The sequence below is a fragment of the Gymnodraco acuticeps genome, unplaced genomic scaffold (assembly GCF_902827175.1).
Source record: "Gymnodraco acuticeps unplaced genomic scaffold, fGymAcu1.1, whole genome shotgun sequence".
In the NCBI taxonomy this organism is placed as follows: domain Eukaryota; kingdom Metazoa; phylum Chordata; class Actinopteri; order Perciformes; family Bathydraconidae; genus Gymnodraco; species Gymnodraco acuticeps.
Window position 1 is genome coordinate 4,621 of NW_022992038.1, and position 72,089 is coordinate 76,709.

Sequence of the window (72,089 nt, forward strand, 5' to 3'; positions counted from 1 at the left end):
GCATGTTGACCTCTAGAGCTGTGAACATAGAGCGAGTGTCAGTGCGCTGCATGCCCAGGGTCATGTGACAGCTCCAAACAAGACTCTCATTAACACCAGGCAATTAGAAGTGTGTGTGTGTGTGTGTGTGTGTGTGTGTGTGTGTGTGTGTGTGTGTGTGTGTGTGTGTGTGTTTGATATGTTTTAGCCATGGACTTGGGGTCCAGGTTGACATTGAGGAGAATAGACAAGTGTCAGTTCGTTCTTTATCCATGATTTCTGTTATCCACCTACAAACTGTGTCAATTAGAGCAGAGGTTATAAAGCGGTGCGGGACTGAGTCCTTAAAACCAGGAAATAAGTCAGCATTTTACCATTTCCAGTTCTCTCCTCTCAAAATCATCGTTTTGTTTTAGACATTTGTTAGATACGTTAAATAGAGTCTGAGGTGAGCACAGGCTAATGCCATTTTCACATTTTGTTCTACGAGATAAAAGTATTTCAGTACCTCAAAACCCCACTGGTGAATATGAACCTTCGACATGTGTTAAAAACAGCAGAGGCTTAAATCGTACTTCTAAAGGTTATCAAAACAAACACTAGCCGCCTTTAGCTTAGCGGTGGTGACACATAGTCATTTGCCGGCCAGTCTCTAGCCTAGCGTTAGCTTGTTACTTCTGTTGATTGCATTTACGCTACATCGTGTTTGATGAGAGTAAAAGGCAACCAGCTCCTTAAAAGCTTGCTGTGTATGTTCTTTGTTGAAACCACAACTTAATGTAAAAGTACTCCGGCCTTGACTGGATATTTATTTCTATTTCTCCAGTCTTTGTACTTGGCTAAGCTAACCGACCACTGACTGTAGAGCAGGGGTCTCAAACTCAAGGTCCGGGGGCCAAATCCGGCCCGCGACTTCATTTCATGTGGCCCCGCAAGAGCTTGCAAAGAATATAATACGTTTATTATACCGGTTACACGCCACTTTACAGAAGCAGGTTGCCCATAAACTACATGTCCCACAATGCATCTCGTTTTGTGACATGCGCACTGAAGACACTTGCAATTATTTGCCCTGGACTTCTGCTTTCAGACGTAGTTAATTACGAAGTTATTTTCCTATCCGATAATAATCCAATTCAGAGGCAATAATGTAATATAATACATTATCTTATATATACATTATATATTTATATAGTTACAACCGGCCCTTTGAGTGCAACCTTTATGCAAATGTGGCCCGCGATGAAATTGAGTTTGACACCCCTGCTGTAGAGTGTCCTGGGGACGTTATGCATGCGTCACTTTGTTTTCCAAAGTGGTGGGGACACTTTCTTTCAGATACAAATACAACTGTATTGCGCACATCCCTTTTTTTTGTACACACTAGTTTCCTTACTATTTGCTAGCAACACCTGTATAGACAGGATTTACAGTGTCAGACTATTTTCGTAGGAACCATTATGTGAGGGGAAGCCAGTGATCGCCGTGTTTTTTTAAGAGTCTTGAACACACCTGTTTTCCACAGCGACTCAAATTCACACTCCCATGAAAACTACACATTCCTTTAATCTCTGACAGGAAAACAAACAACATTTACTTCAGGCAAACAACATTGTATGTTTTTGGGTCATTTGACCGTCAGAAGTTGCACATCTTGTGTTAGGATCTGTCTGTGTTGTAGTTTTGTATGTCTGGTTATGGGTATTTTCATCCTTGTATATTGTCTGGTCCTTCTTCCTGTGTTTTTCCTCCCGTCGTTAGTTTCCCTGGTGTGTCTAGTTGTCTGATTGTGTTCACCTGTTGCCCTTGTGTTTCTCCTCCCCTGCCCGGCTGTGTCTCGTCTGGTGATTACCCCTTCCTGTATTTAGTCTTGTCTCTTCCTGTGTTCAGTGTCGGTTCGTCTTGTGTTGTGAGTAAACTGCGGTGAGTGTTCTGTTCTGTCTCTGGATATTGTAGCCTTGAAATAAAGGAATTATTTTGTCACTTAAATCTGCATTTGGGTCCTGCTTCCTGCACACCGTAACATCTTGACACTAAACCAGTGTTGTTGTTTATTACATTTCTTTGTGAATGCTAATTTTCAGAACATTTACAAGTTATACTTTCAAAAATGGTTGGGGACATGTCCTCAGCGTCGTATGACCTTATAAGGAGACTCACAGATCCACTTTGCTGTATCTCACCACAGATAAACAGTGAATCTGAATCTCACTGCAGATACAAACAAATCCAAAGTAGATAAAACTCCTTTTTTTATCATCACTGATAAAAAAAAAAATTGCCTCTTCGCCATCAAGGTGGTGAAGTCCTTTTAAAGTGTGCACTTACTGAGGATATGAAGTGCGAATCACTGAAGATTTTATTCAAACTGAAGATGTGCAGGAAGCAAGGCGAATCCTCGACTGAATATAAATGACCACTTTGGATGAAAAATGGTTATGAAGTGTAGGTTGCGTTTATCTGAGGAGAAGCAGCGACAGCACTTCAGCAGCTGCTCCGATTCACAGTTAAAGGTGTGAGGAAACAAGAGAGAAAACACGCCTTAGTAGTTCTGTTGATGCGTCTTCAATTAAGGATAAATGTTGTGGCTCATTATCTCATTCCTTCTACTTTAAGCAATTATAAAATACTGCTGTTGAAAGTTACTGTGTAACCTACATCAAGTGTATTGGTTCAGATGAATGAATGCTGGTTTAATGTCTCCTTTATTTGCCCGTATTAGTCTTGTATTGTTTTTAAATGGTACATGGACTGTACTTATATAGCACTTTATTTAATAATAATAATTAAAAATGTATATCGTTTGCTTATTTAAATTATATACACACAACTCTTTGATAAAGCTGCAAAGAAAATACATCTAACCATATATTTTCACTTACATCGAATGGATCTGGCCCTTCGTACATCCAGGACATGGTTAAACCGTACACCCCAGCGCGTGCACTACGCTCTACATCAGCCAAACGACTCGCTGCACCCTCGCTGCGAGGGGGACCCAAGTTCCCATCACCAAAAACACATGGGTTTGCTATCCTGGCTCCAAGATGGTGGAATGAGCTCCCCATTGACATCAGGACAGCAGATAGTTTACACACCTTCCGGCGCAGACTGAAAACTCATCTCTTTCGACTCCACTTCGAGCGATAGAACTATTAACGAAGCACTTATATACTAATAAAGGGCTGGCTTACCTAAAGCCAGTTGAGTAGCACTTGAAATGTTTGGCTCTATGAAACCTGATGTTTATATGATTCTGTTTTCTTCAAGGTTGTGTCTTCCTGGTCGAATGTACTTATTGTGAGTCGCTTTGGATAAAAGCGTCAGCTAAATGCAATGTAATGTAACATGTAATGTAACATCTGTTTGCTGTTTCTAATAAAACATACTTTATTATTGTGATTCCAAAAGTTGAGGTCTTTGCTTGTTATTGGAGCGTGAAGCTCTTAGCGCTGAACGAGGTAGAAACATATTGTATTTCACCTTTTTGGTGCTCAATCAGCACAAAACATTTATTGACAAATCATTCTTTAAAAAAATAAAATAAGGATCTGCTGATTTTGAGATGGATTGCAAAGTGACAGTTAATCCATGTGTTGTTTATGGCGTTACCTTCAATTTCTGAAAGAGAGATTGCAAAGTTAGAGAAGTGCAAGAACGAGTCCTAAACCCTGGGAAGGAGTCAGCATTTCACCTTTTAAGTCTCCGTTAAATCTGGATCTTTAGCACAAGCTGAGGAAATGTTCACGTTTTGGTCGATGACATAAAATCCATCCATCCTTCTCTGTATTTTCCATCACTTAAGGCGCTTTTCCACTGCAGGGCCTCGCTCGGCTTAGTACGGTATGGCTCGGCCTCGTTAGGCCAGGCTCACTTTATGCTGTTTCCATTACAGTGTAGTAGCTGGGGCAGTAACTATAGTAACGCAGTGTAGGCGGAGCCGTGACGTCATCTTCAATGAGAACCACAAAAACAGCACAGCCGTTAGCTCTTAGCACTCAGAGCTCACAGCTCCTCATATCTGTTCAGAAACTAGACACAAGTTAAACAAGTACAAACCACAGACTGCCTGTGTCATGGCGAATACAGTCGCTGGTTTATTTATGTCTGTAGGCCGTTGTTGTGAGCGTGGACGGTCGGAGCATATACTGCGTTAGCTTAGCCAATCTCCGTTCAGAAAACACGCATTTTAAAGGTGTTTCGCCTGCAGTCTGTCTGCAGACTTGTCAAAGCATTAATTCATGGTTCTTACTAACCGGTATCAGTATGTTGTTACTTCGGCATCATTTAGAAACGTGTATTACAATTAAATCACGGTCAAATATGTTCATCTTGTTGTAGTTGCCAGCGATTCTCTCACTAGTTTAGCAAACTCAGCCCGGTTGTTGGCCCTCGATTTTGGAGAGCCAGAAAACTGTGGAAAAGTACCAACTAGCCGGAACTACACCGAGTGGAAACGCAACCAAATACGGGCCAGGCACGCTTAAACCGCGCTGTAGTGGAAATGCGCCATTAGAGTCTATGTGGATGTTCAGGTGGCATCTTTACCAGGTTCCCGTCATACAATGCGTTGGCAAATACCCCACTGGTGAATGTACGAACCTTCTGTGTCGTAAGTATACGGAAGTTGCTAACAAGTAATCACGCTGAACATTAGCCACCTTTAGCTTAGCGTTGGTGATGCGCAGCCATGATAAATGGACTGTAATTATTTAGCGGTTTATCCAGTCTTTACGACCCCTCAAAGATACTTCAAGTACATACATGTAAGTCATCATTCACCCTTTCACACCTCATTCATACAGAGCAGTGCCACTTGTTCTAGTACACACACACACACACACACACACACACACACACACACACACACACACACACACACACACCACACACACACACACACACACACCACACACACACACACCACACACACACACACACACACACACACACACACACACACACACACACACACACACACACACACACACACACACACACACACACACACACACACACACACAGAACCTAGCAGGCAGAAACCAAATCGTTACTGTATTTAAGTACATTTTTTTTTTCTGGTATCAGTACTTTACTCCACTACTTATTTTTATGAGGACTTTTTACTTTTACTTCTTACATGTTGAACACAAATACCTGTACTTTCTACTTCTTACATGTTGAACCCAAATACCTGAACTTTCTACTTCTTACATGTTGAACACAAATACCTGTACTTTCTACTTCTTACATGTTGAACACAAATACCTGTACTTTATACTTCTTACATGTTGAACACAAATACCTGTACTTTCTACTTCTTACATGTTGAACTCAAATACTTGTACTTTCTACTTCTTACATGTTGAACACAAATACCTGTACTTTCTACTTCTCTCATGTTGAACTCAAATACTTGTACTTTCTACTTCTCTCATTTTCCAAACAGCTGGTTCCTTTAGTCTGAATGTGTGTTTGATGCGTGATCATTATTATTTAGAGTCATTGCGTGCCTATTGATTTGAACACGATCCGTGTATCCATCATTTCCTGGTCTTCTCTGAAGAAGAGGGACATGTTGACTGCACGGACTGAGATTGAACCAACAACCTTCTGTACTGATTGAAAGATGACCCACTCCCTCGCAGCCACAGTCACCATGTAGTTAGTTTGTAGCCTAATGCTAGCTTTCTACTTCTGCTGATTGCATTTGTACTTCACTACTATCATCCGGCTGACGATAAGTATCACAAATGTGTGTTTGCGATGGCTCTTTGTGTCTGCGATGGCTCTTTGTGTCTGCGATGGCTCTTTGTGTCTGCGATGGCTCTTTGTGTCTGCGAAACAACAAAACCCAATGGAAAAATCCCTTTGAATTGTTTGAGGAGGGAGCACTTGCAATGCTAACAAAAATACTGCAGCGCTCTTTGTTTTGTCCATATACAAATAAATATGTTAGCATGTGTGTGAGGAAAGAATGAGGGTGTGTGGGTGTGTGGGTCAGAGAGTGCATTTGCCAGTGCTGCCAGGCTTGGCTAGAAACGGTATAATTTATCACACCTAATTAATTATACTCCAACACGGAGAAGAGTTATCCTTGTCGCTCAATCGTGGCTCTGCCGGGCGACAGGAGGCGAGACTCAGATAAAACCGAGTCTGAAACACACAGCTTTATGAAGTCTGGCTCTCCTCTCCGGATGATTCGCCACGCCTGTTTGGCCAGCTTCACATTACCATTGAAATAAAGAGCCTGGCTAAATGACCACTGGTAGCACATACAAAGAGAAATGAAATTGTTTTTCTGTCTCACGGCTGATTATTCCTTTCTCTTTCGAGCTCCTCGTCATTTCTGATATGTTTAATCTGGGGAAATGGAAATGTGAATTCATGTTTGATTACAAGGTAAATCTAATCTCTTTAATGGATAGCAATGACTCACAAAGCCAAGGCAACTTGAAACAACTCAGGTATGCTAATTTCTGGAGGGGGAATTGATAATAAAGAACAAACAAGAGAAACCCCTGGGAATAAAGTTAGTTTCAAACAAACCACAAGATTAAAAGGGATTATGTCAAAACTATAGAGCTCACAAACAAAAAGGCCTCCGGGCCGATAATATATCATTCTTAAACGATTGAAGATAAATTCAGTGACAAATGTGATAAACATCAATATGAAACAGTTAAGAGTGAGAATAAGTTGTGTCGTTCTTATAACTCATTTAATGAACAAACAAATGACCAACTCTCATTTTGTTATTTCCATTTGAAGTGCATTTACTCTTTTTAAAAAGCTAATAAAATGTGCATTGATTGTTCAAGATAGGGACAAAATAAGCATTTGTTTTCCGTTGTATTGAAGTTATTTATTTTCAACTCAATGATTGTAAATGACCAGCTGCTGTTTACAATATATATTAGATATAAAAGCATTCGTCACCTTTCTTCCAATAGCATCGAGTACATGTAGGTTTTGTATTACTAATCAAGCGGCCGCGGTTTCCTCCGCAGGGTGGCTGGCGTCTCCCTTAGGGATAAGGAGAGAAGTTCGGTCATCCGGGAGGGACTCGGAGTTGAGCCGCTCCTCCTTCGCGTTGAAAGGAGCCAGTTGAGGTGGTTCGGGCACCTAGTTAGGATGCCACCTGGGCGCCTCCCTAGGGAGGTGTTCCAGGCACGTCCAGCTGGGAAGAGACCAAGGGGTAGACCTAGGACCAGGTGGAGGGATTATATCTCTTCGCTGGCCTGGGAGCGCCTTGGGATCCCCCAGTCAGAGCTGGTTGATGAGGGGAAAGGAACGTTTGGGGCTCTCTGCTGGAACTGATACCTCCGAGACCCGACCACGGATAAGCGGGAGAAGATGGATGGATGGATGGATTACTAATCAAAATCTGCAAAGCAACTAGTAAAGACATCTGTAAAATAAATGTAGTGGAGTAAAAAGTATAAAGTACAGAACAAGTACCTCCATTTTTTTACTGAGGTACAGCACTACTAAGTTACATCCCCTCACTGGTATGGGAACAATGGTGTTCCAACCTAGTTGTGTATCGATAGATGTTGGATATAGTGAGATCTGCCTGAGTGAAAACACAGCCTCACACTCGTCATAAAGGAGGTGCAGATTGTATCGGACACAGATTGATTGCCCTTGAAATCCGGAAAAATTGCTTAGCTTGTAACAAGCTTTATTTACTACATTAAATTATCATTAAAATGCTATTAGAGCAATTAGTTGATTTCCATTTTAAACAACGAGAAGAGAAGCACTGAGGGGCAAAGACGGAGAGGAGGATAGAGACGGAGAAGTTACAATATGAGAGCGAGTAAATGTAGACGATAGAGAAGAAGAGAGGATGTGTGAGGGGTGGAGAGGTGAGGGAGGAAGGGGAGAGAGTGGGAGAGGAATATTAAGCAGCAGCAGTGATTAGGGTGATGTGCAGAGTGGCACTGTGACAGTGACATTGGCCTCGATGATTCGCTGGAACCTGCTTCATTCGGGCCATCGTTAGCTTAAATGTTCAGAGAATGAAAAATTCATCATCATTTTGAATCTTGTTAATTGGGGGAGCCGTCTGCATTAATAGAGGCCATTTGGCTGTGCTTAAGTATGCGTGTGTGTGTGTGTGTGTGTGTGTGTGTGAGCAGATACACAGGTACGTATGTGTGTGAGTGTGTGTATGTGTGTGTGAGCAGATACACAGGTACGTATGTGTGCATGTGTGTGTGAGTGTGTGTGTGTGTGTGTGCAGATACACAGGTACATATGTGTGTGTGTGTGTGTGTGTGTGTGTGTGTGTGGGTAAGAGTTTTGCATCCGCTTACCGGAGGGTCTGATGGATTCCAAACTTGTTATCTTGGAACAAGCCAAATAAGCTTCTTATAAATGATAAGGACGTCTGAATAACGCTGGCAGCGGAGACGAGTTTACAGTCGAGACTTAGCAGCATATCTCATCACGGGTCAGTTAACTGACAAAGCAGGAACATGCAAAGGGATAACTAAAGTAAGGCAGAGAGCATGGGCAGCATCATTAACCCTTCATCCCCCTCCAGATGAACATGGTAGCGGCACGTTTAGGAAGAGGTCATGTGTGATTTCACAGCGTTAATGCATGAAAACACTCCTTGCTGGCTTTGCTCCATGCTGGGAAGGACTGCGTGTAATCAGGGTCTAACATGGAAACCAAATCTCTAAGAAATGACACTATAAAGTGCTCCGTGTTCAAACACACAAATGAGATTCAATTACAACTGTTTGTGTTCGACTCGAATAGTGCTTTCTACTTGTTTACAGTTATGAAAGGAAATGAGTCATTTTGCAGGATGGGTTAAAAGTGTGCAGGGAAAATAGAAACAAAGGCAACATCGGCAAAATGACGGCTCCATTGGTTTCCTTTGTTTCCTTTTGGATAGAAAGAGAAAAGAACGACATGGAGGAACATCTACTTAATACACAGACATCAGTCAGAGGTGGAAGAAGTACTCAGATCTCGTACTTGAGTAAAAGTAGAAGTACTCAGATCTCGTACTTGAGTAAAAGTAGAAGTACTCAGATCTCGTACTTGAGTAAAAGTAGAAGTACTCAGATCTTTTACTTGAGTAAAAGTGGAAGTACTCAGATCTTGTACTTGAGTCAAAGTAGAAGTACTCAGATCTTGTACTTGAGTCAAAGTAGAAGTACTCAGATCTTGTACTTGAGTAAAAGTGGAAGTACTGAGATCTTGTACTTGAGTAAAAGTAGAAGTACTCAGATCTATTACTTGAGTAAAAGTAGAAGTACTCAGATCTTGTACTTGAGTAAAAGTAGAAGTACTCAGATCTTGTACTTGAGTAAAAGTAGAAGTACTCAGGTCTTGTACTTGAGTAAAAGTAGAAGTACTCAGGTCTTGTACTTGAGTAAAAGTAGAAGTACTCTGATCTTGTACTTGAATGAAAGTAGAAGTACTCAGATCTTGTTCTTGAGTAAAAGTAGAAGTACTCAGATCTTGTACTTCAAAAAAGTGGAAGTACTCAGATATTGTACTTCAAAAAAGTGGAAGTACTCAGATCTTGTACTTGAATAAAAGTAGAAGTACTCAGATCTTGTTCTTGAGTAAAAGTAGAAGTACTCAGATCTTGTACTTCAAAAAAGTGGAAGTACTCAGATATTGTACTTCAAAAAAGTGGAAGTACTCAGATCTTGTACTTGAATAAAAGTAGAAGTACTCAGATCTCGTACTTGAGTCAAAGTAGAAGTACTCAGATCGTGTACTTGAGTAAAAGTAGAAATACTCTGATCTTGTACTTGAATAAAGTAGAAGTACTCAGATCTTGAGTAAAAGTAGAAGTACTCAGATCTTGTACTTGAGTAAAAGTGGAAGTACTGAGATCTTGTACTTGAGTAAAAGTAGAAGTACTCAGATCTTGTACTTGAGTAAAAGTAGAAGTACTCAGATCTTGTACTTGAGTAAAAGTAGAAGTACTCAGATCTATTACTTGAGTAAAAGTAGAAGTACTCAGATCTTGTACTTGAGTAAAAGTAGAAGTACTCAGATCTTGTACTTGAGTAAAAGTAGAAGTACTCTGATCTTGTACTGTAGTAAAAGTAAAAGTACTCAGATCTTGTACTTGAGTAAAGTAGAAGTACCAGAGTGTAGGAATACTCTGTTACAGTAAAAGTCCTCATTCAAAATGTTCCTCAAGTGAAAGTAGAAAAGTATTATCATCAAAATATAGAGAAAGTAGCGACAGTAAAAGTAGTCGTTGTGCAGATTGGTCCATTTCAGAATAATATATATGATATGTTTTATAATGATTGATCATGAAAGTGTTCTCAAAGCTGGTGAAGGTGCAGCTAGTTTGAATGGCTTTGTATACTGCAGGGTAGCTGGTGGATTTACTCCAGGTGGAACTAAAGTCTGATTCAACACTTGATTAGATTTCACATCATTCATCCAGAGAAGTAACTAAAGCTATTAAATACATGTAGTGGAGTAGAAGTACACAGTAGCATAAAATGGAAATACTCAAGTAAAGGACACGTACCTCGAAGTTGCACTTAAGTATAGTACTTGAGTAAATCTACTTAGTTACTTCCCACCTCTGGTAAAAGTGGAACTATAAATACAAACACGTTAGTGACAGTATAGCATAGCTCAAATGCAATAACATCATGAGATAAATGAGAGAATGGAAGCAGATGAATAAATAGATGAATAAATAATGTTATAGTGCCATAAGAGAATAGGAGTGTTGAACTGATAAACCAACACGTGTTGTGTGTGAAATAAAGTGTGTTTCTTGTGTCTCTCAGGACAGGAGAGGTGAACAGGAGAGAGAGAAATTAAGACTAATGTCCATTTATCCCCAGCAGCGAGGCCTGAGCCTGGTCACCATGAAAAACCTGCAATGAGTTAATCGTTTTAGTCGGTAGCCAGTGTTCAGTCCAGCCTGCAGTGCTGTGTTATGGACTGTGTTTCATATTCAGTAATAAAACATGCAACTGTGTCCTTCCTCTATACCCTGTGAGTGAGTGAGTGTGTGGGTGTGTGTGTGTGTGTGAGTCCTAGAACATCAAACCTTGTTACTCTGCGGTAACATATGCACCCGGTGCTCCCTCTCTGAACTCCCCCTTTCAGGAGGCAACAAACACTTCTATATTTCCACATTCAAAACAGTAACAATGTCGTAAAGCAAACACATTACAGCTTCTATTATGCGGCGCTGCAGCGAGCGGCGTGTGTGCATGAAAAGCAAAAAGGTGGACAAGATGAATCAGGAGGTCTTCCGAGAAGCTCAATAAAAGCATCGAAATAACCGTATTCATTAGGGTGGTGTGTGTGACATAAATACGATACGTCTCCCTGTGTGCTGCAGTGTGTGAGGAGGACTCGGTGTTTATGCGACAGCCCTGTCTGGCTCGACCCAGCCGGCACTAATCCATCATCACCACCACTGAATCATCGCGCTGCCAATAAAGCCAGGCAGCAATACATTACAGGCATGTGGCAGGCTTTAGCGATAATGACATTGAGAAGTCCCCTTGGGCTGCAGGAAAAGCCTGGGCGCATGACACTCTTGCTTACAGAGGCAATAATATGGAAATGCATCAGTGTGCCATACAGAGGAGAGGAATGGGGAGCTCATGAGGAAAAGGGGGAGGAAACGGCCTTCACAGCGACTACTTCCTATCAGAATCTAACGAGCAAATCCAGCATTCGATGACAAGGCTTATTTTAGATTCAAGCCCCTCCAAACAGGCCATCTAACAAGCAATCTCATGTGTCAACATCCCATTTCTCCGTCTTATCTTGCACTCATGCACCTGATTTTGCAATATGGGTTGGATCGGGACATGTTAGATTAGAGCGGTGCCAATTACCCGCATGCTGTGTGGCCGAATGGACAAAAAAGAGAACTGCTGGTCTCTGCCTTCCTGTTATCTTGTGGCTGACATTGAGAACAATCTGGATGTTTAATCCCTCACATTTACTGCAGACACATGCACTCTGAAACACACCAAACTCTAAGAGATCAAAAGGGAAATGGTGACAGGAGTAAGAGACGAAGGAAACGTGACAGATATGGTGTTACGGCCCGTCCACACTACAGCTTCGACAGCTTCAAAAACGGTTTCCAACGCGTCTGCCCATTCACTTTGAATGGGGTGACGTCACTTTTCGCCGAACTGCATTGTGGGAAGCAGAGCGGAGCTTTCCTGGCGTTTCAGGCTGCAAAAGTTGAGCAATGTTCAACTTTTGAAGCTTCTGAAGCTTTCGGTGGAAGCGTCAGCCAATCAAATCATATGCCAGTACAAGCTCTAGCCAATCAAACCGCTGCTTGTGTGTTAGGGGCGGGAGATTCATGTGATTGGTTGTTGGTCGAGCTTCAGACACGCCCAGCTCCAAGCTTTTTTTGAAGCTGTAGTGTGGACGGGCCGTTAGAACGCACAGAGACAATTTAAAAGCTAAAATGTTACTTAGGTTTCCACCAGTGCAAACCATGTCTCCATGGGTATTCTTCTATTCTTTGCTCATGGTCTTTTTGTTGTAATTAGTGACAAAAACTTGTGTTACTTTTGTGAAAGTCATCTTATTTTAATCAGTGAAATAGCAGTATAACTCAGAGTGTCTGGAAGTCAGCCCGTCTGTATTCACGGTGTCAGACTCCTGGCCGAGCTGTTTTAAAAAAGTAAATTGTTACCATTGTATGTCTAATTTTAGTCCGTGCAATTAAATTAAAAGTTGCCAGGTAATGCTGTGCTGAGGAATTTGCATTAGCCTATTGGGGTCATTAAGGTTTTCTGAAACCCATTCAGCACACGGACATCAATTTGAAAATAAAAACTCCTTCGACATTAGTTAAGTGGTTTTTCACTGTAAGAAATAACACTTTAAAAGACTTGAGGTATTTTTTCCGGCTCCAAACTATTGACCAGATTCAACCCCGATTTGGTGATTTAAAAATCTACATATTGAGGTGGTGCTCACTTGTAACTTGAGGAAATTTGTCTCAACCGGGAACAATGGGGTGCGGTCACACTGATTTGTCAAGAAAGCGGCAGACATTTTGATTGACAGTTGCCGTCTGCTTCGGGTTGTTATCAATTGTTTTGATGCAGGTGGTAAAAAAAGCAAACGTTTCACATTTTGGGGATAACTTTATTCTGCTTTCTTGCGGAGAGTTAGATTAGGAGAATGAACCCTCATACTTAAACCAATTAGATGTTGAGCTAGTGCCAGTAGCGGGTTAGCTTAGCCTAGCTTAGCACAAAGACTGGAAAACACCAACAAGGGAGAAACAGCAATACCACAATAAGTTACTTACCACCCCAAGTGTCAAGTATGTGTTTCACATTTTAGTTTTTGTTTGGTTCAACAAACTAGAAAGCTGGAGAGAAACTGGTAGGAAGAGTTATGTTTTTTTATGTTAAGCTACAATAGCTGGCGAATGTAGCATCATATTTAACTTACAGACCAAGCCTGTATTCTCCTGAATAGCGTCTTATGAGAAAATGACACAGTAGGAGATTGAAACCTCAGACGTTTAGACTAGATGTTGAGCTACTGTCAGTAGCCGGTTAGCTTAGCCTAGCTTAGCACAAAGACTGGAAAACACCAACAAGAGAGAAACAGCCATACGAGATCTCAGGAAGTTACGACCACTGGGAATCATTTCTTAAAGCCCCTGTCACACTGTCCCGAAATTGACACCCGAATATGGAATTGTGAATTTCGCACGAAGATGGCCCCGAACCACATATGAAGGCAACATTTACATTACATTTAAGACATACAACTGCAACGAAAGTAACAAAAACAATTATGTTAAAGTACTATGATACAGTACTGATATTTTCAGAAGATATTAAGTTTTCTCCGTAATGTTGTTTCCATAGCAACAACAACTTCCTGTCAACTCGCCTTCAAAATAATATATTATATCCTTTTCAGTTTCACAGAACATAAATTGGGTTATTTACATCAGTGGTTCTCCACTGGTCAGGCCTCGGGACCCACTTTTTCCTTAGTCAATAGATCGCGGCCCGAAATTTTGAACCACTCAAATCTATTCAACAAAAAAATCGTGCTGTAATATCTACGCTTTTCAGCGTACAATATTAATGAAAGTGAAGTACAGTGCATATCTCCCTTATATCCCTTCACAGAACTAAAGTATGCTTTTAAATAAGGTTTAATGAGATGATGGAATCAAAGCTGAACTGTATAACATAAAAAGGCACACGTGCTGAAAACCCAACCCCAGCAGGGGGTCTGGGGGGATTCTCCCCCAGGAGATTTTTAAAAATACTAACATATAAACTATGCATTCTGGTACTCTGAGAAGAAAATAAATAAATCTATTACTACCCGACATATTAATAATATTTGATGCCATTGTTTGTATTTCACTTTGTTCTGAAGCTGAACTTGCTGCTCGACACAGAGAGAAGAGCAACGAGGAGATAGTCTGTGTGACTTACTTTAAATTGTGGGTAAGCGTAGATAGCCCCCATTGTTCTGTGACCTGTCAATCATCGAACCGGGGGTCATATTTGATTATGTGTTCATTTTGATCTGAAGTTGTACACATGGATGTATAAAGAATAGTTTTACCGCAAAGTTATTCTCCGTGGGGACTTCCGGCAACAATCTTGATTCTGATTGGCCAGAAGACTCGAAAAAATATCAGCAAAGATGTTACAGAAGTTTTCAAAACCGCTTATGGTCTCCGGTACTTCCAGTCCAACGCCGACTGCATGCACAGCGTTAGAAAATCGGGCATTCAAAATAAAAGTTTTTTCCACAAAACATATTTATTTTTTCTTCCCTCACACATCTGCGACCCACTCGAAACGGGTCCGCGACCCACCAGTTGAGAACCACTGATTTACATAATATGTCTACATGATTGTGTTTAATAAAAAACCCGATGGACACACGATAATGGAAATGTTCAAATTCGGCTGTGATCGTAGCAACATCGGGCCATTCGTGAGGGCATCTTAAGCCTTCGTATGACCGCCCGTGGAGTTTCTCAGGCTCCGGCAGCAACTTCGTGAGCGGTGGCAAAATCTTTGGCATGCCAACAAATTTACGAAAGACCTTGCGAAGGTTAATTTTCGTGTTGAATTTGTGTGTCAATTGTGCCCTTCGTAAGGCCATCGTGAGGGCATCTTGTTATCATCAGTGCCATCGGGCATTCGCCCCGATCAGAGTGAGGGCGAATGCACCGATGATAACACGAAGATGACACGATTTGACAAGATGCCCTCACGAGTGCCTTACGAAGTTGCTGCCGGAGCCTGAGAAACTCCACCGGCGGTCATAAGATGGCGATGCCCTCACAAATGGCCCGATGTTGCTACGATCAGAGCCGAATTTGAACATTTCCTTTTAGTGTTGCACGGTGTACCGATACTTGAAAGGTATCGCGATACCCTGCCGTTAAAAACGTTACGATTCCTCCGTTTCATTAGTATCGGTACTTTAAGAATGACAGGGAAAAGTACTCTGGTGAGAAAGCGCCGTTTTAATAAGAGCCGTGTGTGTTCAGCGCTCTGCTTCCACTCCCTTCACTGCAGCCGTGCCTGCAGTCCCTCCCCTCTCAAGCACGCTCTAAGTGCCTCCCCTCTCAAGCACGCTCTAAGTGCCTCCCCTCTCAAGCACGTTCTAAGTGCCTCCCCTCTCAAGCACGCTCTAAGTGCCTCCCCTCTCAAGCACGCTCTAAGTCCCTGCCCTCTCAAGCACGCTCTAAGTCCCTCCCCTCTCAAGCACGCTCTAAGTCCCTCCCCTCTCAAGCACGCTCTAAGTGCCTCCCCTCTCAAGCACGCTCTAAGTCCCTCCCCTCTCAAGCACGCTCTAAGTCCCTCCCCTCTCAAGCACGCTCTAAGTCCCTGCCCTCTCAAGCACGCTCTAAGTCCCTCCCCTCTCAAGCACGCTCTAAGTGCCTCCCCTCTCAAGCACGCTCTAAGTGCCTCCCCTCTCAAGCACGCTCTAAGTGCCTCCCCTCTCAAGCACGCTCTAAGTCCCTCCCCTCTCAAGCACGCTCTAAGTCCCTCCCCTCTCTCGTGCACGCGCTAGCTGCCAGAACATGTGAGAAAACGAGAAGCATGGCTGCAAGTGGGAGTGCAGCTGCCGCTGCGCCTCGGCTTGTTGACAACAAAGACGCCAGAAGCGAAATTTGGAAGTATTTGAGCGATATCTCTGACAGTGAGGTTATGTTCTATTTTTTGTCGGAGACCTCATTGTGTTGAATGTCATTTCTGTTGTTTAATATACAAATCTATTTTGACAAAAAAGTAGTTTGAGATGATGCTTATTTTTATTTAATACGAATTCTTGTCATTTATTTTATTTATTGTTCTCATTGTTTAAAGGTTTGTGTTATGGTTATGATTCCGGTGTGAAATAAAGCACAATAATTACATTTAAGGCTGTTTCCCTTTTTTTCGAAACAGAATCGGAATCGCAATTCTTGACTTGGTATCGGAACCAAAATATTGGTATCGGGACAACACTATTTCCTTTATCGGGTGTCAATTTCGGGACAGTGTGGCGCGGGCTTAACAAACGACATGCAAGCTGTAAAGGAGCTGTATTATTTTCCCTGGTACAAATTGGCCATTTCCCTTTATTTTCTTCATGTTAAGCTACACTTACTGGCTAATGGCAGTAGCTTCATGATTACTGTACAGACCAAGCCCTAAATGTTCGGTCTGAAATTGAAACGAAGTGCCTTAAATCCGTTTTGTTTTTTTATATTGAGCAGGGGACGACTTCTCTGACTGCAACTTAAATCAGATTCTATAGACGTCTATGAGAAAATGACACAACTTTGTGATTTATGATCCTATGTAGAAAAGCAGCATATGATTTAGGGTGGGATGTGATTGACAGGTCACTATCACATGGTGTTGTCAAATCTCGGGGACTCTATCCTTTCACAGTGTTTTCAGTTCATAAAATACCCAATTTTAAAACATATATGTAAAAGAAAAGTCTGTGAAATGGATATTATTTAGTCCAGTAGGTTCACAAAGTTCAACTTCTTAGCCTTTTTTTTTTACACACAGCAACAACAACACAGCACAAATATAGTATGGAGGAGGAAGAGGTATCAAAACAGTGTTACATACAGTATTTGTATATGCTACAGATGTATAAAAGCAAAGACAAACAGACTCAAAGACAGTTTCTTCCCCAGAGCAATCATGGCACTGAACTCTTGCAAAAAGAAATGAACCAACAAACATGAATATTGTGTTTAATCTTTGAGTTTCCAACATGACTCTTTATTCCTCGAGGAAAAGAACACGAGACAAAAAAGACAAGAGGTTTGTGCTGATAGAATAAAAGTCTGGATTTATTTCTGTTTTACATTAAACAGGTGTTCCTGAATGCAGCAAGAGAAAAACACAGAACAGGATGCTAAGCGTCAGAGTTGCTCGCATAGCAGAGGTGTGGCCGGTTTAGCAAAGACGTGTACATCTCTACCGTCTTCTGTAAATGCAGGGTTTGCCTCTGGGAGGGAGAGTTTACTGCAACAGTCTGGAAATTCTTTTCACATTATCATACCAACTGGAAATACTCCATACAGTAATAACCCTGTATTTCCCTAATGATCATTGCAATCAACCCCCTACTAATGCAGTTACACTACAGACAGGTTTAAACCCAAGCAGCCCTGTAAAGCTCAGTTTCATTCAACTCCACGAGTGTGAACATGTGAGTAATAGTTCAGTATAGATTTGTCATGTCGCCATTGTCCCATGTGATTCAATCCCAGACACATTCAGAGGTGTGAACGCTCTCCAGTTGTGGTACCAGGTGATTTACGAACACCTGCATAGGAATTCAATTACACACAAAACTCTCTGGGTCGAATTCCCTGGATCAGAGCAAAGCTGAGAATTGAACCTTTTATGAAACAGTCCAATGAATGGCTTAAGTGCTTCCATGAAAACCAACAGGGTTTGTATTTTGAACACACACTAGCTCACAGTAGAGAGGAGTTGCCCAGCACATTACATGTTCGCAGACATGGTCAACGTAAAACAAAAAAAGAAGAAAGAAAAACACATATATACATACGGACAGGTAGAGCAACCCCAACACTTTGGCGCAGAAAGGATTCCATTGGTGTCGCTGCACAGGGTAACATATACAATATAATGCATTTTATTTTATTTTAGTAAGCCAATCATGGACTAATTGCAACACTATGGTTGATTGTACATCAGAAAGAGTCAAAAAGATACAGTTGTTTACTCAAAATAACCAATAATACTCAAGGTAAGATGCTGGAACTCCCCAAAAACTCTCCATGAAGACTCTCATTGATGTTTTAACACATATTCAACAACTTTTTTAACAAGACGGGGCTGTAGTTTGTGCATTATTTCTGTTTTCTAACCCTAGTCGAACTACCAATGGAATCCAGTTTCTGTAAAAACTTCACATTGACTCAAACAGATCGAGGTTTTTCTGAGGACTTCTTCTACTGCAACTGAGATTTCCTTTAATGACAACCTGGCAAACAACCAGTGAACAGTGGTATCCTTTCAAATGTATTGGTCGGTAATCTAATAATCATGTGTCCTATGTATAGTGAAACCTGAACTAACCAGTAAAAATGCATATTTCTGAAAATACAACAATGTAGTATTGGTAGGTGCTAGAAGCAGATGCATCCATTGAAAACCAGCAAGTTCTGAGGTACTTCTGAAACTCTCAGCTGAGGATATACTCACTATCTACAATATTTGGATGGATAGCATATAGTCGATACAGTAAAAGCGAGGGTTATCATTTAGCGAAATATTTTGGCTTTGAATTTGATTAGCTGAGGGCGATAGTAGCGGTTGACACACCTGAATAAAACATAGCCGTATGAGGATAAAAACAGCACAATTTGAGGTCCGATAGACAGATCAGATTTTGAACTGTTTGCTGGTAGCACCGTCAACCAGTACAAATCTCAGAATGCAATACAGACAGAACACAACCACTGATCAACTGCACGACACAGCAAAGATATATATTCGGAGACGACCCGTCACGCAGACACCCTTCAGCAGCATCTTAAAGCAGGTAATAAAACTGATTTCTCCTAAGAATGATATTGTGTACTGAGGTGTTTTATATGCTGTACATGTTGAGAGTAACCAGGTATAGCTATTCCTATTTTATTTTTTAATATCCACAAAAAGTTTTACAGTCACTGACAAACAAACACCAGAGTAACAATGAGGTAGGACGGTGAAGTTAGATGAAGTAGAACCGGTTTGTGGATTGTATACAAAGTTACCTTAAGAAAAATATAGGCCTGACAATGTGTGTACTCCTTTTAAAGTAAGTTTGACATTGTATCTGAGGCTCAGACGGTAATGTGTTTTGTGTACTTAGTTGTGAAAACTGCTAAATCACACCGTTTATCTAGTCTCACACAGTGAAGTTTATTTTCGCCCCGCTCGATTTAGAAAGCGACATAAAGCTTCTGAAGCTTTGACAAGCGTTCACAACATAAGCCAAGAGATGAGGACAGGATTTCGCGATTATCTTGATACTACATTTAAAATCCAGTCCGTATAAATGACAGGAGAGTAAGGAACGAGAGGTGGCACAGGAAGAGGATCAGAGCCAGAGAGGTTACGTCTCCTATCCTACCGCTACTTGAGTGTGACAGTGAGAGTACTGGAAGGTGATGTGTGTCTCAGAGCCTAAATCATCAATTCAACTCTGTGCCAGGTTGTGTACTGGTGTACGTTACTAAATGTGCTGCTACAACCCAAACTGCTCCTCTGCAAGTGCTAGAGATTGGCCTTGCCATCACAGATTAAGCCAAATCTGGGTTAAAACACACAGTACGTCCAATACGGCTTTCATCCACGAAAGATGGTTTTAGTTAAAGGATTAGGGCTTAATCGCGCTCCAGGAAACCAGCCTTTGAACAGAAGTTAGCATTTCAGAGCTCTATTAATGCTCCATCTTAAAGCATTATGTTTAAACCGCACCCCCTTTTGGCATCAAACAACAAAGAAACACAAACACAACACAACGTGTCAGAGTTTCAGCATGGTTGCGTTGCACAGCAGAAATATTTTCTTTTAAACCGCATGTATTTCAAATACACGCAAGCGCACATAAACCTCACATGTTGCTTTGTACAGGGAACACAAATAAGAAAGGGTTGTTTTTTTTAGGAACAAAAAAAAATAATGTCACCAATTTGGTGTCTTAAGATTCACTCGGCTCCATCACCTTGGCATGGGACATCTTTTGTGCAAACCGTTGCTGATTCCTCCGTCAGCACCCCCCCCCTTCTTTAGCTTGATCTCAGCATTCAATACTTTGGCTTACAATCACCACTCATTTGTAAAAAATACACAATTATCTCTATACAAGTCATATCTATGCAACACCAGCATCTTCACACATTAAGTTAAAGCACACATTCCAGTCAGCTTGCACATTTCAGAGGTTAATATCTTTGACTGTAGCTTGTCAATTTTGTCGAGAAAGCCATTTTTTGTTCACGAGGCCGTGATGGGGTTTTAAAAAATCAAGTTTCAACACAGTTTGACTTGTAGAAATCTAGTTTTCTTAACACCCCGACTAAGTCTTCCAGTAACTAAATATTGAGAAGAAGTCGTATAATTACTTTTTGTTTTGAAGCATTGGTATATCGGGGTTATATCTGAATCCCATCTTGCCATCAAAACAATAAAACCAAAATGCTCTAAGGTGCTTTATGATAATACAATGATTGCTGGGCTTTATCTATAGAGATATTTAGAAAAAGGAAAGTACATTTCTTTAAGATTGGAGAAATTGCCCAAAAGTTTAAAGTGCATTCAATGTAAGATCTAACTACTGAATCTCAATTGAGTACAATGGTTGAACCATATCAGTTCTCATCCATCTGTGGCAGATCATTGATGAGGATAATTACATATTGGACTCTGTTTAAGGGAAGCTTTGTCTCTCTTGTGCCACAGAGATCACTTTGGCTAAGATATATATTTTTCATTTGTTCGTAGATTCCTACCGATCTACATTTGGATACAACATCAAGCTTAAAGCCAACAATTCATATGGAAAAATATATATAAAAAAGAAACATCAGGTAACATGGAATAACAACATCAATCAGAGAAACCAACACATGACCAGAACCTTAAAAACTACAATATGTAAGATGATTAGAAACTGAAATATCCATGTTTAAAAAATAGAATATGTACACTAAAATACCTCCGGAACAAAAAGGTAGCTTAACAAAAAGGCTGATCTTGAACAAAACCAAAACAGAGACAGACAACATGATAGACGGAAATAAACGGAAGGAGAGTGTCGAGTAGAGGAGGAGAAGGCTTGATGGGCAGCGCTGCAGCAGATTCACAGTTAGCTACAGATGGGTCACAGTTGAGATTTCAATCTGCAGCGTTTAGTTCCAGCCTGCAGACGGCCACACAAACCATTTTGGATCCAAACAATAAAAACAAGTGGAGAGAGGAAAGAAGAAAATACGAGGACATTTTCAAAGTTCTGACGGAAACTGTCACTGGAGCGACCTTAACTTTGTTCCCCAGTGGCCTGGCTATAAAAAGAGAGAAGGGTTATTATGGGGTTCACCAAGCCTTCAGATAGTCCTTCAGACAGCTTTACCCTCAGCTAACACTGCTTCCACGTCACTATGAGCTGAGCCGTGCCCCCTCTCCTTTAAAGGTCCCCTGTCATACTGGTTCTCATCAATATATCACAGGTCTCAGATATATCCAAAGCCTGTCTCTGATTGGCTGAAACACCAAACAGATCATCCCATAATCCCCTCTGTTTCAGCCCTGTTTCAAAAGGGCTGATTCTCTGTCTGAAAATAAGGAGCCCCTCTGAGAGAGGTTTGGTTACAAAGAACACAATGGTGCTCTAGGAGGAGATTCAGGTGATAAGGTGGGGGGGGGGGGCAACCTTGGTTGCTGATTGGCTAACGGTTACACAACCCAAACATCTACAGAGAAACTTTGTTCCTGAAACGTCCAGAGTCTCTTTACACAGAGGGGACACATATTGATGTAGAAGAAGTGGATTTTGCATAATAGGTGACCTTTAACTAAAGAGGGGAGGCAGCACGTAACTAACGGTGTGAATCGCACAGTGAATAGTACCTAGTAGCCAGCCACCTCTCACATTCTCACAGCAAAGTGCAGGTGAAGCTTCGTCGCTTCAGCTATACATTTACAATCACAGCTTACTAGAAAACCCAGAGGCATATCAGCCCCCGGTGATTGCCAAATCCATTTAAGGCCTTTTCTAGGCATCAGCGTGCCTGTACCGCTACAACTCATTAAACAGTCAAATCGTCTCAAAGTGACTCGTGAGATTAACACAACAACATCCCACCCAAACCTTCCTCATTGATTGCAAAACCCTAAAACGTAAAAAAACTAATATAGACTGATACTATCATCTAATCTCTGCAAGTCGTCTTTTTAATAAACGGACCTACAGCTGAGGGGCGCACACACTTATAATTAATCTCTTAGAGCAACAGAATCTCCGTTGCAAAATACAATATGGCTGTTTTCAATTAAGACTTGTGCATTTGAGACCCTGATGGCCCATTGTATGCAGGAAGTACCAACAGCATCCCGTCAGTAGTCACCAAAATATCCACAAGTTCTAACGCATGCTAGCATCATCATCTTCATAGCATCACATATACTATATCCAGGGAAATAAACCTCTTACTTTTTAAAAGTTTAAAGGACTCAAAGCTATGTTCTGACACAGAACAATAAATCAATTTAACAGTTACATCTAATCTCTCCGTTTGACACAAATGCACACGATAATGAACCATGTCTCGGTACCAGTCCCACTGTAAAGCTTATAAAACACTCAGATCCAACACACCTCTCGCTGCGGGGTAAAGCTGTCTGAAACCTGGGCGCTTTGAAGGGGTTTCTTTTAACGTTTCATAACGACTAATCCAACGTGTGAAATAAAAATATCTCCTGAAAGTGTGACATCCCCCTACATCCCGTCGTAGGTGAAGCTCTCCACCTTCACAGTCTGTCTGATGAGCAGCTTGGACTCCCGCCGCTCCTCGTTCTTGATGGACTTGTTGATGTCCATGATCTTTTCACAAATGTATTTGTTCACTTTGGACAATCGTTGCGTGATCTCCGCACTGTCGGCGGTCTCTTGAGACACTCGGTCGTAGAGACACTCTGTGGGAGGAGCCAGTGAGAGTTAAACATCATCTTTTATGGGTTTTTTTGTTGTATATTTGTGTGAATTTGTGTGCAGTTACAATATAATATACATACTTTGTGACTCCAAAATAAAGGATAACATTCTTTCTGTCTGATTTCAATGAATCCAAATATTATTAAAATTAATAATAATGCATTTTAGTCAAATTCATAAAAACTTAATTTAAAAAACACACTTAAAATATAAAACACAAAATTAATTACAGATTAAAAGCGAAAAATTACAAAAAATTGTATATCGTGTAAAATCCAAATCTCAGTTAGAGCTAAATTTGGTTTTAAAACAGATTCAAATATAATTTTATATTTAATATCGTGGTGCTACAGAGACGTTCAGGCTTATTCAGTATCCTATAAACTCAATAAGAAATCCTTATTCAGCAAATATCCTCCTACAAAAAATCTAACTGATTTAATAAACGAACATTTTAATATATTTTTCGATGATAATTCAATTGTCAAAATAATCACAATTAGTTATTGTTCCCAAATTGTGCAGCCGTACTAGTATCTAACAAATATAACTCCATGACTTAAAGGCTGTCTGAAAAAAGGGAATCATGTTTCTGTTCCTGAAGTTTTCCGACTTGTCTCAGCTTGCTAAGAATTCCTCAGAGCAGAGATTGATCTCCTGTTTTAGTGTAAAGCCAGGCGGAGGTGGGAAGTAGAAGAGTACAAGTACTTTGTTGCTGTACTTAAGCACCTGTTTCTGGTATCAGTACTTTACTCCACTACTTATTTTTCTGACCACTTTTTACTTTCTACTTCTTACATGTTGAACCCAAATACCTGTACTTTCTACTTCTTACATGTTGAACTCAAATACCTGTACTTTCTACTTCTTACATGTTGAACACAAATACCTGTACTTTCTACTTCTTACATGTTGAACCCAAATACCTGTACTTTCTACTTCTCACATGTTGAACACAAATACCTGTACTTTCTACTTCTTACATGTTGAACTCAAATACCTGTACTTTCTACTTCTTACATGTTGAACTCAAATACCTGTACTTTCTACTTCTTACATGTTGAACTCAAATACCTGTACTTTCTACTTCTTACATGTTGAACACAAATACCTGTACTTTCTACTTCTCACATGTTGAACACAAATACCTGTACTTTCTACTTCTCACATGTTGAACACAAATACCTGTACTTTCTACTTCTTACATGGTGAACCCAAATACCTGTACTTTCTACTTATTACATTTTGAACACAAATACCTGTACTTTCTACTTCTTACATGTTGAACTCAAATACCTGTACTTTCTACTTCTTACATGGTGAACCCAAATACCTGTACTTTCTACTTCTTACATGTTGAACTCAAATACCTGTACTTTCTACTTCTTACATGGTGAACCCAAATACCTGTACTTTCTACTTCTTACATGTTGAACACAAATACCTGTACTTTCTACTTCTTACATGTTGAACTCAAATACCTGTACTTTCTACTTCTTACATGTTGAACACAAATACCTGTACTTTCTACTTCTTACATGTTGAACACAAATACCTGTACTTTCTACTTCTTACATGTTGAACACAAATACCTGTACTTTCTACTTCTTACATGTTGAACACAAATACCTGTACTTTCTACTTCTTACATGTTGAACTCAAATACCTGTACTTTCTACTTCTTACATGTTGAACTCAAATACCTGTACTTTCTGCTTCTCACATGTTGAACACAAATACCTGTACTTTCTACTTCTTACATGTTGAACACAAATACCTGTACTTTCTACTTCTTACATGTTGAACACAAATACCTGTACTTTCTACTTCTTACATGTTGAACACAAATACCTGTACTTTCTACTTCTTACATGTTGAACACAAATACCTGTACTTTCTACTTCTTACATGTTGAACTCAAATACCTGTACTTTCTACTTCTTACATGTTGAACACAAATACCTGTACTTTCTACTTCTTACATGTTGAACTCAAATACCTGTACTTTCTACTTCTTACATGTTGAACTCAAATACCTGTACTTTCTACTTCTTACATGTTGAACACAAATACCTGTACTTTCTACTTCTTACATGTTGAACCCAAATACCTGTACTTTCTACTTCTTACATTTTGAACACAAATACCTGTACTTTCTACTTCTTACATGGTGAACCCAAATACCTGTACTTTCTACTTCTTACATGTTGAACTCAAATACCTGTACTTTCTACTTCTCACATGTTGAACTCAAATACCTGTACTTTCTACTTCTTACATGGTGAACCCAAATACCTGTACTTTCTACTTCTTACATTTTGAACACAAATACCTGTACTTTCTACTTCTTACATTTTGAACACAAATACCTGTACTTTCTACTTCTCTCATTTTCCAAACAGGCTGGTTCCTTTAGTTTGAATGTGTGTTTGGTGCGTGATCATTATTATTTAGAGTCATAAGTATTGTTCAATACCAAGAGAGGGTATTCGTTTTATTTTGGACCAAGGCTACCTTTTATAAGCGAGCTGTATTGAAAAAATATGAATGCCGCTTCCGGTAACACGGCAACATAAGGGGCGTAGTTTGTGATGGCCGGTCTCTTGTTCCCAAAGCCACGGAGGGAGAACCAGGCGACAGAGTGTGTGAGGCTCCGGAGACGCCGTTGGTATGTGTCTCCGGTGTTTATTGTGTTTATTGTGTTTATGTACTTGATCTGTTGCCTCACTTTGCGAGAGTGCTGTTGCGCAATCGACTGCTTGTTACGCAGCGCGGTCTGCCTGTGCTCCGTTTGTTTGCTGTGTCATTTAGACAGCGCAGGTGTTCAGATGAGGTTTTCTCTGGCGCTTGTCTCCAAGGAGAGAAACACTCTTATTAATTCATTTAAGTTAATGATGTGGTTTTAAAATAACAAGTTATCCTTTTAATTAAAACATGGTTTGTGTTGCTATTATTATTATTGAGAATGCAGAGAGGCCTGCAAAATGTGTGTAATTTGTGTAGCATGTGTGCTAACTTTTGTTTGTACTTTGAAGGTTTTCAACCTGATGAATTCTTGGAGCCGTCTTAAATAAATAAAGACAAAAGAACAAAATTCAAGTTGTCCAAGTGTCCTCTGTTGCCCTCCAGCCTCTCAAGTCAGGCTAAATCACTGATACAGGCCAAAACCCTGAAGGACTTGACAATTATTCTTTAGAGTCATTGCGTGCCTATTGATTTGAACACAATCCGTGTATCCATCATTTCCTGGTCTTCTCTAAAGAAGAGGGACCAATGGAAACGTTGTCATGTTGCCGTTGTTCAGCATGGAAACATTCATCAGCTAACAATGACATTATTGTTCTATTGATATAAAGGGAGGTCAGGTACTCTTTAAAGCAGCTGCTAGTTATGGGTACTTTTTACTGAAGTACATTTCAAAGCCTCTTTACTTTGACTTGAGTAAAGAAGTTTAGTCAGTACTTCTACTTTCACCAGAGTATTTTTAAACACGAGTATCTGTACTTCTACTTGAGTAAAGGATGTCTGTACTTCTACTTGAGTAAAGGATGTGTGTACTTCTACTTGAGTAAAGGGTATCTGTACTTCTACCTGAGTAAAGGATGTGTGTACTTTTGCCATCTCTAAAGCCTGTCTCTTACCTCTGACGATCTTCAGTTTGCTCGGGGACAGCGGGGGTTTGGGTAGCGCGTCTTTCTTCTTCTTCGTGGCCACTCCCGTGACGCTGCGGTTCTTCAGGGTCTCTGTTCCCCAGATCATGACTGCCAGGTTCTTTGTGAACTTGGAGTCTCCCTGGGTGCGCTGCAGCTGGTGCCACTTCTCCTCCTCCACCCAGATCCCTCCGCCAAGGTGTACCTGCAGAGAACACCACCTTTAAAAACATGTGCAACCACATTCTGCTGTGAGTGCCGTCTGCACAGTGCCAGACGATTTAAAAGGTCTAATGCAGGGGGGTCCAAACTCTTTTCACCGAGGGCCACATACAGAAAAATATACGAAGGGCTGGGCCGCTCACTAGAGGAGAGGATTATCGCCTCATAAGTTCAGTTAAAAGTCAGTAAAAATCAATTATGCCTACATCACAGCTCTCCAGAGGGTTCTGTAAGGGAAACTTCTGTGATGTCAAACACTGATGGTTTATATGGAGCTTCGGCCGGAGAATTCACATCACAAGTCCAAGAGCCAGAGGTTCTGACTGCACGGGAGAGTTGCCACGTCAATTCTGGCGCGCCTCTCTCTCGTTAGCCGTTAACTGGTTTCGCAGAGAGTAATCAACATATTTGAGAAGATAGCCTAAACAGTGGGAACACTGAGTTACTTGCGTCTGACACTTATGGCCTTGAAGATTTCACACCTTGGAGTCCACAAACACCGAGAAGGAAGTGTCCCAGTCAGAGGTTGCGCTAGACTTTTTCACTGCCCGTCATTTTGACGGACAGGATCGTAAAATGTCCGTCAAAATTCAGTATTACCCGTCGGCCTTTACACTCTGGGGGGGGGGCAGCACAGTCGTGAACTGTCAACGGGGGGCGGGGCGCACGCTTGTGAACTGTTAGCGCCGTGTTATGCATGCCCACTGCACCTCGCGGGAGTGCGCACAGCGTAAAGCCAAAACTCACAGACATTTCAATGATTTGTACGGCAAAGTTGGAAACGGTATCATTTCCTTTTTGGCAGGCATGCTTAACACCGGAACCTCGCTGCGGGGAAACTTTGGCGCTGTTCCGAGTTTGTTCTAATCCGTCAAAATGACGGTATGCTTTCAGATTTTTCCGTCATTGTTAAAATAAAATCGGTCATAGACGGAAAATATTCGGTTAACGCGACCTCTGGTCCCAGTGTACCCACAACAATAAACCATCTGTGACCTAGGGTTGCCCGGTCATAGAATGGGAACAACAACATTATGGCTGAAGCAGCCTATCTCCTTAAAGGAGATAGCAGACGTCAGAGTTGGTCCTGCACGTCATATCTAGGAGTCTAGGACAATTATTTCCCAAACAGATTTCATTTATTTTGTTGGCAGCTCATTCCTTAAAACAGAAGCTTCAGATTGATTATAGTAAGGGGAAATATGAAGGGTATATTTCACGCTTGTTATACAAATAAGTCATTGGGCTTTTTTCTTATCAAGTTAGATTTGTTAGGAAATGTTTTCAAATGTAATTGACTGAATTCATTCACAAAGTGGGCTTCTTAACACATGAATACTACTGTGTAATATATGTTTACATATATATTTAAGAAGTACAATACAAGACAAGCACAAGTTTCATTTGTGGGCCGTATTTCATTATACTTTCAGAATTCGCTGAGGGCTGATTCAAAACGGTCTAATGCAGTGGTTTCCAAACTGTGGGGCCCTGGTGGGTCGCGGAGGTACTGCAAGGGGGCCGCGGGAAGATTTTATTATTTTCTCCTTTTAGCTTTGGGAAGCACTTTGAGAGATGACGTTGTTTTTAAAGTGTGCTATATAAATCAAATGTATTATTATTATTATTCAATTGTAAACAAACACTGCTCGAAAATATCTCATTGGTCAGAGAGCTGTGGGCATAATGCTGCCTTTTGCAACATTACTTCAAATAAAATCAAATTTCTATAGCACATTTAAAAACGATTTTCGGTCGGGCCAAAGTGCTGCACATGCAGATAATAAATAACACATTCCTACCGATGTAAACAGAAGACAATAAATTACAACATCAAATATAAAAATCGAACACAGGGAAGTGTCATGAGTCGTGCTCTGCTCTGATTAGAAGGCCAGGGTGAAGAAGTGAGTTTTTAGTTTAGATTTAAAAACCCCTAGGGTCTGGGCCGACCTCACATGGAGGGGCAGAGTGTTCCAGAGCCTAGGGCCAGCCGCCGCGAAGGCTCGGTGCCCTCTGGTTTTTAGCCTGGTTTTAGGCACTACCAGTAGCAGCTGGTCAGCAGACCTTAACGCTCTGGCTGGGGTGTAGCGCTGGAGGAGTTCAGCTATATAGGCCGGAGCCCATTTAGTGCTTTAAAAACAAATAAAAGGATTTAAAAATCAATTCGGAACAGAATTGGAAGCCAGTGTAGTGAGGCCAGAATTGGGGTGATGTAGTCACGCTTTTTGTGGCCAGTCAGGAGACGTGCCGCTGCGTTCTGCACTAGCTGCAGGCGTTTAATTGAGGCCTGGTCCATACCCACGTATAGAGCGTTGCAATAATCGAGTCTCGAGGTCACAAAGGCGTTGATAACCCTCTCCAGGTCTTTAAAAGATAAAAAATAATTTTGGTTTTGGCCAATACTCTTAATTTAAAAAAGCAGGATTTCACTACGCTGCTGACCTGCTTGTCGAATTTAAAAGTGTTTGTAAAAGTCACTCCAAGATTCATGACAGAGGGGAGGATGTTTGTTTTAAGAGGACCCAGAATGTCAACAGAAGAGGCTGGAGTCTAAAAAAGATGACCTCAGTCTTGCTCTCGTTACTTGTTACTTGTGTGAGAGGCTTTTCTGCTGTTGCTGCCATCAAAACCAAATACAGATCAAAGCTGAACATTGAGAATGAACTGAGGGGCAGTCTCAAAACAACAGCCCCGCTTTGAGAAGACCTGCGAGGGAAAGCAAGCACACACAAGTCATTGATGAGCGAGTGTGGAATAGGAATGGTAAAGTGATGTGATCGTTTGCAACCTGCAGTAGAAATAGTAGTTCATTCATATATTTTCCTTAAAGAAATTTGAATTTAAAAATCTACTCCGGGAAGAAGGCCAACCAGTTTTAATTAGGCCAAATTAATTCACAGTATCTTACAAGCACTTTTGTTCATGTGTAATCCATAATACAATATAAAATGATAGTTGGATCTTCTTATTATTAGCAGAGAACATGTAATGTTTTACAACAATATACAATTAATCCTACCAATATAGATGGGAACCGGGTTGGGGGGGGTCCTGAAAATATTTCCAATTACCCAAGGGACTGAAAAAGTTTGGGAACCACTGGTTTAATGCTTCAGTAAGCTACAAGCCATCAAGAAAACTGCGATCCTCTGCGGCTGACGGTTTATTAGAAGTTCCCAGAAACAGCGATAAAAATAATTCACGCAGCTTTCATTAACTCTGCCCCAAAGCTATGCAACAAAATACCTGCAGACATCAGGGAAGTCTTTTGTACACATTTGTACAAGTAGCCTTTTAGGACTCCTGCACTTTCTCAATGCATTTGAACCTGTCACCTGATTGTGACATCGTTGTACCTTTAATCGAAATGTGTTTTTTACTCTATGCTTTGTTTGTATGTCTTTTACTGAAGTCTTTACACTGGCTTCCTGTGTGTCAAAGAATACATTTCTAAATACTGCTGCTGGTTTATAAAGCACTGAATGGTTTAGGCCTAAAATACATTTCTGACCTCCTGCTAAATGATGAAGCATCCAGATCTCTCAGGTCTTCAGGGACTGGTCAGCTTTCTGTCCCCAGAGTCAGAACTAAACATGGAGAAGCAGCGTTCAGTTATTATGCTCCAAACATCTGGAACTCCCAGAAACCTGCAGGTCCGCTGCAACTCTGACTACTTTGAAATCCAGGCTGAAGACTTTTCTTTTTGCCGCTGCTTTTAATTGAACTATTCACATCTTAGACTGCACTGTAACTTTTATCCATGTACTTTTTCTTTTAATGTTTATTTTATTAGCTTTTCTTTTTAATGACTGATTTTAAATGTCTTTTTCTTAATGTCTTTCATTTTTGTAAAGCACTTTGAATTGCCTTGTGTTGAAAAGTGCTATATAAATAAACTTACCTTGCCTTGTACTGGCATCTGTATTCTGTGTGATGTGAGTTTTCTGTGAGATGTCTATGTGAAGCACTTTGAACTGCACTTATTGTATGAAAGGTGCTATGCAAATAAAGATTCATATTATTAATACGTTCTGGCTTTTACCATTTCAGTTTTAAAACCACACTTTTCAGCCCTCATTGCTTTACTCTGCAACACATGCAAGATTCAGACAGTACTAAGAAATATGTCTGTCTCATCCAAGGGGAAAACAAATGCTAGTTCCCAAGGCGCCTGTCACGATAGCACAAACAGTTATTGTATGATAAAATGACATCCTTTAAATTACTTTTACATTAAATTGTGTTCAGCTTCGATGACAACACTGTTCTGTTAAATCCAAATTAAATTACGGAGGGTTGTGGATGCTCTGAATAAAAAAACACACCTAACTGTTGAGAGACTTTATTGTGTAGTATAGTGCCTGTTGAATAAATGACTGTGTTAAATGTTTAATATTCATTTCAGTTCAATTTCAGTGTTAACAGTGCCCTCAATTAGATTTTTGTTTCATTAATACAAATGACCTTACAACACCTATAATATAGTTTATCATAACTATTTCTTTAATAAAAAAGGGTTCAGAGTGAAATAGGGCTGCTCAATTAATTGTATTTTAATTCGCAATTACGATGTTGGCTTGCAAGGATTATGAAAACAACATAATCGAAATAAAACGATTATTCTTTTTTTTTTAAATTTATTAAAAAGATATATATATTCTTTTTTTAATTAGTTTTCTAATTGAATTATACTTAAAGTTCAGGGTAATCAACTGTTAAAAACATACTACACCTTTTTTTCCAATAAATGTATGTTTTCAAAGTAAATGGATATTCGTTTTTAATAATCGTGATATCAATTATTGACCCAAATAATCAAGATTATGATTGTTGCCATAATCGAGCAGCCTAGTGTGAAAGGCAGGAAGGAATACAAAGGGCCTTACAACACCTATAATATAGTTCATCATAACTATTTATTAAATAAAAAAGGGCTCAGAGTGAAAGGCGTATTACCCAACTGTTACACAACCTTTAGAAGCTTTCGACTTAAAAATTGTTCTAGTAATTTCTTAAAAAACAACACAAACAAACAAAGCTTAACAGACTCCTGTCCGGGGTTCCCAGCAAAACCCTGGACAGGCTCCAGTTCATCCAGAACTCAGCTGCCAGGGTCCTCCTCACACGCACCAAGCGCTGGCAGCACATCACCCCCCACTCTCTCCAACCTCCACTGGCTCCTGGTCAAGTCCTGCATCACCTACAAACTCCGCCTCGTCACCTACAAGTCCCTCCATGCCCTCAGTCCCTCACAGATCTCCTCCACCCCCCGTCTCGCACCCTTCCATCCTCAGACTCCGACCTGCTCTCCATTCCCCATTCACGCCTCCGCACCTTCGGGGACCGTGCCGTCAGTGTCGCTGCCCCCCCCCCCCTCTGGAACTCCCTCCTGCTGAAATCCGTAACGCCCCTTCTCTGAACATCTTCAAATCTACCCTGAAAACTCATCTGTTCAACAAAGCCTTCCAACAATAACTAAGACAAGCCGATTTCCCGCCTATCTAGACTTTACTGGACAAAAACAAATGTGCTGTGTATTGTTAAACTCAATAAAACACTATCATGATGACCCTCCTTCTGCTCTGGGACGTTTGTGTCACCAATGCTCCATTTAGTTGGAAAATAATTGTTCTTATTTTTATTCTTATTAGAGGGTTAAAATAGTTTTCCATCTGTGTTGTTTTTTAGTTTTTTGCACCACGACACCAAGTCAATTCCTCCGACCTGGTGATAAACCTGATTCTGATTCTGAAAAGCTAAATGTTAAACCAGATCATAGGTTTCTCAAGGCAGCTCCTATTGAGACCAAATGACAAATCCTAAGAAGCACCACTTTCACTAACCAGGATACATAAGCTCAGGCCTGGATTATCTCCATACACACTTCCAGCGCACGTTGCGTAAGTCAAGCTGATTTCCCGCCTATCTAGACGACTGCCCTGCTCTTCTAGGTGAGCTAATGCATCACGAGGGGGGGCATATGTGACTTTCTCTTCTCCACTCTCTTATCACTGTTAAGTCTTTAGGCCGGCATCCAAAAGGCTTTTCCCCGTGCAGCTAATGTGCTTTAGGCTCCGGGCCAGCAGACAAGCCCTTTACTGCCCTTAAGTTAGACAAGATTGTTTTCATCCCCCCTCTGCTCTCGTTTATCTCCCTCCTTCCTTATCCTTCTTCCTGTTGTCCCTCCCTTCCCCTCCTCTCCTCTCTCACTGGGGCTAACCTGTCACTCACTTTAAATTCCTCTCGTGCAAATAATTAATATGGGGTCCCTGATGTAGGACACTTCTAATTTGCAAGTGTTCTTCACGCTTGAAGTGGCTTCAGGCCCAAGAGCTTGTAGTACCCCCATCATCAGAGACAGGACGCTGGGTGAGTTACAGCGCGGGAGAAGGGGTGAGGGTGGAGGGGGAGTAAAGAACCCTAACAGGCTAATAAACACTGATGATGCTGGCTGAGCTTGCAGGAACAACAATAATCTTCTCAGCCTTGTTTACCGGCTAAAGGACTGATCGACTCTGACGGCAGGTTGCCAGGTTCATGGGAGTTAAGAGGAAACACAGCATTTCCTACAAATCAGGAAACACTTCCCACGGACGAGAGGGGAGGGATACAAGGGAGGGAAGGGAAGTCAAATCAGGGCTGAGAGGGTGGCGGGATATTCGGTGAATTGAGGGTGAAAGTCCCTATGTGTAGTTTGATATTCGACCAGACACAGGTGTTTATTCCTGTTGTATTCACTCTTATCTACTTCTGTCAATATAAAGTGTTTTTATTCATCAAATAGTCGTATGCTCCGTTTATGACCTGGGAGAGGGGTTAGCAGTGTTTGTTTTTGTTTATTGCGCTTGTTTTTGGTTTGTGAACGACGGGGGAGAGGGTGGCGGGATATTCGGTGAGTTAGGGGTGAACGTCTCTATGTGTAGTTTGACATTCGACCAGATGAATAAAAAGTGTTAGTTTTATTCACTCCTGTGTTTTTTTTTTACTGCACATATTTCCATCCATCCATCTTCTCCATTATCCGTGGTCGGGTCGCGGGGGTATCAGTTCCAGCAGAGAGCCCCAAACGTTCCTTTCCCCTCATCAACCAGCTCTGACTGGGGGATCCCAAGGCGCTCCCAGGCCAGCGAAGAGATATAATCCCTCCACCTGGTCCTAGGTCTACCCCTTGGTCTCTTCCCAGCTGGACGTGCCTGGAACACCTCCCTAGGGAGGCGCCCAGGTGGCATCCTTACTAGGTGCCCGAACCACCTCAACTGGCTCCTTTCGACGCGAAGGAGGAGCGGCTCAACTCCGAGTCCCTCCCTGATGACCGAACTTCTCACCTTATCCCTAAGGGAGACACCAGCCACCCTGCGGAGAAAACCCATCTCGGCCGCTTGTATCCGCGATCTCGTTCTTTCGGTCATAATATTTCATTAGATTCTATTTCAATGTAAATACTGCAAATAGTTTTCTATCTGTGTTTTAATTGTATGTACGCACCACGATAGGTGTTGGGATCAGGGGGTCACAGGTTCAAACCCCACTGCAGTCAGCATGTCGTTGTGTCCCTGAGGCACTTCACCCCAAAGTGCTCCTGTGGGGATTGTCCACAGTATTGAGTATGTAAGTCGCTTTGGATAAAAGCGTCCAACAAGTAACCTGTAACGACACCAAGTCAAATTCCTCGTACGTGTCAACCCAGCTGGTGATAGACCTGGTACTGACTCTCATTCACCTCTGTCAATATCAAGTGTTTTCTTTCATCGTACTGTATGCCCTGTCTATGACCTGGGAGAGGGGGGGTTTATTTTGCTTTTGGTTTGTGAATGACTTTCTGTTATCTTTGTGTATGGAAGGTCCCAAAAATAAAGTCTGATTGATTGACTCCCAGCAGCTTCTACTGAAGCCTTCCGAGTAAATCGCTAGAACGCCGACACCTCCTCATCTCCACCACTCCCATGTTTTCTTTTGTGTTGCCATAAGTTAGTCTCTCTGCGTTGGTGCGCGGGGCTAATGCTAATGCTAATAATGCTAATGCCAGCAAATACAATGGCGGCTTCAAAAAACTTTTCAGAGTTTTACGGGGCGTGGTTTGCAATCCGCCCAGCCAATCAGAAATTGGTACTTTTTTCTCCCCAGGAAAGTCCCACCTCTCATAACAATGGGGGTAAAAGTTCTCGGAACTAAGTTCTCTTTTTGGTGTGAACGCAAAATTCCAGGCACTATCGGAACTAAACGGGAAAAGTACTCCGGTGTGAACGCACCACATTCTCAACAAAGTAACGATATGATTCCCAATATTAATTAAAATGCTTTTATAGATTTAGAAAATGTAGTAGGCTATTATTTATTTTAAATGACATGCATCCGCTAAGAAAAATAGTTATTTTCTGCATGATGTAGCGTCAGTTTCTCCATTGTAGTAATGCTTGTAACTGCTAGTGCTGCCCGTCCGTCCCATGAAACTTATCTTCGATGCATCTGTCATCACGTATGAGTCAACACTACTCAAATATTACCTTACCATTTGCTTCTTTTGTTGTTTGCTATGAAAAGCAGGCTTACCCTGTACATATAATACAGTCAAAAGACTTGTTCAAGAGGATTTGTTTGTTCATTTTGCTCAGAACTGGACAAGACCAGACAGCTTAAGGGAAACAAGAAAAGCCAGCTAAAGGAAGAATGCCCCTCAGCCCAGTGAGACGTACCTTCCCATCGTTGCAGGTGTACACTGTTCTGGGTGAGGGGGAGTAGCTGGAGCTGGTGTTGGCTTCTTCTCGGCACGTCTCCTGCGCCTCAACAATGGGTTCAACAACTTCAGCCTTGATTGTCTGAGTGCCGTTGTCATGCATAGGCTCTGGAGAGAGATAAAGATTAAAAAACATTAAAGAGAGACTCTTCCGCCCTCACCACATCACTCAAATAATAATAATAATGCATTTTATTTATATAGCGCTTTTCACAACTCAAAGACGCTTTACAGTATGAGGGAGGGTAGACAAACAAGGACAGGCAAACAAGTAAGTAAAAAATAAAAAGGCAAACAAGAGGAAGTTGATTGAGAGGGGGGGGGGCTTATGGGTAGACAGAGTTGAAAAGATGGGTTTTGAGGCGGGACTGAAAGACTGTGAGGGACTTACGGTACGTCCACACAGCAACTTTTCAAAAATCTTGAAAATCTTGGAGCTGGGCGTGTCTGAAAGCTTGGGGATTTTTTGCGAGCAATGCGACCAACAACCAATCACATGAATCTCCCGCCCCCGACATACAAAGCAAAAAACCCCGGGGATTTTATGAGAGCAATATATATATATATATATATATATATATATATATATATATATATATATATAAACTCCCCAAACAGGCGAAACCCTACCAGTTTCACCCACTGTCTCTGCCACCTCCCTCCATGCCTGGTTCCTCCGGTTTGTATCCAGTTAGTTCTGGTCGTAAAGAACCGGGTGATTTGCTACCGTAATTTCTCGTTTGGAATATGAGGAAATGAACTGCCGTCTGGTTCTCCCTGCTTACACGCGGTTTGATTGGCTAGCGCTTCTACTGTCAGATTTGCATAAACGTGATTTGATTGGCTGACGCTTCCAGCTCAGCTTCAAAAGTTGAACATTGCTCAACTTTTGAATCCTGGAAATCCTGGAAATCTTCGCTTCGCTCCCCCACAATGCAGTTCGGCGAAAAGCGAGGCAAAGTGACGTCACCCCCATTCAAAGTCAATGTGCAGAGAAGCGGTGGAAGCAGTGGAAGATTCGTCTAAAGCTGCTGTGTGGACGTACGCTAGAGGGGGTAGAAGCGTAGGTAGGACCAGAAACCTTTTTAAAGCTTCTGCTTGCCCGTGTTTAAAGTGACTATTTGAGAATGTATTTATTTGTATTTCTTTTTTGCTTCTTTTTGTTATAATTATTATTAGAATCGTGGTTTTGTTTCTGACATGTTCAATACATTGACTGATACAAATATATTTTAAATATTAAGCTTCACCACTATGTGTCCTACTCTTCCAGTTTAACCTTTCACTTTCCAGTTCTCCAACAAAGTCAGTGCAGTTTGAGCTTTAACCATTTTTTAAAAAACCATTCCACTTTTCTGCATTTCTCCGCTAAGTTCAGCAACACACGACTTACTTTGTGTCTGTAGCTAAAAGCAGCTACAGACACCATTCAACTAATAACATATTCCACTTTTTCTGTATTTTCAGCTAAATTCAACTACACATTTGCACAGCCTACAGCATTTTATAGTCTAGTTATTATTATTGTCAGTCAGCACCTTAAGCAAAGCTCACAAACACACTCAGTAAACAACCAGTTGCACTTGAACCCCTTCAGAGTCTGGAAGCAGTGTTCTGCTCTTCACCCCTGCACATTTCGCCCCTTCTTGTCTCACATGCTTCCTGTTCTGGGCCCAATGCGTCCGTGTGCCTCGAGACACTCAGATATTTTAGCCCAGTAAGTAAGCTGGCTTGGTGTTGGGCCATGTTAAGCCCCAATGTAGCTGATGAGTTTTAATGTGTTCCCACAGCACACCAGGCTCTAATCTGCAGACGTCCATTAGAGGGTCCCGGCAGACCCTGTCCTGATCTACGGGGGGTCAGAAGTCAACTCCAACATCTGGCAAAGCTCCAGTTTCTACACTGCAATGACACCGCTTTTAATCACACTTACACCCAGGAAACACCGCCTACTTAAGCAGTGTGTGTGTGTGTGTGCCATAGGACCTTTTCTACCTACCTACCTACCTACCTACCTACCTACCTACCTCTCTACCTACCTACCTACCTACCTACCTCTCTCACCTACCTACCTACCTACCTACCTACCTACCTACCTACCTACCTACCTACCTACCTACCTACCTACCTACCTACCTACCTACCTACCTACCTACCTACCTACCTTCCTCTCTCACCTACCTACCTACCTACCTACCTACCTACCTACCTACCTACCTACCTACCTACCTACCTACCTACCTACCTACCTACCTACCTTCCTCTCTCACCTACCTACCTACCCACCCACCTACCCACTTAAACACCCACCTACCCACCTACCCACCTACCCACCTACCTACCTACCCACATGGCAGGTTAAATAGAGCGGCATATTAAGGAGACTCTGGTTGGTTGGTTGTAGAGTGGCAAGGGGCGTTATGTATGACTGCAGCATAAGTGCTTGAGTTGACTGCCTGAACTAGGTCGCAGGCTTCGCCCCATTAAGTGCCTTTAGCAATGACAAACTTAATGGAGAAGATAGGACGGACAGTACCACAGCAGTAATGTTGCAGGCATTACAGTGCCTTTTATTTAACTTCCTGTATTGGATTAAATACTTTACTGATGCTGGACTATATTGTTGTTATAATGTGTGTGTCTCATAACTATTACAAAAAACAATAAGTTTTAATTTACCTGAAGTTTTTTTTGTGTTTTGAGACGAACACTTCCTCACTGACTGCTCATATTCCACCCATAGCTGTGCGAGAGGAAAGATCTGTCTTTGAATTCCCTTGCCCATGATTGTTTCTTTAAATCTGATATTTTAAGTCTTGTTGGAGAGTTCAGGAAACTGTTGCTGTTGAGGAAATGTTGATTCAGTGCATTCAAAAAAGGGCTGAACAATACAAACGTTGCATGACTTCCTGTATGAGCAAAATGTGTCTGTTCACACTGCTGCAGGTGAGCTTTTGAAACCAATATCTTTACAAATTGCGACCTAATAATTCATCCTATTTGGCTTCACTGAACTCACAACCAACTTGTGTTTTAGGAAGGTCACTCGTCATTAATCCTATTCTAATCTGTCAACCTAAAAAGCAAGTCAAACCAAGCAGTCCTAACTCACACTGATCTACTTTGGTTTCATTTGTAACGTTATCTTAAAATCAGAAGAGACACACAGAATTTTAAAAGCAGTCCTAAATGCTCATGTCTGTCTAAGACGAAATATATGTTCTTAAAGCACAGTAAAACTATTTAAGGGCCTTAAGTTGAATCTTTTTTTCTAACTTTACAACAATGACGTTTGGCACTGTTGCTAAAAAAAGTAAATGGATCCTTTTCAGGTCATAGGATTTAAATCAGTGCGTTGTCTAAAGACACAGCAAACAATAGGATTAGACTAGATCGACACACAACCTGACTGTGCGCAGAACAAAAGGCTCTTAATTGCAGTGCTCCTACTATACAAGTACTCCTTTAACTGTTGTGCCTCTGTTGTGGCAGAGCCTTTTCATTCAGAGCCCATTTACACGGGAACGCAAACTAACCAAATTCGATATCAAAAAAGTCTTCCGTTCACACGAGACCGCTCGACCCGCTGGAGACGCTGTAGTACATATGCCGGGCCTGTAAGTGGCGCTGTACTTCCGCCACAAAATACACGAAAAGCAGCGAAGAAGACCCCGAGCATGGTTGCCATGGTTGCCCTTGTGTATTCTCCGCGGTGGATTTAGCAACATGTAGTTCATGTAGTTCTCCATGTCCACGTGTTGCTCATGGTTGTGGCAGAGGAGCAGTAGATTTTGTACTAACATCTGTAGCATGGTCAGTAGCGTCTGACAGTAGCTACTGACCATGCTACAGCAGTGAGCAGCAGAGGTGCGGAGAGGCGGGGCTATGGCTTCATCGTTATCAGGAACATGATCGTATAGGACGTACACACGGAGCCGTTTGGCCCCCCAGAGCGTTTGCGCCGCAGATCTTTCCACCTTGGGACCCGTTATCGTTTTAGGGGTCCGTTTCTCGTGTGAACGAACGGGCTATACGAAAGAGAAAAGTAGCGGATACAACCCGTGTAAACAGCACATCAGAGGATCTTTGGAATCGTCTTATATTTCAGACACAGAAAGTTAATTTCGTTGACTCCTTTAAAAGCAAACTCAAAACCCATCTCTTCGCATCTGTCTTCCTTGTAAACTAGTTTCCATCTCCATTAGCATCACTTCAGTCACGTGCTTTCATCACATGGCAATACTTATGATGTTGTATAATTCCCAAAGATATTGAAGTGACTGTTATTTTGTTTCTATTGATTGTTGAGTTTTTATCTTAATGTGTGCACATGTGTCTGTTGATTGTGTATATATAGGATATACATATTTGTATATATTTGTATTTTTGTATTTGGGATTGCTGGAAACGTATTTTGATCTCTCCGTCTGTACACACAAACTGAAAGATTGACAATAAAGTTGACTTTGGCTCAGGGTTAGGTAACCCTAAGCCCTAACCCTGATAATACATTTGGATCTGACTTCCAGTGTTGATTAGGGAGGCAGACAGTGTCCACACATGTAAGAGTGGGCTGAAGACTTTCCTCTTTAGTTCAGCGTACAGTTAGGACTGGCTTTTGAAAGAGAAACTTCTGCAGCAATGGAGAGTCAGGACTCAGAGAGACACGAGGAGAGTTGGAGCTTTGATGTCAAACACTGGTAGTTTATTACAAGTCAACGGCCGGAGAATTCATATCACAAGTCACAGCAGCAAAAGGTGCTGACTGCACGGGTGGGTTGTCATGTCAATTCTGATCAGCCTATCTCTCGATAGACATCTGTGGAGCTACAGGAGATATCCCCCAACTAGAAATACTCAATCACTTGTCAGTGGTGTTTAGAAGCCAGCATTCTCACAGTCGTAAACCCCCCCATCAGGCCATAAAACTGACACTTAAGTGCTGGAGCACATTCCTTAAAGGAGATAACAGAATATTGGTTGGTTATTAACGTCAACAGGCAATAAGGTTAAATATCGGAGGAGTAAGGAGTAAAGACAAAATGATTCCCTCACAGCTTTAAACTCACTTTTAAACATCTTATAAACATTTTATGGAATTTTAATTATTGTATTTGTGAGGGAATAATTCTTCCTTACTCCCAAGATATTTAACCTTATTGCCTGTTGAGGTTTACGACCAAACCCTGGCTCTGTTATCTCTCTTAAGGAATGGGAGGCTCCAGCTATCTTGATAAACCAGTTCAACTCTCGGTCACGAAATGGTTTACGGCTGTGGGAACGCTGGCTTTCTAAGCTCCACAGATGTTTACGCCTCCCCCAATATGCTCATTAACTCTCTGTAAACTAGTTAAAAGATCTATCCAGAGATAGGCTGGGCAGAATTGACATGACAACCCACCCGTGCAGTCAGAACCTTTTGCTGCTGTGACTTGTGATATGAATTCTCCGGCCGTTGACTTGTAATAAACATCAGTGTTTGACATCAAAGCTCCAACTCTCCTCGTGTCTCTCTGAGTCCTGACTCTCCATTGCTGCAGAAGTTTCCCTTACAGTATTCTAACTGTATTTGTGTCATTGTGTTTTGTACCCATTCATCTGTATTTTCACATTTATCCTGTCTTTTTACTCTATTCTCAGACATGTTTGTTGTTGTTTTTACATTATCATTCGTGTTTGTTGATTTGTGAAGCCCTCTGAGACAAATGTGATTTATGACATATATAGGCTATATAGATACATTTGAATTGAATTGATTTGAATATAGTGGGTTAAAGGTCGCTAATAAACGTGTGTGTTGGTGTGTGTGCTCCTGGCCTCTCACCGCTGCCCAGTCTCATGAGTAGTACGTCCTGCAGCCTCCTGTTGAAGTCCCTCAGCTCTTTGACTTCTGTCAGCAAGCTGCCGTACTCCTTGAGCTTCTTGGCCTGCTGCACTAGCTGCCTGCGGGTCCTCTCCAGCTCCTGCTGCAGCCTCCTCATCTCCTCCTCCTGCTGCCTGTAGCTGAGCACCAGCTCCTCGTACAGGACTCTGGGAACCACCGCTGCAGACACACAGTCCGTTTCCACCTCCAGAAGCTGCTGCGGCTGTGGTGGATGATGATGAGGCTGATGAGGCTGATGCTCTGCCTCCATATCTTCATCTTCGTCGTCTGCATCCTCTCCCTCTTCACCCAGCCGGTCCTCATCCAGGTCTTCCTCTCCCTCCATACAGGAGCTGGCTGCGTTCCTCTCGAGGCGAGCCACTACTGCTGCGAGGCTCTTAGAGGAGTTTGAAAGGGGCCGTCCGTGGTCCTGAGACAAGGCCTGGAACAAATAACAAGGGTTCATTTAGGATATCAAAGTCAAAGGCAACTTTATTGTCAATCTTTCAGTTTGTGTGTACAGACGGAGAGATCGAAATACCCTTTCCCACAATCCCTAATACAATACGTTAATAACCGTGCAATATATACCTAGCTGCTAAATCCTCAGAACTGTTACAGGATGTGTATTTTGTAAATTGTGTAACTTTTTTTATTATAATACTTTTGTATGCTTCTTAGGTAACATTGAGCTGTCTTTGGCTCGTTTCTGCTGTAACATCTCCCCTCTGTGGGACTAATAAAGGGATTCTGATTCGGAAAAACAAATATATATACAAATATGTATATACCTATATATACATAATCAACAGACACATTTATACACATATTAAGACATACATAAAAGCACAAGAATCAATATATACAAAATAACAGTCACTTCAATATCTTTGAGAAATGTACATTAGTGCAAGACTGTCCATAGCAGCTTAAAAAGTGCCTTGTGTGTGTGTGTGTGTGTGTGTGTGTGTGTGTGTGTGTGTGTGTGTGTGTGTGTGTGTGTGTGTGTGTGTGTGTGTTGAGTGTCTGAGTGTGTGTGGTTTTAAAGTCCAGTGGGGCGGGGGGGGAATACAGGCCGATGTAGTGACATGTGCATTGTAAAAACTTTAACAAGTTGATCATTAAAACACAAAACAGGTGTTTGGAAGAGGGCCGAATACACTTTAACAGAATATCTCAACGGTCTGCTGCATCAGTGCACTTAATGTGAGATGTTGTGATTCAGTTGAACACTTAGCAACAACAGGCAGTTTGTTTTGACTGTTGATCTCACAGGAACTGGGAGAAGAGGAGTCAGCGAGTTCTTTGATGAGCCGCTCAGAGGATTTGTCTGTGGAAGGGCAGCTGTCCAGAGTGCTGAATTTGTGTTAATCCAGCATATGGTAAAAATAGCATGGGGGAGTTTGGGTGTCAGCCAAGCTTATTGAAGTGTAACAAAGTTTAACCAATAGATAGGTTAGATACAAATAATGATGTTCCTGTGTATGCATCAACATGACACATGCTGTCATACATGTGCCCACGGTTAGTGCTGATATAAGTGTGGTTCAATGAGGACAAAATATTAAGGGTCCTTAGTGACATGACACAAGATGGTCAATATAAGTGGGATACTTCACTAGAAATGCACTAATCTGAGCCACCTCAAATATGGTTGATTTTAATTTGTTATCAATCAGAGTTTATTTTATTTAATGTCACATATTTTAGATTTTTCTCAGTGGACTTTACAGTTTGTAGAGAATATGAATACCACACACTCTGTCCTTAGACCCTCACATCGGACAAGGAAACCCCCCCAAATAAAAACCCCAGTTAATGGGAGAGACCCCCGAGTTAATGGGAGAGACTCCCCAGTTAATGGGAGAGACCCCCCAGTTAATGGGAGAGACCCCGAGTTAATGGGAGAGACCCCCCAGTTAATGGGAGAGACCCCGAGTTAATGGGAACATTGATAATACTTCTGGGAGAGAAACAGAGGAGGGATCCGAAGTGCAATAGCTGTCGTGTGTACATTGAAAAGATAATAGATAAATATTACATCATTAATTTAACGTCTTTGAGCATTAGGAAAAGCGCTATACAAATCCCATGTATTATTATTATTTATTATTATAATATATTGATATACAATATACCATAACAAAGTTGTAATTGACTCGTTCTACAGTATTATTAGATAAGATCTTTCAGTGTAAACAAGGGGGAAGTTTGATGGATTTCATCACTGGTGTCACTAAGAGCACAACTGGGTGTATTATGAAGTGTGATATCTGATCTATGGAGCCTACCTTTTTATGTCTGAGTGGCATTCTCTCCTCTCCAAAATTGTTCTCAATTGAGTTTCCTGAATTCTTGATGGACATCTTGGGAATTTTCATCTTCTTTTGCATTATACTGTCTTCAAATTCCTCTACTGTATCTGTGGAGTGCAGAAATAAGAAGCAGGGAGAAACTCGTAAAGTTTTCAAAAAGTTTTCATAAAACTTAAAAAAGTACCTGTAGAATTATTTCATCCATTTGTCAAACTGGAGCAGAGGGCGCTTGGTCTCTCCATTCTGCTACAACAAACCAACTTTAGCACCCTTAGCATAGAAGTTAAATGTAAGATAAACAGATACACATAGTCCTGGCATCACGGCTGTAACACAGTGTCACTCACTGCTGCTGTGTGAGGTGTGTTAAACAGGTCGGTGAGGACCAGACAGCTCAGTTTGGGGATTAGTGATGCAGCTAAAATCGAGCATGGAAAACCACCGTGAGCAAACATCACTGAGACTAACGTTAAGCATGTTATTTTACACCACATGTATGCGCTGTCATGAAGCAGCCATGACATGTCACTGACAGCTATATGTCCATTCATATCTGGTGATGACTGCAGCACCGCATCCGCTCTGTGGCATACACCAACAGATAAGCTAACAAGCTAACCGCAACCCAGAACAGGGGCTTCAGCTACAGTCTAGTCTACATGTCTAGACCTTTAAAATATACACATGAGGGGTCCACCACTGTCACATGTGTTTACCATGTTGTGACGCGGCTGCTAACTAGCGCGTCAGTGCTAACATGCTAACGCGGAACGAATACACATGAAGCTAGCAAGTGTTAGCTGCGTGTTGTAAACAACCGAGGTGCCTGTGTAATGCCACGTATTAAACGACACAAAAACTACTCTATCGAAACAAACAAGCACTCTGGGAGAACAACACCCTGAGTGTTTATAGTCTGCATTGCTGTCAAGGTATGGCTACCTACCAAACTTATCTTAGCATATCTCACTAGCTTATCTAGCTAGCCGAGGACGTTGTTGTGGCTTCAGTGTCAGACAGCTGATCACGTCTCTGACAGATCGGATGAAAAAAGGACCGGCTTTGACACCCTGACACGTTCCGCGCACGTCAACGTTACTTAGTGATGAAAAAAGAGCATTCAAAAGGAGAACCGCTGATGTATTAAGAGGTTAACTTACCTGCAAGGGCAAGGATCTGCGCTTCGCTCGGCTGGCCTGCACTGCTGCCATTCTCTTCAGTTCTGTGAACCAGATACACCTTCTGATTATCAAAATCTGTCCTGTGCAGAGGTCTGAAATCTTCCACTGTGGAAACGGGCAACGCGTAGCACATATCGTCTTCAAAGAATCTAACAAAAGCATACATTATTTACTTCTCTTTGGTCCTGCACTTTGGATATGGTTGACAGTTTTTCCTCACAAAGTATTAGAAAAAAATATATACACATAGGGGGGTTGGGGAGGGTGTCTGCGCTCGGCTACTCTTGCCTGGTCCACATCACCAGGGAAGATCATCAAGGCATGAGTAATAGACATAACATCAACTTTACTGTAAGATAAGTATTAAAAAACTACTTATTTTATTTATGTAAACATTTAAAACACTATCTCATAGCACATGTAGTACTGTTTATTTCAAATATCCACATATTAATATATCATTACAGTATACAGTATGTATTCTACTGCGTATTATTTCTGCTTTTATCTTATTCTATCTTACATGTACATAGTTGACTTAATCCTGTATTTTACTTGCACCATTTTTCATTGCACTATTTCACTTCCTTATTTATTTTATGTCGTAAGTATATTGTATATTGCACTGTTGATTCGGCCTTGGGACCTAACATTGTCATTGCAAACAACTAGTCTTATAGCTATTGTGCAAATGACAACATATGAATCTTTGAATCTTGAATAATAAATTCATTTTTGATTTCTTAAGATATCCAAAATCAAATCAACATATTTAAGAAAAGTGTGTTTAGTTCCAAGAATAGTTCTTAAAAGGATGAAGCAGGACATGACAGCTGTCATGATTCATTGTGATCAATTAAGACACCAATTACTTCTCACTCTAAGGTCATTGTTTCGGGGAATACATGGTGATTACCTGCAGCTTCTCCTCTGCTGCTGCATCTCAACAGAAAGACTTGAGGCCAGCTGACGGAAACAAACTCTTTGTTATTGTCAGACATGCAGGTGGTTATAAACACGGGATGGATTCCTCTCAGTTGTTTCTCTAATGGAGAGCACCACAGTCGATAAATGACACTAACAATTTCGTTCTGCTTCGGCTGCTGTAATTGAAAAGTAAGTGATGCAGAACTTTATAAAGCCTTTTTCCCCTCTCTGATATTTCCTTTCATAGTTTCAGACATTTAGTTAGTTATGATTAGGCCTGTTTGAAATGCCAGCTTCCCTCTGATGTTGTTCAGTGTGCTGTATGACCGCTTCCAGAGTCTGTTAGATGTATACAAGATCATTTAGAAACAAACAAACAAAGCTATAACCATAACTCTCCAAATATAATAAATGTCATTATATGTCAGTTATTGGAGCGGTGTTTTCAATACAAGGGAGTTGTTACATGCTTTGCTTTGGAATAGCTCACTGAAGCACACTTAAATATATTTACAGAAGCTACATCGTGCAAAAGACAGTATAATTAGAGTACTTTTAGGCATGGTAATTCCTGTACAGTATCAATGCACTGACGCCTTGGCAGATTGCCTGAAACTATATCAGGAATGAGAGTGATGGACAAGAGATTGGAGAAGCTTCAACAAGTCGAACAGAGGATTACTGCTAATCTGATCTTCTGTTCGATGTGCTCGTCAACATGAGGCTGCTCACTTCCTGCAGTCTTTCAAGCGGCCGGAGTTTAAAGAGGAACACTTGTCCATTTCAAAGTCTGGTGTGATGTTACTACAGCAAGTTCAGTCAAAATGCAAACTTCAAAGCTACATTTCCTAAATCCTTACACGTTCATGTAGACCAGGGGTGTCAAACTCAAGGCCCGGGGGCCAAATCCGGCCCGCGACCTAATTTGATGTGGCCCACAACGAATATAATATACAATACAATACAATTGGTGTAATTGTTGAATATTTACTTTCAATAATTTGCCCTAGACTTCTGCTTTCAGACGTAGTTATTTAGGAAGATATTACCAGACCTGATAATAATCCAATGCAGGGACAACAATGTAATATAATACATTATTTAATATATATAATATATTTACATGTATATTTATTAGGGCCGGGACTCGATTAAAAAAATTAATCTAATTAATTAGAGGCTTTGTAATTAATTAATCGAAATTAATCGCATTTTTAATCACATATAAATATTTGACCTAAGAACAGTGAGAAGCAATTTTTTTCACATGGATTTTAGTATACCTATAGGCGCATTCACACAGCAGTACTTTTCCCACAAAGGTTCATGAGAATTTAGTTCATGAGAACTCATACCTGGGGGAGGATTAGGCAAATGAAGCCGCTGACGTCACTTCTTCTTCTTCTTCTTCTGCTTTGGGTTTACTGGCAGGCCGCAAACCACTTCACGGCGTATACTGCCGCCCAAAGTCCCCGGCCGGAAGTCCCCGGAGTTGGGGAAGGCTTCAGTAGAAGCTGCTGGGAGTCCCAGCAGCTTCTACTGAAGCCTTCCGAGTAAATCGCCAGAACGCCGACACCTTCTCATCTCCACCGCTCCCATGTTTTATTTTGTGTTGCCATAAGTTAGTCTCTCTGCGTTTCTGCGCTGGGCTAATGCTAATAATGCTAATGCGAGGATAATAAAATGGCGGCTTCACAACACTTTTTGGGAGTTTTACGGGGCGTGGTTTGCAATCCGCCCAGCCAATCAGAAATATAGCTATTTTCTCACAAGAGAGCCGTACGAAAGTCCCTGCTCTCTAGCAGCTCTCTGCTCTCTAGCAGGGACTTTCGTGGGGGTAAAAAGGTTCTCATGAACTAATTTTAGTACCGGCTCTTTTTGGTGTGAACGCGATAAAAGAGGCTAACGTCCACGCTAGCTGCTATATGTTTTGCATTGAGGTGATACTTGAGGCTTGATGTGCTGCGGTGATATGCGAATTCCTTTTTGCATAATTTGCACACAACCGTGCTCTTATCGACGCTTCCATCCGTCCGTTTTTTAAAACAACATTTCCCACTGTTGTTCACTGTGGTTTGTTGTTGTCTGAAGTCATGAACGTTAGTTGGTGCTCCAGTATAATCGGTACGCCTGAAACTCATCGAGTGAGAAACGTTCCGCGGTGCAAAAATAAGTGCGATTAAAATACGTTAATTTTTTTAACGCGTTAATTTTTGTGTAATTAATTAATCTTAATTAACGCGTTAAAGTCCCGGCCCTAATATTTATATAAATTACAACCGGCCCTTTGAGTGCAACCATAATGCTGATGTGGCCCGGGATGAAATTGAGTTTGACCCCCCTGTAGACATTACATTACATTACATTTAGCTGACGCTTTTATCCAAAGCGACTTACAATAAGTACATTCGACCAGGAAGACACAACCTTGAAGAAAACAGAATCATAAAGTACATCAGGTTTCATAGAGCCAAACATTTCAAGTGCTACTCAACTGGCTTTAGATAAGCCAGTCCTTTATTAGTATAAAAGTGCTTCGTTAATAGTTCTAACGCTCGAAGAGGAGTCGAAAGAGATGAGTTTTCAGTTTGCGCCGGAAGATGTGCAAGCTATCTGCCGTCCTGATGTCAATGTCTACAAAGATAGAAGTCTGCCTAGAGACAAGCTGAGCAACTTAGATTTATTTTATTTGACGGATGTGTCAATGACATTCCCATTTACTACAGTAGACCTGCATCCTTCCAGAAACAACTTCCAATTGGTCAAACTAAAGTGAACTCCCCACAATGCTTTGCTTTCATTGACAGCAAGTCCCAGTGGCTGCCATGACTTTTTATTTCTATATAAATATGTATTAAATCGTTTTTTCCCAAAATTGTATAACTGTCACAAAACCTAACTCCCCCAGGAAAAATAAATTATTCACATTCTGATCATGTTGCTTTATTTTCTTATTAAATCAAATAACTAAACAAAACACTTTTTTTAACAAGTATTTTAATACTTTCTTATTTAGTTTTTAGCTTGTTGTAATTTGTATTTTCTTGGCTTTCTGATGACTGTTTTTTAATCTAATAATATAATATGTCTTAAGGCTTTTATGGTTTTTATAATATTAGTATCTATAATCTAATGACTAACACAGTCCTGTTCATGCCAATGTCCTTTGAACAGTTGAAAATACTGTTCATGTCTGATCTCCTACTCTACAGCATGTCAGCTTTTGTTGAAACTATTCTCATGCACTTAAAGTCTCACAGTTTAACTCATGTGCTCCTTTTAGGTTGTATCATTATTTCATGCTACGTTGCTCCACTGCACTGCTCATAGTCTGCAGGTTACATTACACATGGCTTTTCTTCTGGATTATCTAAACAAAAGCAACATTTCAAAGACTGCAGCCACGTGTTTGCAGGTATTGTTGGTTTATTTGCTAACACACACAACATCAAACAAACCTAGGATGCTACATTTCAGCCTCTCAGGGAGAACACTGATTTATTTAGGACCCACAACCAATGGGGCGAGCTATTGAAGTGCGTCACAGCTACAACTGGTAATGTACTGTCATTTTTAAACAGCCCATGTCCAGCCGCATGTTTTTATTTTTGCCAAATTAGACTCAAGACTCCTCTCTGACTTTTACATTACAGTCAGTCAGAGGCTTTTAATGAGAACATATTGAACATATAAGAGTAAGAATGCACTCTCGCACAGACAGACAGACAGACAGACAGACAGACAGACAGGCAGACAGGCAGACAGACAGACAGACAGACAGACAGACAGACAGACAGACAGACAGACAGACAACAGACAGACAGACAGACAGACAGAGAGACAGACAGACAGACAGACAGACAGACAGACAGACAGACAGACAGACAGACAGACAGACAGACAGACAGACAGACAGACAGACAGACAGACAGACAGACAGACAGACAGACAGACAGACAGACAGACAGACAGACAGACACACACTTCATTTGTAATCACAGGGCCTGGTGCAACAGTTAGGTAAAAAATGACCTTTCCAAATCCATAACGGTTTTCAATTATCACACTTTAGATACCAGTTAAATGCTGTGGGTCTGTTGTTGGGTGTTGACTTTTCAACATCACGGGAATTAAAAGCACAGCTGCTATGAGGTTAATAAATCCAATCAGCCCTTTGTTTTCATAAATAATTACTTTAACAAACAATATCCACTGAATTGTGATAAACTATTGACATGCTAAAGCAGGGGCTGGCCAACCAGTCAGAGGTTAAGAGCCACATTTTTTCTATGTTTCTGCAAAGAGCCACATCAAACACACAGTCACTGATACCGCTTGTTTCAGTTTTTTGTTTTCTGGAGACAAGATTTCAACCACGTCACTGATGCATCTTTGTGGCATTGGGATATATATTTTTTAAATCCTCTGGAGCAGAGAGAGGAGCTGTGGATTATTGTTATTGATTAATGCATCAGTGTTTCTTAGGGTCAAAAACACTAAACTCACAACTTAAAATGAAAGCTTTTATCTTATTTAATAAAAGAGCACATGTTCAATATGAAAAGTGACAGTAGTTAAGATTATTTGCAATTTGGTGCGATATATATATTTAAAAAAAAAAATTATATATATTTTTTAAACACCTTGAATTTCAGGGGGGGGCGCGGGGCTCCGTTGGCGGGAAACACTGGATAGTGTTTAATCAACGATAGGTTTTCCCCCCCTCAAAGGTGATTGGTTCACTGCATCGCAGGTATTATTGTGATTGGCTCTTGGGCCACATCAAAATTAGACGCGCTGTCATCCTCTCATACTGACACCTGACACCACACATACACAAATAGGGAGAGCCGGGACGAAAGTAACACGGGACGAAAGTAACACGGGACGAAAGTAACACGGGACGAAAGTAACACGGGACGAAAGTAACACGGAACGAAAGTAACGGAGCGATTTTATCCGAGCCCAAACAACTTTGACCGGCCAAATTACGTCAGAATTATCAGCATTCAATACTTAACAGACCTACTAAATATCAGGTTTAACTGTCAGGAGTAGCTAGTGTTGTCACGATACCAACATTTTGGTTTCGATACCAAGTCAAGAATTGCGATTCCGATTCTTTTTCGATACTTTTCTTAAAAAAAGGGAAACAGTCTTAAATGTAATTTATTGTGCTTTATTTCACACCAGAACCATAACACACACTTTTAAACAATGAGAACAATATATAAAATAAATGACAATAATTTGTATTAAATACAATTAATACATTTCTTACAGACGGGCCTCTTGGTGTCCGTAGGCTTGCCCTCACTGTCAGAGATATCGCTCAAATACTTCCAAATTTTGCTTCTGGCGTCTTTGTTGTCAACAAGCCGAGGCGCAGCGGCAGTTGCACTCCCACTTGCAGCCATGCTTCTCGTTTTCTCACATGCTCTGGCAGCTAGCGCGTGCACGAGAGAGGGGAGGCACTTGAGTGTGCTTGAGAGGGGAGGGACTTAGAGCGTGCTTGAGAGGGGCGGGACTTAGAGCGCGCTTGAGAGGGGCGGGACTTAGAGCGTGCTTGAGAGGGGCGGGACTGCAGGCACGGCTGCAGTGCAGGGAGTGGAAGCAGAGCGCTGAACACACACGGCTCTTATTAAAACGGCGCTTTCTCACCGGAGTACTTTCCCCCGTCATTCTTAAAGTACCGATATTAATGAAACGGAGGAATCGTAACGTTTTTAACGGCAGGGTATCGCGGTACCTTTCAAGTATCGGTACACCGTGCAACACTAGTCAGGAGTCAGTGTCTCTCCCCCAAACTCACACATAGGCTATACAATTCGATATGAACTGAAGAGCCGCATGAAACTAGGCAAAGAGCCGCGGGTTGGCCACCCCTGTGCTAAAGGTACAGTGACTCATTCACATGAAAAGAATATCTCTAGATTGTATTTTAGTTATATTTTCTCTGCAGGGCCATTGACTGGGTAAAGCCTAGCGTCAGGACAGGAGCCAGACATCATGTCCTGCCTATTAGCTCCACACTGCCAGGCTCATCTATCTTTATTGGTCATCCATTAGCCTGTATTAAAGGGAGACACGGGATAATAGCAGTAATGATGCTGATGATGGAATTAGACTGCGGGTACACACGTCATCGTTGCAGTGTTGCGCTTGGAATCACAAAGAGTTCAGACGGATGGAGGGACGGATGAGATAAACGAGCACTTTTTAATTTCCCTATCAGGGTATGTGTGTAAATATGCGACAAAGAAATAAAAGAGAGCAAGATGAGACCGTGCAATTTAGGTGAAAAATGTCTGCGGCGTCAATTTAGCGTAGACAGTCAATCTAAAGGCAGCACCTGTGCCAATGTGCAGGACGGACAGATGCTGGTACAGGTGTGTGTGTGTGTGTGTGTGTGTGTGTGTGTGTGTGTGTGTGTGTGTGTGTGTGTGTGTGTGTGTGTGATGATGGTTGGCAGGGGCGAGATCCAGCCTGAGCAGCACACACACACACACACACACACACACACACACACACACACACACACACACACACACACACACACACACACACACACACACACACACACACACACACACACACACACACACACACACACACACACACACACACACACACACACATAAATGACACTGCCAGGCACGATGGAGGGATCATTAAGGCGACTTTTAAGATGCTCTAAGATCAGCGAGAGCAAAATGGAGATATGGGTGTGACGGATTCAGAGGAGTCTTTTATGGTCAGTGCGCCTCTGCGATCAATCACAACTGTTTACAATCCAGGGTAAAAAAGCATCTCCCTCATTCGGTTGGAGGCACGTCACCAGTCTTTCTCTTATTATGCCTCTTAATTAGCTTCGCATGAATTACTAATCAACCGTGAAGAAGGCATTCACCAATTTGAAAAGTGATAGCCCATGAAATGAACAGCACAGCCTCAAACAGGCACATCAGTTACTAATGCTGCACAGACAGACCTTTGACTAAAAGAGAGAGACAGAAAGACGGACACACACACACACACACACACACACACACACACACACACACACACACACACACACACACACACACACACATCTAAAAGCAGACAGTTATTGTGAATAAATCCTTCATTAAGTATTTAGAGTGGACGCAGCGCTGGCCGTGCCTCATGCTGTGTTTAGTCAGTGATCCACCCAGGAGACATTGATCTTCTTCATAAGAAACATAATGACCACCAGAGAAATACTGATCATATTTCAGCTCCAGTCAATTCAGTTCATTAGGGCCGCTCTACCTCCAACTGCGGCCCAGTATTGATCTCTCCACTGTCCCCACACTGTTATTCTGCACTAACGAGATAGGGAACTCGCAGGAGTGTAATTTATACAGTGGGAACAGCAAGAGGAACAACAGACATACAGGGAACAAACAAGCAAACAAATATGAAATACTGAATATTTCCACATCTGTGAAACACGGACTGTCTCTGTGTCCTTAGATTTCGCGATGGTATACATTTAAAAAAAACTATTTTACAAGTATAAGTCCTTTATTTAACTTACTGCGAGTAAAATCAGCCCAACAGAGTATGTTCCTGAACCCAATTACAGAAAATGAACGGCTTGATATTGTTAATATTCAACACAGTAAACAGTCCAAAGATTATTTAGGACTTAGTGTGAATATTGTTAAACAAGTTGCACCAAACATTGTAGCCCCCCTAGTAAATATATGCAATAAATCGTTCCAACAAGGTATTTTTCCCAAGGAAATGAAAATCGCGAAGGTGATTCCGGTTTTCAAATCTGGTGATAAATCTAGTTTTAATAATTATAGACCCATTTCTTGGCCCCAGCCAATATGGATTTCAGAAGAATCACTCTACTTCTTCAGCAGTAATTGAACTGGTTGAAGAAATTACCAACAACATTGAGAAAGAAATGATTACAGCTGGTGTATTCATTGACCTTAAAAAGGCTTTAGATACTGTGAACCATACTGCTACACAAATTAGAACATTATGGCATAAGGGGTCAAGGGGTTTAACTGGTTTGCAGTTAATAAATGATCCCTTAATGTGGCCAAAACAAATGACATGTTATTCAATACAAAGTCTGAGAGTAGAAATGACTATTATACGGATTTGCAATACTGAGAGAGAGAAAGTTGGTGCATGTACATTTTTAGGACTCATTGTTGATGAAAAACTCAACTGGAAGCACCATATACATTATGTACAGACTAAACTGTCAAAAATAATAGGTATTTGGTATCGTACTAAGAACATTCTCCAGGAAAAAATACTCTTTATTACTGCTCCGAAATATGGGGAAACACGTACGCAAAAAATCTACAAAAAATAATAATATCTAAAAAAAAAGTATTACGAATCGTCTGTGGTAAATATGAACACACAACTCCCATATTTAAAAAACTCAATCTATTCAAATGTGTTGATATAGTTAAGCTTAAAACAGTACTGATTATGCACAACATGTTCCATAACAAAATGCCTACTAACATTCAAAAGCAGTTCCAAACCACAGTCAGGAAATACCCAACCAGGCATCCTAACTGGTTGTGTAGCAAGCCCTGTGGAACAACCATCAAATCACAGCTGATCCATAATCGTAGTTAGAACGTGGAATGGACTTCACCCAGACCTTATTACTAGTCATCAACAATTCAAAACTAAAGTAAAAACAATTATATTTGCAGATTACTCCAGCTAACAAGTATTTGATATTCCCAGTATTACTTATATATGCATTTACTTTTTTCTTGCCCTAACTTTTTTTTTTTTTTTTTTTTTTCCAGTGTTCATTAGTTTTCTATATTTTGTTGTACCATTATTATATTGATGCTAATGATGATGCACGGGAGAGCTATGCTTCAGCCCTCCCGCTTCTACTCATTTTGTTCATTTGTGTGTATGAATTATACGTTTTTGTTTTTGTATGATTTTAGTAGACTCTTTAAAGTAGAGACACTACATACTGATATACACCTGAACATCAGCAGGAGAGGACTCTTTAAAGTAGAGACACTACATACTGATATACACCTGAACATCAGCAGGAGAGGACTCTTTAAAGTAGAGACACTACATACTGATATACACCTGGACATCAGCAGGAGAGGACTCTTTAAAGTAGAGACACTACATACTGATATACACCTGAACATCAGCAGGAGAGGACTCTTTAAAGTAGAGACACTACATACTGATATACACCTGAACATCAGCAGGAGAGGACTCTTTAAAGTAGATACACTACATACTGATATACACCTGAACATCAGCAGGAGAGGACTCTTTAAAGTAGAGACACTACATACTGATATACACCTGAACATCAGCAGGAGAGGACTCTTTAAAGTAGAGGCACTACATACTGATATACACCTGAACATCAGCAGAGGAGTACTCTTTAAAGTAGAGACTCTACATACTGATATACACCTGAACATCAGCAGGAGAGGACTCTTTAAAGTAGAGGCACTACATACTGATATACACCTGAACATCAGCAGAGGAGGACTCTTTAAAGTAGAGACACTACATACTGATATACACCTGAACATCAGCAGGAGATGACTCTTTAAAGTAGAGACACTACATACTGATATACACCTGAACATCAGCAGGAGAGGACTCTTTAAAGTAGAGGCACTACATACTGATATACACCTGAACATCAGCAGAGGAGGACTCTTTAAAGTAGATACTCTACATACTGATATACACCTGAACATCAGCAGGAGAGGACTCTTTAAAGTAGAGGCACTACATACTGATATACACCTGAACATCAGCAGAGGAGGACTCTTTAAAGTAGAGACTCTACATACTGATATACACCTGAACATCAACTGGAGAGGACTCTTTAAAGTAGAGACACTACATACTGATATACACCTGAACATCAGCAGGAGAGGACTCTTTAAAGTAGAGACACTACATACTGATATACAACTGAACATCAGCAGGAGAGGACTCTTTAAAGTAGAGACACTACATACTGATATACACCTGAACATCAGCAGGAGAGGACTCTTTAAAGTAGAGGCACTACATACTGATATACACCTGAACATCAGCAGAGGAGGACTCTTTAAAGTAGAGACTCTACATACTGATATACACCTGAACATCAGCAGGAGAGGACTCTTTAAAGTAGAGGCACTACATACTGATATACACCTGAACATCAGCAGAGGAGGACTCTTTAAAGTAGAGACTCTACATACTGATGTGCACCTGAACATCAACTGGAGAGGACTCTTTAAAGTAGAGACACTACATACTGATATACACCTGAACATCAGCAGGAGAGGACTCTTTAAAGTAGAGACACTACATACTGATATACACCTGAACATCAGCTGGAGAGGACTCTTTAAAGTAGAGACACTACATACTGATATACACCTGAACATCAGCAGGAGAGGACTCTTTAAAGTAGAGACACTAAATACTGATATACACCTGAACATCAGCAGGAGAGGACTCTTTAAAGTAGAGACACTACATACTGAAATACACCTGAACATCAGCAGGAGAGGACTCTTTAAAGTAGAGACACTACATACTGAAATACACCTGAACATCAGCAGGAGAGGACTCTTTAAAGTAGAGACACTACATACTGATATACACCTGAACATCAGCAGGAGATGACTCTTTAAAGTAGAGACACTACATACTGATATACACCTGAACATCAGCAGGAGAGGACTCTTTAAAGTAGAGACACTACATACTGATACACAGCTGAACATCAGCAGGAGAGTACTCTTTAAAGTAGAGACACTACATACTGATATACACCTGAACATCAGCAGGAGAGGACTCTTTAAAGTAGAGACACTACATACTGATACACAGCTGAACATCAGCAGGAGAGGACTCTTTAAAGTAGAGACACTACATACTGATATACACCTGAACATCAGCAGGAGAGGACTCTTTAAAGTAGAGACACTACATACTGATATACACCTGAACATCAGCAGGAGAGGACTCTTTAAAGTAGAGACACTACATACTGATATACACCTGAACATCAGCAGGAGAGAACTCTTTAAAGTAGAGACACTACATACTGATATACACCTGAACATCAGCAGGAGAGGACTCTTTAAAGTAGAGACACTACATACTGATATACACCTGAACATCAGCAGGAGAGGACTCTTTAAAGTAGAGACACTACATACTGATATACACCTGAACATCAGCAGGAGAGGACTCTTTAAAGTAGAGACACTACATACTGATATACACCTGAACATCAGCAGGAGAGGACTCTTTAAAGTAGAGACACTACATACTGATATACACCTGAAGACGTAAAAGTGAAACCACTTGTTGAGCGTAATGTCTAATTTCAGGATCAAATAAATTAAATTCTTGGATTATGATTATTGATGCATTCATGTGTTCATCACAGCTGGAGCTAATTGTACTTTACATACTGCTGCTGGACGTTTAAACTTAACATTATTATTAGGTGATTTGTAATATGTTGTAGCTAATCGTTTGAAACTATGAAGTTTACAAATAAATGTAGGGGAGTAAAAAAAGTGCATAACCAAAATGTAGTGGAGTTAAAGTATAAAGTAACATAACAAAAAAGTACAACTTGAGTAAATGTATTTGACTTCTTCCCACCGCTGGCTATCATCAAACACCACACAAGAAATCCCTAAAAGTATCAAGGCTGTCCCCGGGTTCCAGAAAGATTTTTTTTCTGCCTCTAATACCCTTTCCATCGTCTCCCCTGCTCTAATCTCCACTTATCTGGCAGCCAGGTGAGCTGTGGCTGCACATGGCTGCTGGGCAGGCTTTGGTCTGAGGAAATACAGCTCATCTTAATGCTATTTCTTTCCCTTCCATTTGCTTCCTTTACCCTTTTCCTCCAGGGTGGCTGTCAGACAGAAGAGAGAGAACTTTGCTGCTGCGTGTGACAGCAGGAGCCGCTGGGATTGGACCACGAGACTCACAGGTGCACAGCATCTGACGGATAATAGCAGATAAAACCAGACCAACCAGCGGCTCCATGCTCTCCAGGGGACGGGGGCCCGGCATGTCGAGGGGCAAAGTGCTCTGACAACTAGCAGCCTTTACTTAACCACCCACAATCCAGACACGAACCCCCTCTCTTATTCACACACACACACACCAAGGACAGCCAAGGTCACAGAACTCAGAAACCCTCCGCAGATTCCTTCCTGCAGCTTACTGTACACTTGGGGGAGGTTAAGATTGATTCAGAGCTTAATACAAAGTGTTGGTACAGCTGCTGCGTCTGTAAAAGCACATCAAAACCCAGCAGTTTCTCTTTCGTTGCCACAACGCGCTGCTCTTTTAATAATGTTGTTTTAATTTCTGTTGAAAGAGCTGTGAGTCTCCAACGTGTAATAACATCTGTTTATTTTTCTCCCTTGTATGCTTATTGCATTTCATGTTTTTATTCATAACCAAATCAGTTTTTCATTGAACAAACCGCATTTTCATCTGTTTAAGCTAAAATAATGCTGAGACAAGCCTATTTAAATCTGTGGCATCTCCTGTCCGCCTTCAGGGTGCAAGGGGACGTGACAACAGGAAACACTGTCTGTCTTAACGTCACCCTCTCAGACACATTTAGTTCTGTACAGGAGGAAACAGTCAGGATGAATCTGGGAGTCAGGTGTGGCATCGCCTGAGACAAATAGCCTGACACAGTCCACTCCTCTGTGGTCACAAAGAGACAGTTGCACAGGATTTTAAGGTGGATTTTTGCCACACTCGCAGATGGTATTGTTGATCAATACGATAGACTGTATAAAGAAAGTGGATGCAGTCTCCCATTGGTTCGTGAGACTTGAGTTTGGCATTTTGGAAATCTTAACCTAGCTTAGCTAAATAAGGCATTTAAAGGAAACCACAATGTTGACATCAAATGTTAATAACAGTAAACAAAGTTTGTAGAAACACAAGGGCACCCTACCACCTGCCAATCACAAGGTAGCCACGCCCTTATAGTCAATTTGACCCGAAATGAACCTACTATTTGAACAATTAACAACATCCTCTATTGCACATGACAACTAGCAATGGAGACCATAACCCTGACAGGACTGTGTTTACTGAGGAATGATTCAACTAAGAATTAGGGTCATTTTCTCATTGACTTCTATACAATTAAAGACTCATTTTGCTTTTATCCCAACGAGCTTTATGAAAGAAAGCAGGTTTAAGGCACTTCCACATTGACGTCCCTTTCCTCTTGATCAAAACCATCACATTTATTGTCATCATCCACTGTTTTTGGACGAATATTCCTAAATCGAAAAACATTAGCAAATACTAAACATTTATTTCCAATGTCTTGAACATCTGTGTCATTCCTTGGTCTCCATTAGAGGTCAGTACAAAGTCACACACACACACACACACACACACAGACGCACGCACGCAGACACACACACACACACATACCATGTATACATCACTTCCGGGGACATTACATTGACTTACATGCATTTCCTGGAGACTTATCCTAACCTTAACCATAACCAACACATGCCTAACCCTTACCACAGTTATATTGTGGCTGTTTAGAGAGATGATATCCTAGCACACACACACACACACACACACACACACACACACACACACACACACACACACACACACACACACACACACACACACACACACACACACACACACACACACACACACACACACACACACACACACACACACACACACACACACACACACACACACACACACACACACACACACACACACACACACACACACACAGTGTCTTTAGGCTGCTGCTCTGTATCTGAACCCACCAGCTGATTTGCCAGTAAAAGCACGGCAATTAAAATTAAAATTCTCCTACGGAAATCAATAATGTATAACATTTTTATTTATACATACAGACCTCTACGTACACACCCATTGGGCGTTCATGCTCAACACGTAGATCTGAGATAACGACCTTGACCATGGCTGCCAGTAACTCCTGGCAACGTACCTGCACAGAATATTATCATATGAACAATTTAACAGAGTGACAGGTTATCGTATTAACAATTCATCTTAGCGCTGAAGCCTCACTATTAGGAATAGAATAGGATAGAATATATCTTTATTGTCATCATACAAAGTACAACGACATTTCTTTGGCAACCCTCACTGCAGTAACAAATAGACACAAATAAAGAAATGATAGTGGTAAAAGCAGAGGTAGTAGCGATGACAGTGCAACGAGATAACATTCAATGTCAATGTGCATATTTACACTTACAGTCTAAAAACGTTACATGTACAAAACTGTATACATGTAGTGTATTTCTAACTGTGTGTTCATAAAGGGTTTTAGTAACCAAAGGATGAAAGCAAAATAGCCTTTTAAATAGTAGAGGTTGCAGTCTTTGAACAGGTGTGATGCAATATCTAGCATCCTATAGGCTGTGAGTAACAGTTATATTGTGGCTGTTTAGATTGTTTAGAGAGACGATATCCAAGCACACACACACACACACACACACACACACACACATACCATGCATACATCACTTCAGGGGACATTACATTGACTTACATGCATTTCCTGGAGACTTATCCTAACCTTAACCATAACCAACACATGCCTAACCCTAACCCTTAACCTTACCCTAATCCTAACTAAGTCTTCACCCTAAAATTAATGATTCCCCTCATGGGGACCTCCATTTTGTCCCCATAAGGGAGGCGAGTCCCCACACGTGACTGTTTAAACAGATTTAGGTCCCCACAAGTATAGTAATGCTAGGACACACACACACACACACCACACACACACACACACACACACACACACACACACACACACACACACACACACACACACACACACACACACACACACACACACACACACACACACACACACACACACACACACACACACACACACACACACACACACTAACACAGTCCGAGAACTCAATCCAGCAGCCATAACACACAGACAGAGTGGCATCAACCTCTATTATCTAGTCCCTATGCTGCTAACACAAAAGGCTCCCTGGAACAAAAATCCAATCAGTCCTCAGTTGGAAGATTTTCTCCACAGCAGTGCTGAGCAACACTGGTGGCTCTGCTGCTGACAAAGAAATAATCTCAGAGCCCACAGCCTGTTCACAGCCTGTTTACCGTCACGTCGCCCTTTCAGGAAGAGGACAGACAGAGTCTACGCTGTCATTTACTGTCCTCTGAGTTCTCTGCTTTTCTCTGCATGCCAAAACATGAAACACATGGTTAACTGTGTGTACAGGGCGTGAAATTGCGGCATTTGCGACACAGAAAATATTTACTCTAAGCATTAGTTATATAAGCTTGACAATAAAAAAACAACCTTCAGCCATATAGGCGAGAGACAGTGTTTATGGACAGATATGTGCTCTCGTCTTTCGTCTGGTTTCTATTCCACACAGTCCCTTTTCTCTTCATCTGGTACATTATCACACTCCTTCATTCATTAGTATGCTGCTGCTTATTTAGCCACGCTGCTGAGAAGCCTTCTACAAAATCAACTGGAAAATACTCAATATAAAGCGGCCAACGCACCCCCCCCCTCTCCCTCTCCCTCCAATCCTTCATCTCCTTCTTTGTTTGTTTTATGTGTTTTTTTTTAACCACATCAAAATAGGAGCATAGTCCCTCATAATGAAGAGGAGGGAGATAAAATATGCAAATTCTCAGAGAAAATATATAATTAGGGTAATAATAGGAAATGTTGTTTTCACAGCTGCTCATTTACATAAAAGCATGATAGATTTTTTTTTGAAATCGTGTTCCCTCTTCCCTCCCTCCCTCACTCCCTCCCTCACTCCCTCACTCCCTCCCTCACTCCCTCCCTCACTCCCTCACTCCCTCACTCACTCCCTCAAGGTGCCACTAAAAACAAATCTCCGCAGCGCTCAAGCCCGAAAAGTCAGTCAACCTCGCAGAGATGGAGCCGCCCAGAGATTTCTATCAGCTCCGGTCTGAACTAACAGGAGGCTGAACACGATGTTTCAGGCTTTCACCTTCAGAACAACTGTCCGAAAAGCACAAGGTGTTCGGATGGGAAGAATATTTTAGACTTGCTGTTGTATTGAGTATTTAAGAAACGGGTTCTGGTTGTTTTGCACAGAAGGGTTGCAGAATTAATATTAAAAAGGAAATAGGGACTAGCGCAATATTCAAAACACAGAAAACACATTATTCTTTAGGGCAGGGGGGTCAAACTCAATTTCATCGCGGGCCACATTCGCATTATGGCTGCACTCAAAGGGCCGGTTGTAACTTTAAGACTATATAAAAATACATATATAAATATTTAACATATATAAAATAATGTATTATATTACATTATTAGCTCTGCATTGGATTATTATCAGATAGGGTAATAACTTCATAAATAACTACGTCTGAAAGCAGAAGTCTAGGGCAAATAATTGCAAGTCTCTTCAGTGAGAATGTCACAACATGATTTAAAAAGAAAAGCCATCATTCTGGAAAAAAAGTCAAAATAAAAAAAAAGTGACATTTTGAAAAAAGAAAAGTCAAATTCTGAGAAAAAAAGTCAAATTTGAGATGCATTGTGGGACATGTAGTTTATGGGCAACGTGCCTCTGTAAAGTAGCATGTAACCGTATAATAAAATCATATTTTTTGCAAGCTCTTGTGGGGCCACATAAAATGAAGTTGCGGGCCGGATTTGGCCCCCGGGCCTTGAGTTTGACACCCCTGCTTTAGGGTAAATATATGTTAAAATAGCATTTTGAATAAAAGTGTTTTAAGATAAGTTCTACCTACAAATCATCTTCTCCAGACTCCACACAACCATGATCATATAATATACTTATATAAAATGTTATTTGTGTATTTTTTATTTCACAATATGCTGTACAGTACTTCATTTTGCATTCTGTTTTTATGTTATCTTATTCTATTTCACATATAAAACGTTACTTATTTATGCATCTACTTGCACATCGGTCGCTTTCTCTGGCACTATTATTATTATTTTGTATTTTTTCATCTTGTATTGTTGGAGTAGCCTTGGAATAATGATTTTAAATCTTGAATATTTGAATATAGTGAATCGTTATTGCATTAAGAGTCAAAAATAATCGCTAAATGTAATTGTTTCTGAATTGTCCAACCCTATAGTACACCAACATACTGCTGCCACTTGTTACTGTATGAAACAATTCAAGGAGGCCTGATGCAGTGAGAGCACATTAAGAAGAAATTAGAGATCTTAGAGAACTTGTCTCTCTATTTCAAAAGGAGTGACAAGATCACAATTAGCATTTGGGTGCTTAAGATCGCTCCACACAACACTTCCACTACTTTGTTGGCTTTATCGTTAGATATGGATTTTTATTTGAGTTTTACAGTAATTAGGATGAAAGGAGATGAATGCAAGAAAGAGTGTAGATATCAGAGTAAGTCTAATGGCGCGTTTCCACTGCAGGCCTCGCTCGGCCTTATTAGGCCCGAATCACTTTATGCTGCGTTTCCATTACAGTTTAGGAACTGGGGTAGTTACTATAGTAACGCAGTGTAGGCGGAGCCGTGACGTCATCTTCAATGAGAGCCCCAGAAAAACAACACAGCCGTTAGCTCTTAGCACTCAGAGCTCACAGCTCCTCATATCTGTTCAGAAACTAGACAAAAGTTAAACAAGTACAAACCACAGACTGCCTGTGTCATGGAGAATACAGTCGCTGGTTTATTTATGTCTGTAGGCCGTTGTTGTGAGTGTGGACGGTCGGAGCATATATAACGTTAGCTTAGCCAAGCTACATTTAGAAAACACGCATTTTAAAAGGGTTTTTCGCCTGCCGTCTGTCTGCAGACTTGTCAAAGCATTAATTCATGGTTTTTACTAACCGGTATCAGTGTGTTGTTACTTCGGCATCATTTTGAAACGTGTATTACAATTAAATCACGGTCAAATATGTTCATCTTGTTGTAGTTGTAGCCCCCTGCCAGCGATTCTCTCTCTAGTTTAGCATACTCAGCCCGACTCAGCCTGGTTGTTCCTGGCCCTAGAACCACGATTTAGTCGGGCCAGAAAAAAGGTGAAAAAGTAGCCCCGGGCCAAAACTAGGCCAAGTGGAAACGCAACCAAAAACGGGCCCCAGCACGGCTCGGCACGCTTAAAGCGAGCTACCCGCTGCAGTGGAAACGCGCCATACGAGGGAATTTGGACAGCAGATAGAGAACAGCTGATGAAAGTCTAAAAAATAAATAAACTAGTACACATGAAGGGGTTAACTTCAAAGTCAAACAGTATAGTTAAACCTCAAAGAGTTTGAATATTCACCCTGTGTTTCATGAGGCCAGCCTTTCACAGGATTTAGAGGCAGGAGGGAAACTATTACTACACCCGTGTGACAGAACTCCATGAGTGCAATTTGCAAGAGGACCAACAAATATTCATCATATTCAAAAACAACAGCAGCACCACCGCAAAGACATAAACACATGATATACACCCGTTTGGATGGCTGCCCGGAGACTCTCATCTACAGAAAGGAAGGCTATTAAATGGCTGGGAGAAGCATCGCTGCTGCATTGTGGAATACAAAAACTCTAAATCTGACCCCGTGTTCACACTGCAGACAATTTACGCCATTTTCTGACACGTGTTATGCAAGAAAGGAACTGTTTAAGAGGCTCTATTCTGCTTTTTGGGGGTTCTCCTTTCCCTGTAGGGTGTTATTTAGATTTTAGTGCATGTAAACGGTCTGCAAAAACACTACATACTGATATACACCTGAACATCAGCAGGAGAGGACTCTTTAAAGTAGAGACACTACATACTGATATACACCTGAACATCAGCAGGAGAGGACTCTTTAAAGTAGAGACACTGCATACTGATATACACCTGAACATCAGCAGGAGAGGACTCTTTAAAGTAGAGACACTACATACTGATATACACCTGAACATCAGCAGGAGAGGACTCTTTAAAGTAGAGACACTACATACTGATATACACCTGAACATCAGCAGGAGAGGACTCTTTAAAGTAGAGACACTAGCCTACTGATATACACCTGAACATCAGCAGGAGAGGACTCTTTAAAGAGAGACACTACATACTGATATACACCTGAACATCAGCAGGAGAGGACTCTTTAAAGTAGAGACACTACATACTGATATACACCTGAACATCAGCAGGAGAGGACTCTTTAAAGTAGAGGACACTGCATACTGATATACACCTGAACATCAGCAGGAGAGGACTCTTTAAAGTAGAGACACTGCATACTGATATACACCTGAAACATCAGCAGGAGAGGACTCTTTAAAGTAGAGACACTACATACTGATATACACCTGAACATCACAGGAGAGGACTCTTTAAAGTAAGACACTACATACTGATATACACCTGAGCATCAGCAGGACTCTTTAAAGTAGAACACTACATACTGATATACACCTGAACATCAGCAGGAGAGGACTCTTTAAAGTAGAGACACTACATACTGATATACACCTGAACATCAGCAGGAGAGGACTCTTTAAAGTAGAGACACTGCATACTGATATACACCTGAACATCAGCAGGAGAGGACTCTTTAAAGGAGACACTACATACTGATATACACCTGAACATCAGCAGGAGAGGACTCTTTAAAGTAGAGACACTACATACTGATACACCTGAACATCAGCAGGAGAGGACTCTTTAAAGTAGAGACACTACATACTAATATACACCTGAACATCAGCAGGAGAGGACTCTTTAAAGTAGTGACACTACATACTGATATACACCTGAACATCAGCAGGAGAGGACTCTTTAAAGTAGAGACACTACATACTGATATACACCTGAGCATCAGCAGGAGAGGACTCTTTAAAGTAGAGACACTACATACTGATATACACCTGAACATCAGCAGGAGAGGACTCTTTAAAGTAGAGACACTACATACTGATATACACCTGAACATCAGCAGGAGAGGACTCTTTAAAGTAGAAACACTACATACTGATATACACCTGAACATCAGAGGACTCTTTAAAGTAGAAACACTACATACTGATATACACCTGAACATCAGAGGACTCTTTAAAGTAGAGACACTACATACTGATATACACCTGAACATCAGAGGACTCTTTAAAGTAGAGACACTACATACTGATACAGACCTCTTTAATGCTGGCTCCTGGGAGGCTTAAGCTAGATTTCCACTAAAAACAGGAATTAAAATGTGTTTCTTTGAGTTCATTGAATTCTTATTATTTCCCTCCAGTTTATGAGGTTAGTGTTTTTGTTGTTGACCATAATATGTTTTGGTAGGCAGACAACAAGCTTGTTGCTGATGGCGTGTTTGTCTGCAATAACAGCCAAACCAATTTCCACGGCTGCCTTATTTTTCCTAATGCTGTGTTTGTTTTATTAACTGTTGCTCCTCCTGGCAATCTGAGCGAGTGCCATCCCGGTAGGAAACCTAATTATCATGTCTACTGTTCTGGTGAGTATGAAATAGATCTGAAATGTTCATTTTTGCGGTTTAATCACAGGCCTATTTTAAGAGGGTGAAGTAATAACTGAACCTCTGAATCATTGCTGTTCATTTAGATTTGTAGCTGAAACGCAGATTTCTCCACATTAATTATATTTCTTTAATCACTGAGAATGAGGTGTATGAGCTCCATGGTGAGGAAAGTAAATGCACTTTTGATAAAGCAACTAACAGTACCAACACTGCCAAATATAATTGTATTTGTGTTGCTGGCTATGGAATTTGATGCACATTGGAACAAAGTAATGGTTATTTGGGAAGCTTTGAAAACAAAAACATGCATTACTCCTTATGTCTGAGTTGTATTTGTTTATATTATTCTGTGTGTTTTTAAATGCGTTCTGTTTTTATGTAAAATAATGTAAAGACATTTTAGGTAATATTATTATTTGTGTTTATCTTTTTTTATTATACATTTTTGAATGTTATTATTATTTTATTTATTATTAATATTGTTATTCATCTTTTTATTACATATTTTAAAGTTTTATTATTATTATTCTTTTATTTATTATTCATATTATTTGTATTCATATTTGTAATGTTATTATGTTGTATTATTATTTTATCTATGTATTATTATTATTATTATTATTATTATTCATTACATATTTTTTAAATATTGTTATTATTATTATTTTATTTATTTATTATTATTATTATTCTCTTAATATGAATTTAAATTTTGATGCTTTGATTTTTTTTAAACGTATGCACATATCAGGGAGTTTCCATGGAAACAATAAGGCTGAACAAATGACTGTTGTACCCATCAGCTTTACACTTAATATCATTGTTCTTTTCTACCCATGCCCCTCATTACATTTCCATATTGTAACTATGCAGATATGTAGATGTGTGTATGATGGATTCAGACACAGCCTGAGCAGCTGGCTGAGCCGAATGTGACCTCTGACCTCAACAAGAGGTTCTGTGTGAAGAGAGGAAAGCAGGAAACACAAAGCGTGCCTGTGGGAAGAGATAGAGGCGCTAATACAGAGCCTCTCTGCACAGAAACAGCTGGAGATGGAGATACAGCGTGAGAAGTGATGGAGGGAAGAAGTGAGACGAGAGATCTGAGAACTGCCTATTATCTCCACACTGCTTCATTGACACACACACACACACACACACACACACACACACACACACACACACACACACACACACACACACACACACACACACACACAACACACACACACACACACACACACACACACACACCACACACACACACACACACACACACACACACACACACACACACACACACACACACCCTTCTCTCTTCAAATCTGCCCAGATCTCATGAATATGATTGACCTTTTTTCCCCACTGTAATACAGAGAGCGCACAAAGGGGGAAATGAGAAACTAAACAGAGGCAAGCAGAGTTAATTTAGAACAACACATTATTGGGCGCTGACTGCAGAAATGGAAAAGGACAATCTAATCGATAAACCAAGAGAATGACAATGGCCTCTCGAATCAATGTCTGCACCCTATTTTCTTCCTTTGAAAAGACAAAGCCTTTCATGCAGGTGTTTTTGTTCCTTTGTGCTGCCTTCACCTGTGTGTGTGTGTGTGTGTGTGTGTGTGTGTGTGTGTGTGTGTGTGTGTGTGTGTGTGTGTGTGTGTGTGTGTGTGTGTGTGTGTGTGTGTGCGTGCGCCTGGCTGCTGCTGTGGTGGAACAGTTGCCAGGACTAATCATTATTTAGTTGAGGCGGGGCTGGAAAGGTCAGCAGTCTGAAATGTCAGGCTGTGTTCAACAGGAGCCAGATGCAGCCGTGCGCTGCTCAAGTGTCCAATTAAAGAGGGCCGAGTGAGGTTTGAGTGCGGCTGTGTGTGGGAGTCACTGTGCGTGTGTGTGTGCAATGAGAAAGTGAGAGTAAAGAGATAACCTGTGTGTGTGTTTTCTGTTCTCCGCCACGTGTATATATCAGGGTTTTATGCAGAATACACTCAATTACATTATGCGTGGACACATGTGAGTCTTTCTTCAGAGTAGCTAATGAACGCTATTAGAGGCAAAAGGCCAATGGAGGAGCAGGAGGAGAGTTTATCAAATATGTTCTCGCCCTCACACACAGCGCGTCATGAGCCTATTAGTTCGTCCACACCCTGCGATTCCTCCCGCTGAAGACGAGACAGAAAGAGGCGATGAAGGATAGAGAAAGGAGGGAATAATACAAAGGCAGAGAGGGCAGAAACAAAGGCAGCACGGTAATTTGAGATTGGTAATGAATGGAGGTAGATAAGAGACGCCAAGTCGAACGAGCAGAGGAAGAAGAGAGGATGACGAGGAGAAAGGGAGTGCAGGAGCGGAAACTCCTTTAATCTGAGGGAGAAGGAGAGGGTGTCCTGCCTGTGTTCCCCTATCAGAGTCACTCATCTGAACGCTCACCTGCTCTCCATACAGCCATCATAATAACCTTCACCGTGTGTGTGTGTGTGTGTGTGTGTGTGTGTGTGTGTGTGTGTGTGTGTGTGTGTGTGTGTGTGTGTGTGTGTGTGTGTGTGTGTGTGTGTGTGTGTGTGTGTGTGTCCGCTCACCTACTGTGAATAGCAATAAGCAGCAGGGCAGGATAAAATATGTCTGCCGAGTTAAGAATATAATAGACTTCCCTTCAAGGCCATACGTAACAACAGCCTGAATAATGACCTGCAATAGTTTACACGCTGAGCTGCTCACCGTCAGACGAAGACACCTTTCAGGGGGAAATAATTGAAAGCTATTTCAGTGGATAGCGACCCTCTGTGGAGGCAGACTAACACCTGGAGTTCAACTGGAATATAACGTAAGCTCGTCCAAAGAGGAGATGCAAAAGTTACGGAAATGTTCGCGTTGCAGCAGCATAAAAGACAAGGCACTGCACATGATAGGACTAATTAACCAGGATAATGTTTCAAAATGACTATTCTTTATGTAGTGCCAGCAGGTGGAAAATGTTTCAGGAGCCGTTAGATAGATATGATTAAAAAACTTTGAGCCAAAAGACAAAAATGACACTTATGTAAGAAGTTATGTAAGTTATGTGAGGTTATGTGGTAAAAACAAATCGGGATTAAACCTAATATTAAGAACTTAAAGGTGGGGTAGGTACGTTTGAGAAAAAGGCTCGAGATACACTTGTTGTTATATTCCATAGAATGCTCTTAACATCCCGATAGCAATGAATATCTTGAGTGCTTTGACAACAAATCCATAAAATATTTCATCTGTGGAAGCCGTAGCGCTGTAAAAAGCACGACCCGGCTAAAGTAACTGGATGGCCTACCTGCCCGTCAGCCTTCCATCTGCGCACAAACTTATCTCGTGCCCTCATTGGTCATGTGCGCGTTCGTGTGTGTTGGAGGAGGGGCTCTGTGAAGAAGTGGCAGATTTGTCCAGGTTGTGTATTTTAAAATTCTAGCGCACTCGAGCTGCTTTCTCCAAAATGACCGACCCCACCTTTAAGATTGTCTTTAACTTACTTTTATGTTACCTGTTTTTGTTACTAACCTGCCAGTCAGGGCTTCTGCATCTAAAGGCGCTTTCACACCAAGTACTTTGCCGAACTTAGTTCATCAGAACTCTTTAGTTCTGATGAAGATCGCGTTCACACCGGAATAAGTCCCTGAGGGAGGATTAGGCAAATGAAGCAGCTGACGTCACTTCTTCTTCTTCTTCTTCGGGTTTACTGGCAGGCCGCAAACCACTTCACGGCGTATACTGCCACCCGAAGTCCCCGGCCGGAAGTCCCCGGAGTTGGGGAAGGCTTCAGTAGAAGCTGCTGGGACTCCCAGCAGCTTCTACTGAAGCCTTCCGAGTAAATCGCCAGAAACGCCGACACCTCCTCATCTCCACCGCTCCCATGTTTTATTTTGTGTTGCCATAAGTTAGTCTCTCTCCGTTTGTGCGCTGGGCTAATGCTAATAATGCTAATGCTAATAATGCTAATGCCAGCAAATAAAATGGCGGCTTCACAAAACATTTTGGGAGTTTTACGGGGCGTGGTTTGCAATCTGCCCAGCCAATATAAATGGGAACCTTTTTCTCCCATGAAAGCAGCTGCTCTCTAGCAGGGACTGAAAAGGGGATGGAAAGGTTCTCATGAACTAAGTTCTAGTTGCGGATTTTTTTGTCTTTTTCTCACAGATGTTTTATTATTACCTGTAAAACTTTGTAGCAAAAGTAAAGCCAAGGAAGGCATGTATCAGGTTGTTGTGCCATTAATCCCATTTAAGAGACCACAGAGAGCTGAAGTGTGTTTCTCTATACTGGCTAAGGAACAAAGTCAAACATAACCTTGGTGAGTGCAGCAGGCATTCAGATCCTTTTACTTTCCCTGTTGCATAACATTTAATTTAAATCTGATTGTTCTTGCTATCAATTTAGACAGTTTAATGAATCCCTGCAGAGACCTCTGAGGCGGCAGGAGCTTAAATGGAAGAGAAGGACTTCCTACATTGTGTAACACAATAAAAGAAGCTCAGTGATGGATAAGATAGAGTCGGGACTTGCATGTATATTTCCCCACAGTATCTAAAAAGCCCTTAAAACCATTAGCTACCGTTTAAATAATTTGTTATGGATATGAAATAGAGCATGATGCCAAAACTGTGCCGCCTTGAATTAATTCAGTTCTTTATTTTGGTGGATAGTTTGTAAGAAGTGTACCAATGTCTCCAAAGTGCATTGCCCAAAGGAGCGTTTTGAGGAGAAAGGCGAGACAGAAGTCCGTCCTGAGTTAATCACATTTGACGACCCATCTGGAGTTTACCAACCTCAGAGCATTAGCAAAAATACCTTCTGCTGTAATGAGACATAACGACGTAAATATCAACACAGCTCTGTGGCTCAAACGCCTGTAAACGGGAAACATTTTAATTAGATTTCTGACTTTACATTCTTAAGTACAGCAAGAATACACGCTTATGTAAAGTGTATGCCTGCATATCTGTCTGTACGATAATCTAATTCTTCCCTGTTCGTGTTTCTCACACACTAAATACCTATCTAACATTTAAGGCAACAGTTTCAAGCCATTTTTTTGAAGTTTGGTGAACTTCTGCAGTTTGAGTTGAACAAATAAGTAGAGACTACAAGAAATATCTCGCTTCTAATTTCACCACCAACCCTCCTTTTCATTCATTCCCCTTTCTACCTCATCTTTACCCACATCCTTCCTTCCCCACATCTCATCGATTCCTTCATCCCTTCCTCCCTAGCACCCTCCATAGCTTCATCCTCATTCACTCTCATCAACACCCCCTTCATCCCTTCCTCCCTAACGTTCTTCACACAGTCATCCCTTTATCGATCCCATAGGGCTGTACCCGAATATCCGAATATTCGTTCGTTGGAGTACTATTCGGGTTTCAATTTCGTTATTCGGATTTTCCCTAGGGAG

General features: G+C 41.1%; 2 protein-coding genes across 5 annotated transcripts in view; both read right to left on the reverse strand.

The window, feature by feature from the left end:
* Positions 1 to 17,302: 17,302 nt before the first annotated feature.
* Positions 17,303 to 47,491, reverse strand: bend5 (BEN domain containing 5). 4 transcript variants are annotated; one of them, XM_034201721.1, is made up of 7 exons: positions 47,456 to 47,491; positions 45,153 to 45,214; positions 43,969 to 44,099; positions 41,639 to 42,119; positions 35,774 to 35,922; positions 26,847 to 27,060; positions 17,303 to 23,186 (listed from the first exon to the last, which is right to left on the reverse strand). In XM_034201721.1, exons 3-7 carry the CDS (start codon positions 44,068 to 44,070, stop codon positions 22,990 to 22,992), a joined length of 1,143 nt encoding a protein of 380 aa, XP_034057612.1. In that variant the 5' UTR covers positions 44,071 to 44,099; positions 45,153 to 45,214; positions 47,456 to 47,491; the 3' UTR covers positions 17,303 to 22,989. The 4 variants fall into 4 exon arrangements, with proteins under 4 accessions (XP_034057612.1, XP_034057613.1, XP_034057611.1 ...); XM_034201722.1 differs by lacking the exon at positions 47,456 to 47,491 and adding an exon at positions 44,177 to 44,235 and having other exon boundaries at positions 45,153 to 45,204; XM_034201720.1 differs by lacking the exon at positions 47,456 to 47,491 and having other exon boundaries at positions 45,153 to 45,425.
* A 21,299-nt stretch (positions 47,492 to 68,790) lies between these two features.
* The window catches only part of LOC117536730 (cytosolic carboxypeptidase 6-like), a gene marked incomplete at its 5' end in the record, with an annotated part of 114,574 nt that continues 111,275 nt past the window's right edge, over positions 68,791 to 72,089 (reverse strand). The window contains one exon of the mRNA XM_034201719.1: positions 68,791 to 68,832. Coding sequence (XP_034057610.1) covers positions 68,791 to 68,832 — 42 coding nt within the window. The remainder of the gene's footprint in view (positions 68,833 to 72,089) is intronic.

Excerpts from the sequence above, each read along its gene's own strand:
- bend5 (XM_034201720.1), bottom strand. The coding sequence starts at position 45,339 with ATGTATGCTTTTGTTAGATTCTTTGAAGACGATATGTGCTACGCGTTG. Across the intron at positions 35,923-41,638 it reads ACTCATGAGACTGGGCAGCG|AGCCTATGCATGACAACGGC; the intron begins GTGAGAGGCCAG and ends ATCTCTCTCCAG. Across the intron at positions 23,187-26,846 it reads CAAACTGAAGATCGTCAGAG|AGTGTCTCTACGACCGAGTG; the intron begins GTAAGAGACAGG and ends CTCCTCCCACAG.